Here is a 72,089-nt window from a genome sequence, read left to right on the forward strand (position 1 = left end):
TTATTAGACTTATTATTATTTTTCTTAGTAGTAGATATAGACATTTCTATATCTTTATTATTACTACTTTTAATAGAATTTCTTTTATTATTATTATTATTACTAGTATTATAGTTCTTACTAGTAGAATAATTATAACTAAAAGAATTATTCTTATTATTAGAATTAGAATTAGAGTTTTTATTTTTAATAGAATTTACTCTTCTACTTTTATATAATAATTGCGATATAATAGTATCTAAATCTATACTATTATTATCTATTCTAATAGTTTATGTAATTATAGTTACTATATATTTATAATCTTTATTAAGATTATTTAATAGCAAAGTAATAAGAAATTTATTAAGTAAACTAATTTCTTTAGCTTCTAAGCTATTAGCTAAGCCTTTAGAATTATTAATATATAATTCTAAATTACTTTTATAAGAATTAATAGTAGTATTAATTAGTTCTTTACTAATTAAAAACTTACTACTAAATTCTTTTGCTTTGTATAAATTCTTTAGTATTTACTATAATAAATAAAGATTACTAATATATCTAACTTATAATAAAGATCTATCTTCTAAAGCTAATTTAATAAAGCTAGTAGCTTTAATAGCTTTATCTTATAATAGAACTCTAGTAGCTTTACTAAAACTAGATAAATTATATACTATTACTTCTAGATAGCCTTCTTTAGTTAAAAAAGCTTCTATTTTAATAAACTAAATATTATAATTACTAGATTCTTTTAATTAAGAAATTTTAAATATAGTATCTAATATTTTAGTTATTAATTAAATAATAATTAAATAACTAAAGATTTTATTACTTAAGAGTAATAAGATTATTAAACTACTTTAAAAAGTATTTAATAATAATAAATATAGAATAAAGACTATTTATATTTATTAATAATAATAAACTAGTTATTATTATTAATAATATAGCCTAGGTCTATACCTCTTTCTTCTATAGTCTCTTAATAAAATAAAAGAATTAGTATTATAAAAATACTAAATTATTCTTAGAGTAATATTAATTACTTATTACTTAGAATAATTCTAGAACCTAGAATATAGAAAATAGTAATAAAGCTAAATTTCTAATAGTAACTAAAGTAAAACTTTATTACTATAGATTTTTAATAATAAAGATAAAGTTATTATAGTAATAATAACTAAGATTATAGACTTTTATTTTTTAGATAATTAATAACTTAAAGAATTTTATCTTTTTCTTTAAGAGAGATTATAAATACTAGTATATATAAAGTAGAATGCGTTTTTACAGCGTCTTTTTATATATATAATTCTAGTAAAATAGATTCTTTAAGCTTATTAAAGCCTCTAGCTAGTTTGCTTTTAAAATAATATATATAACTAACTAACTACTCTCTAAATAAAGAAAACGTATATAAAACTTTATTATCTTCTATTTCTATAAGTAGAGTAAGTAAGAACTAATACTAGTAAAAGTTTTAGCTAATACTATTATTTTATAAATATTAATAAGAAGTACTCTAGTTTCTTTCTTATTAATTATTAATAATAATAACTAAAAGCTTTTTTTCTTATTATTATAAAATAGTAATAAGTACTTTTCTTTTTATTATTAATTATAATAGAAGCTAATTAACTACTAAATAAAGATTATAAATCTTTAAATAGCTTAAAGCTAAAATAGTACTATTATAATAATAGATAAAAAGTATAGTTTAAACTATATAGTTCTAAAATAGATATTCTATTAATTCTAAAGAATTACTCTTTTAGAATAATATAAATCTTTTTCTTTTAAATATATTAATTACTTAGAATTAGTAATAATATAAATAAAATATATTCTAATAAAGCTATAAGTGTCTAGCTAGGCTTATAACCTATAAAGAATAAAGAGATTATAAGAACTATTCTCTAATAATAGAGTATAGCTTTGTTAGAATAAAGTAGTTAAATACTATAATAAATAGTATAACTAATAAAGATTATAATAAAGTAATTATAAAGTAGATAATAGGTAAAAAGTAATAATATTATTACTAAGTAAAGAATAACTATAAAGAATTGCTATTTCTTTTATAGAAAATAGCTACTAGAATAATTATATAAATATTTACTTATTTCTATCTAAAGATAAGAATTTATAATTAAATCTACTTAAATTATAAATTTATAATCTAAGTCTACTAAATTCTTTTTATCTTCTTAGATTTATAATCTAGACTAGTGCTAATTATATTAGTCTATATATTATATTACATAGACTAATAATTAGTTTATTACTAGATCTTTTAGTAATTATAGAAAGAGAGATAAGAAAGATAAGAGTTATTATCTTACGTAATAACTCTAATAATAGCTAGGCTAAAATAAATAGAGGTATTTTAGAATCTTCTAGTATAGTAAATTAAAACTAGCTACTAAAATTTTAATTACGTAAGTAATTAGATTTACTAGAAATTTTTCTAATTTGTTAAGAAATAATAATAAGTGTAATCTTAATAAAGCTTAATAATAAAAAGATAATAATAGCTTAATTATTATAATCTTTATATATATATATAGTATAAAAGCTCTTTATATTTCTTTTTAGATAGAATCTTCTTATATTAACTTTATAGTTATATTATATACTAACTTCTTTAGATTTTTATTAGCTATATTCTATACTATACATAATAGTTTTACTACTATCTTAATTATTCTACTTCTAGGTTTTATTATATATTATATAAATCTACTATAGTAAGCTTATAAATTACTAACTTTTTAAGCTATCTAAAAATTTAATATAGTTTAGTAGCTTATATTACTTAACTAAAGCACTAATAATTCTAATTATTTTATTATAAATACCTAATTTAATCTTATAGACTTAACTTATTAGCTTAGTATTACTATATATATTAGCTTTAGATTAGAATAGTTATAGTAGTATAATTTTATTAGTAGTAATAGCTCTATTAGTATATAGTTATTAAGAATAAATTATATTATATAATATATATACCTAAATATAATATAGTATAAAGTAATAGCTTTTAATAAAACTAGCTTCTTATAAGAATTAATTATCTATTTTAAAAGATTTATAAATTATATTTCTTAAATACTTAAAGTTAAAGATATAACTTTTTTATACTTTTAATAAGTTAATATCTTAAGAATAACTCTATTATAACTACTATACCTCTCTAGGCCTAAGAGATAGAGCCTATAGCGTACTTTTTTTAAAATTTAGTAATTATATAATTATATAATTACGTAATAATATATTACTATATTAGACTCTAAAAGTAAACTTAAAAAATCTCTAATATAAATATAGATTTATAACTTATAATACTTATACTTATTATAGTAGAGTGTTAATGCAGAGTAGAGTAATAAAACGTAGTTAGTAACTCTATATAGTAATTTTATTATAAGTATATTTTCTAAACACCTTATACTTACTATATATAATAATAGAATTTAATAAAACTCTTTTTTTAATATTTACTATAAATATAGTACTTTAATAATAATAATAATATACTTATAAAGAGTAATAGTAATAAGAGCTTTTCTAGTAGACTTAAAGGTAAACTTAAGAGTAGTAATAAGTAAGCTATAGAGCTATTAGGCTATAGAATTATTAAAATATTCTTAATTCTAGAATTTAACGTAAAAATAAGCTTTCTAGAGTATAAATACTAATAGTAATAATAAAAAAAGTAGAAAGTAGAGTAGAAGTTAGAGCGTAGTATAATATAGCCTTTCTCTTAGCTATAGAGCTAAGTAAGTAGAGGCACTATATAGGTAAACTCTAGGTCTAGAGTAATATTAAATTATAGTACTATACTACTATAAAATATAAAATAATATTTATATAGGTAAACTATAGTATAGAGAATAGTAGCCTAAAGAGAATTATAAAACACTTTATATATAAAGAATACTTTTCTTCTTCTTTTTTTTTTCTTTATTTAATAACTTTCTATCTTAAAGAACTTCTTATATCTCTAAGAACTTTATATACTAAGATAATACTTTAACTAAACTTAATACTAATACTAATATTCTCTTAAAGATATCTCTCTCTATAATAAATAATATTATTATTAGTACTTCTAATAACCTCTCTAAGAAGTATTTTATTATTAAGTATATAATAGCTCTTACTATACTAATTATAGTAGTAAGTAACTATAAGAATAGTTTAAGTACTATTCTAGGTAAGACTCTTCTTTTTATTAAGAGCGTAATAATATTTACTATTAGAAATATATAAGAGAACCTAAGTACTAAGTTTAACTTAGAAGTATAGAGTATACTAAAGATACTTAATACTACTTCTAGAGTATTAGTTATTCTTTTTATACTAAGTAGGCTATTTATAAAGTAGAGGCTAAACCTCTTACGCGCTAAATAGAGATTTGTAGATATATAGTATATATAGCTTTAGTAAGTAAAGGCTAAGTTTTTTAGAGTACTACTAGTAGCTCTAATAGTAAAAGAATATAACTTTATTAAGGCTACGTTATATAGTATATATAATAGATAGAAGATAGAGATTTTTTATTATTTTTATTAAGTATATAATTATTAAGCTAAGGTATAAGCAGCACGTCTTAAAAAAGACTATATTAGGTAGATATAGTATACTATTACAAATAACCTAAGCGTTATTATAAAGTTTAGACTATAGCTATAAGAGTTTAGAAGTTATTAGTATAAATAGAAAATAGGTAAGTAGATAGGTAGATAAGAGTAAATATAGATAGTAAGTAGTAGTTATATAATATAGCTAATATAGCTAGCTTATAAGTAATTATATATAGAATATAAGTTACTAGTATTTATATAGGTATTATATAGGTATTATATAGATATCTTAGGTTAGTTTAGAAGCTTTATACTAGTAGTAGACTTACTTAGTTTCTTTTTAGTGTTACGCAATTATATAAGGCTAGTGCTAGTACTACTAGTTAATAGTCTAGATAGCTATTAGTAATATATAATAAATATAAAGTAGTTAGTCTATTATAATTATATATATAGTAACTATTATATTAGTAGTAATAGTAGTAGTAGTAGTAGTAGTAGTGTAGATGTAAGTATTGTAAGTTACAAATCTAGGCTTACGTTAGAGATTTTTTAAGTTTACTTTTAGAGTAATATAGTAATACGTTATTACGTAATTACGTAATTACGTAATTTCTTAATTTAAATAAGTACGCTATAGGCCCTGTCTCTTAGACCTAGAGAAGAATACTTATACTTATTCTACTTCTAATATAATATTTACTATATATATAATTATAATATACTAACTACTTTATATCTATTATATATTACTAATAGCTATCTAGACTATTAACTAGTACTAGTACTAGTTTTATATAATTACGTAATACTAAAAAGAAACTAAGTAAGTCTACTTATACTAGTATAAAGCTTATAAACTAACTTAAGATATTTATATAATATCTATATAATTAGTAGTAATTTATATTTTATATATTATTATTTATAAGCTAATAACTCTAACTATATTATATAACTACTACTTACTATTTATACTTACTTTTATTTACTTATTTACTTATTCTCTATTTATACTAATAAGTTTTTAGCTTTTACTACTACTTTTTATACTTTATAATAATACTTAGATTATTCTAGAGCGCTTATAACTACTATTTCTTAGCTTACTAGTTTAGTTACTACTATACTTATATTTTTAGCTTATTTCTCTTTCTTTAAATAATTTTAAGTATTTCTAACTTTTAAAGTAAACTCTAGAGATAAAGTTCTTTACGCTATATATATCTATTTACTACTATAAATACTAGTACTAGCTTTATTATATTATAAGTATATATACTATTTACTATTCTCTAATACTTAAATTTCTTCTAAGTAAAAGCTTTATTTTTTTTCTTTTTTATACTATAGTATACAAATAGCGTATTTATCTAAAATAGTTTAATAATAAAGAGTACGTTTATATAAAGATAAGTATATAGTACTAAATTTTTTAAGTTAAACTTTACTAAAAGAATAATATTTTAGAAAGTTACTATTATATTATCTAAGTTACTATTATATATCTAACTTCTAAGGTATAAAGTATTAAAAGTTATATTAGTATTAGTAATACTAATACTATAAGAGACTAAGCCTATTAGTAGTACTAAGTAACTATTACTTAAGCTAGATATTAAAAAATTAGAAGTATTTATCTAGATAGTAAGTATAAAAAGAAAAGTAGAGTTTAATATCTTTAAAGTAATATTAGTATTAGTATTAAGCTTAAAAGTTATGTTTAGGTATATAGCTAAGTATTTAGCTAAGTATTTAGATTTATTAGAGATATAAAGAGTTCTTTAAAATAGAAAGTTATTAGATAGAAAAAAAAGAAAAAAAAAGTATTCTTTATATATAAAGTTTATATAACTCTCTCTAGGCTACTATTCTCTATACTATAGTTTACTTACGTAAATATTATTTATATTTTATAGTAGTATAGTACTATAATTTTATATTACTCTAGACTTAGAGTTTACTTATATAGCGCTTTTATTTATCTAGCTCTATAGCTAAAAGAAAAACTATATTATACTACGCTCTAACTTCTACTTTACCTTTTACTTTTTTTATTATTACTATTAGTATTTATACTCTAGAAAGCTTATTTCTATATTAAATTTTAGAATTAAGAATATTTTTATAATTCTATAGTCTAATAGCTTTATAGCTTATTAATTACTACTTCTAAGTCTACTTCTAAGTTTACTAGAAAAGTCTCTATTACTATTACTCTTTATAAGTATATTATTATTATTATTAAAGTACTATATTTATAGTAAATATTAGAGAAAAATTTTTATTAAATTCTATAGTTATATATAGTAAGTATAAGATATTTAAAGAATATACTTATAATAAGATTACTATATAGAGTTACTAACTACGTTTTCTTACTTTACTCTATATTAATACTTTACTATAATAACTACTATAGCTATAGTTATAGTATTTTATATTATTTCTACTAGTATAATTTTCTATTAGTTTCTTTTATACTCTTTATATACCTTAGCTAGAGTATTTATTTAAAACTTATTTTATAGTAATAATTATACTATAATAATACTTACTTATTATAGAGTATAGATTAAGTAAAAGATAACTAGTATTAAGAATAATTAGATAATAAGCTATATAACTAGAAATATAGACTATATATAATACTTATAGTACTATTTATATACTTTTTTTAATACTTTTTTTTTTATAATTCTATAAAATAGTTAGATATAAAGAAGCTTCTTATACTAAAAGAATAGTAGTAAGTATAAATAAGTAAGTATATATAAAGTTAAGCTAGTATAGTAGATAGAAATAATAGCTTATCTCTAGTTAATATATCTACTTATATTTTATATTTTAATACGCTTTAAATGTTTAGACGTATACACTATATCTATATAGTTTAGTATTCTTTTAACTTATAGTTTTTACTTTATAAAAATATCTATTTTCTTTTAACTATAATCTATTTTTATTACTATTTACTTTTTTTAGTAATTTTATTATAATACTTTATATATAAAAGCTTTTCTATCTAACTATTATATATTTATTTTAGCTTAAAAGTTTATTTACTATACTTATCTAACTTTTCTCTATTACTATAAGAGGTACTTAGTAGTAAAAAATAAAGAAATAAAAATAAAGTAGAATAAGACACTAGGTCTACTATAAAGATTTATTATAACTTAATATATATAATAAGATTTATAGTAATTACTATACACTAGAAAAGTATTAAAAAGCTAAAATAGTAATTACTTCTTATATAGTACTATATATTACACTAGTAGATATATTAAGTTATAGTAAATAGTCTAGCTCTAGATAAAGTCTAGATATATATTTTTATATAAGAAAGCTACTATATATAGATTCTAAGTAGTAGTTACTATTACTATTACTCTAGCTATAGAATTCTTCTACTATACCTTATAGTTAGATTTTACTATACTTATATTAATACTATCTATTAGTAGTAACACTACGTTATATAAGTTTTCTAGAGACTAAATTAAAGTAATATACTTTATAATAGATAATTTAAATAGCTTTATATATAGTTTAGAGTAGAAGAATATAAGTAAATTATAGTCTACTACTTTATATTTATCTAGTCTTTGTCTACTCTATAACCTTCTCTAGCGCTAGCGTTTAGTATCTAAACTTTACTTACTAATACTAGCTATAATTATTATATCTAGAACTTAGTAATTATCTATATATATATCTACTATTAATATTAGTTATTGTATTAGCTAGTAACGCACTAAACCTTAGAGATAGTTTTATTACTAGTTCTTAATAACGTAAATCTAATAATTATTAATATTATAAGTATAAAATAGATATAATTATATCTATAGGTTTACTTAGATATTCTATTTAGTATATTACTTAGTTATAGCTTTCTATTTCTAACTTATTAACTATAGTTATCTATTCTAGTATTAGATTATAACTCTTAAACTATAGTATTACTATATTATCTTTACTAATAGCTACTTATAAAAAGTACTATAGTTTACTTTATATTTATTCTATACTATACCTTAATAGTAGTTTATTATTAATATAGTATATTAAACTTAAGACTAGATCTTACTCTAGATAGATACTATAGTAGACTTAGATTAAAAACTTTATTAATAAAGAATAAGCTCTAATTTATCTATTCTACTATAAGTAATAGAATCTAGTATAATACTAGATAAAGTACTTTTTCTTAGTAGCTCTAGCTATAGAACCTTTATTCTATTAGAAGTAATACTAATAAAGAATATAGATAAAAATATTTCTACTATTAATATACTAGTATCTTCTCTACTACTATATCTTTATATCTCTAATATATATCTTCTAGAATATATTACTAGTTTAAGGTTTTCTAGTTATTAACTTATCTAAGTAACGTTTATATAGTCTAATAACTACTATAAGTAACTTATTACTATAATCTTACTATTAGACTTTATACTAGTTCTATAGATAGCTTATATATCTAGTTTACTTTTATAGAGGCTATAACTACTATACACTATATCTATTATAGTAACTAATTTAGACTACGTAGTACTCTCTTAGAACTAGATAATAATAGTACTTATAGTTAATTAGAGTTTATAACCTTCTAAAGGTTATAAGTAGTGTGTAGAGACTACGCAAATTGTTTATTACAGCATAGTTAAGAGAACACGCACAGTACACGTTATAAGCTAATTTCGTCGGCGTTATTCTCTACTCTACTACGTGGATTACCCGGTCGCCTTTGATAATCGGGCAATGCAAGCCTTGCGCAATAGTAAGGCTCTTATAGATGAGCGTGGTGCTCTAGGTGCGTTCGCAACCTTGGCCTGCATTTCGGCGGCCGTCGGACGATGGTGGACCTGGATACAGTGGAAGAGTAGGCAATGCTTGCTATCCGAAGACGTCGAGCCTCTTGAATAGCTTCCCCCACAATGCCTCCTCGCCTTAGGCGCCTTTGCCTTTGTCAACCCGCTGCCTTCATTCGTCTACGATTCATGGAATGCTCTTCGCAGTACTGATCCTGTGACGAACAACGAACTCGCCGCCGCTACTAACGGAGTCATCTGAACAGCTCATTTTCGAGCTCTCATTCGCTTGGGGGTTGGATCTCCGCGGTGAATGCTCTTCGCGCTCGCCACCAGGGCCGCCACATAAGCTCTATTTTACCAAGGGGTCCTGGTGATGACGATGATGATGTGTACTGAGCGGAGCTGTGACAGCGCTGTAGCGTGTTTACATGTAAAACATTGATTTCAACAGCAAGAGCACGGAAAGCACCGCTTCCGGTCAATAATAGACCCGGCCATCGGCATACTTGGTCACCACCGCATGATTGGTAGTGCTGGCGCGATCGATACAATCCTTGGTATCCAGTTTGCGCAATGCTTCCTTTAACTCTGTCGCCCTCCTTCATCATCATGTCATCTTCTTGTTTATGATACTAACCAAGTTATCGATCCATCACGTTAGGCTATTTTGATCCCTATCATCGACGGCAGCATCTTTGTCCACTTTCAGCAATCCACCTTTGCGCATGATCTTGTTTTGGACACATATCCGAGCGCTCAACGACGATTATCTTGGTAATTACTAGAGAAGCGTCTTCCGCGCCTATCAATCCCTGTCCCCAAGTATCTGGGGGTCAACATTGCCGATTCTTCTGCCTATTGCATACGATGATGAAACATCCCACACTATCGATCGATGCCCCAACTGAGAGGAGCGTGATACCGTCTGCCAACAGCCACGACCCTCCTCGCATATCAGCTGCGAGGTCCCCAACAAAGCGGAGAGCCTCTCTGCGAACACCCCAGACATTCTCTCACGAAGCCAGTTTCAGCTCTGGTCAGACTCTGTTGAATGTCGATATCGCGTTCACAAACGCTTCGAACGGTCTAGGACCGCGTTTTGGGGACACTGCTTCACATTGCTGCCGACTCACCTATAGATCCATTTTGCTCTTGGTGTCTGCGACACAGTGTGGACTCCAGCCTTTCAGCGTTGTCGATACGCCTTAATCAGGTCAGTGTACGCAAGATACGGCATGTGGCAAAGCGTCCCACACGGAAGGTGCGAGCGCGAGCCGCTGGTAGGGGCAGCCGCACGCATGCACTGGAGCGAGAGAGTCTAGCGGACGTGCCAGCAATCGCTTCTCACGTCCATCAGGCCGTAGTCACTCGTCTATTCGAGCGAGAAAGCTCTTTCGTCGTACCAGTCGTTTAGCAGCTTCACCATGCGTAGCAACGCCGGCTGACCGCGACGCACACAAGTGACGCATCAGATCGATCCGGAGATATTCAGGAGATACCTTGCACCCATGTTCATTGAAGTCAAAGCGACATGCCTACTCATGGACACATTCGGTCTTGTTCTTGATGCTTTCACGACCATTACCACACCACACATCACCAACTGCTAAGATAGAAGGCAATGCAAGGAACATATACTGGGGCTGTAATCCACACTATTCTCAGAAAAGTTACGTTCAGGAGATTTTTCAATACATGCTTCGAGTGACGAGAGACTACCTTTATCTCGTCCTAATCCAAGCGCTCACTGAGCTCCCCTTCTGGACCATCGATTCATACATTAGCGGCGCGGGCATTGACACCGTCGGGGGAGTTATCTCACGCGGAGGACACAAGATGGATGTACTTCAAGCTATTGCCACCTCTACCCGCGGGCCAATTATGGTTCAACATTGGCGAATATACCGTATCCGACTCTTCTTCGATCAATGCTTGATCGTGCCATCATCTTCGCAAATAGACCGCGAGATACTGGCTCTTGTTCGACCGAGTAATAAATCCAATCTCGTATAAGCAGCGAAAGCTTATTCAATCTGCATACGCTTATGTCTCTAGCTGTGCAAGCGAATCGTTGTAGCGAGCTGGACTTACCGGTGAGGCAGTATGTTTGTCCGACCGCTTGCATCGCCTCACCGATGACCGCTTCACCGTATACTTAGATGTCCTTTTTGCACTGATCATTCGAGAAGGGTTGAACGAGAACGGTATTCCGTTTGATAGTTAGCGCGATCATTTGGGCGTAACATCGAGAGAAGCCCCCATCCTGAGACGATCCACTGATCACCGAGCCGCGGATCAGACTGTCCCAGTGCAGGGAATCGACGCGTACGTAACACTTCTGGACGGGTTCAAGCTTGCGGGAGAAGATAGCCAGCAGTTGAAACATCTTATCGATCATCAGCTCACTTTCAGCGCAAGGTGAGCTTCTTAGCCAGTACCCGACTGACTATCTCCGAGCATATGGACGATCTGGAATGGTGGGAGGCATGAAGGCAGACATCTTACCGGTACGGGGATGATCTGGCTGGTACACAGGCACGTTAGCGGTGCGCGAGATTATCCACGCCCATGTCACCACATCTTTTCAGCGTTCAACCCATGGTGTACTGCTACTATTAGTTCCCCTCTAGCGTTTCATTCAAGTACGTAGTGGCATGACATGTGGCACTGCCTTCCACGAGACATGCGTTGTTGTCTCAGATTTGCCTCGCTGCGACGCAAATTCTGGCCTGCATGTTGGTCGAACAACGGTCAGACTTTGTACAGTTATGCTGCATCATCACCATAGTTCTGTCAGATACATTTCCGCTGCGATGAAGACTTCTGTTTCGTTGATGATGCTTGACCTCAGGTTTTAAGCCCTGGAACCTTGTGCGCGTTTGCTCACGTCGTCTTGTCGCTCTGGTACAGGCAAGTCTGATATGACGAGAACAATGGTGCACTATTTTACATAAGCTTTGTGTGAGCTCGGAAGATAGTAGAGACAATTATGGCTAAAATGGTGAGACAGCGACTTCGTACAGGGATAGCATCCTTGCTTCCTATTCAGGTCAACTGCATAACTGTGTTGGTGATAGGACTTTGCTTGCATGAAAGACCCGAAGGCTCTGAGCATTACGACGGCACGCGGCTGACGATCTGGCAAGTCTGACTTGTATCTGGCTAGATGTGCTTTGTGCAGAGGTTGGCACGCTGACCGCGTTTCAGCATCTCGAAGTGTGTTTTGAAAAAGACTGAATGTCATAGCCCGCGCTGGAATCTTTGATCTAATCCTCTACCGAATCTTTGGTGGTGAGATCGAACAACACGTACTCCTTTTGGTCATCTTGCGTTTGATCTGGAAGCACTCACCTTTTGCACACGGCAGCGCAAGCGGGTGTTCTGCTGCGGTAACCTTATCATCACACATATTCGTCACCATGGCACAAGAGCAGCTGAGGAGAATGTATGATTAGAACTACTCAACTTTATGGTGACATTGATGCAAAAGAGCGCGCTGGCACTAGCAAAGACGCTTCCGGTACAAGAGCAATACGACAAGATCGTATGAAATCCTTCTACCTGGGACTGGAAGACTGCATCGTCAAAGCCGTCATCTCGCGCGCATCACCTAGTTCCCTTATCACCAACGTGACAACTTCTCACATATGTTCCACACCCCGAACCAGGTACACCTACTTTTCCTCATCATCTCCACCCTTGTAAAGCGCCATGAAGCCCTCTCCAAACGGGGTCCTCTTCTTCGGAACCTTCGTCTTGGTCGGATCTTTCCACTTTGGACTCAAGCCCAGCATCGTCCTCAGCTCGGGTGCCGCGAACTGCAGAGCCGGATCCATATCACGGTTGAAGAGGTGCTTGCGCCATGCATTGTGGAAGTTGAAGATGTGTACAGCGGGATCGCGGGGGATGAGTGAGGAACCCTTCCTGAGGATGGCCGAGCGGTCGGCTTGCTGAGCTCGCAGTTGAGACATCGGGATTGTGGTGACCTTGTCGAACGGGATGATTGGCTTGGTGTTCTTCTTCCTGGGACTTTTGGGGGTGGACGATGGCGGAGGCGGAGGAGATGGAGGCGCCTCGTATTCGTCGTAATGAAATGGCGATAGCGGCCGAGCCGGGGGCAGGCGTACGGGAGATTGAGCGACCGTGGGTTGCTGCGCCTGTTTCTCTGTCTTAGAGGGCTTTTTGACACCGGCTTTGTTGCGCTGCGCCGAAGAGAAGATGGGTGTTTCGGTAGCCGTGGGGAGGACGCTCTTCTTGCGCGGCGCCATGATGACAGCGGTAGCTCCGATGGAGCGCTCGAAAGACTGAGATCCTCTCTTTTGATATATAGTGAGACCGGCCAGTAGTGGGATCAACGTATGAGCGTCGGGTTTGTTTTGAATGCGCACTCCCATTTGCTAGTGTCTTGGCGCTGTATGAGCGTGTTCGTCCACCCGTGGGCAGAACTGGCTGACCACTGGCATTGTTCGTGCTGTGAGATAGATCTTTTGCATGGTACGCGCTCGCTGTCACATATGAAAGCACTCATGGGCCGTAATGGATGGAGTCTGCATGAGATGGGCTCACTGGGTCCATGCGCCAAGACAACAGACACTGCGGTCAAGTCTTGAAGTCGACAGGCGGTAAGAAGCACTCGAGAGCGCTGCAGTTCCGCACTCGGCATCATGTAGATCGGTAGTGTGACTCAGCACACTGGAGAGACTGCGATGAGCGTGCATGAGGTAGTCATATTCACTTCACCGACACGATCTGTTGACTAGCGCGGGAGGTGGAAAAGACAGTGCTACCTTCCAAGTCTCATGCGCGCGCATGACGCAACAGACGCATTGGATATCACGAGATAAGCAGCCGCTTTGTAGGTCAACAGGTGTGTGTAAGGTCGTCGGGAATGCTATCATCGCATGTATATGACTGGACCACGGCTGGATGGCATCCGGCAGCCTGTTGTTCCTATGGTCCAAGACACATTAACTCGTTGCATAGTCAAGATATGAGCTACCGTCCACAGCTACACAAACCAGGAGTACCGTGTGACGCGGCTCACGATCTTTGTCTCTCACGGAATCAGTAATTCCTGTGCGGCCTTCTGCTGTGCGTTTCATTTCGAGAGAAGATTCAGTGGATTGGGAATTCATTCTTCTGGTAACGATGCAGATGACCGAGAGGTACCTGATCGCGTCTTCGTGTCAAAGCCATATCGCGACGTGCCTCCAGAGAGTCCACTAAGGCCTGTCGATCCGCGTGTCTGGCTTGCGAGCCATGGGTCGTGTCCTCAGGCTGATTTAGTCCTCGGCTGTACGTGCACCATACTTGCAGCCGGTGATAGCTCAATGTAACTCAAGAGTTTCCAGCTTTCCTTCTGATGTCGTATTAAGAGTAAAGTATTCGGTTGTTGTTTCCCGGCAAAAGATGCCCAGCAAGTATGCACTCTCAGCAAGGATCACAACGAAGATATTTGGTATCTGACCATGACCATACGGCGTTTCCTGCGAATTGCTTGTTGCAGGTGACTGCGGTATGTGATATGACCCTGCATTGCGGGGTCGGCAGGGAGAAGCGCTATCATTCCCAGATTAGTCCAATAGATCCGAGGTAGCAATGATCGGAAGAGCAACTGCTAACTGTACCCATCACATCTGCACTTGGTCAGCTCTACCAGCAATTGCAGCAGTCAGTTTTACGGAGCGGCTTGAAGTAGCCTGCCGAGGGGGAAGTTACGAGATGCAGCCGCGGGTCCCAGGTATTTCGGCGGCGGCGAAAATGACATGTGCGGTGGTCAGACAAGCCCGTCGCTCAGTGACAGCATTTCCATCTTCCAATGCCCGTTTTCGAGAATAGCATCTTGTCGGATTGGAAGCTGTATTGGAAGGAGGTTGATCCTGAAGCGTCGTATCATTTGTTCGAGTAGGATGGGCAGCAGTCACGGGACGGACCGTCACGCCATACACTGTCGAAGAGAAAGGAGAAGACAAAGCTTTGTGTAAGTGTGCGCTATTGCGATACGCGCACTGCGACGGGAAACTGCATAAGTAATGCGTACAGACTGATACGCTGAGTAGAATAAACACACGGTGGAGGTTTTATCCGCTCCCGTCCCCCAACGAGGTTCTTGCCGGAATGGTACAGACGGTGCCTCCACTGGCACTTGCCTCACAGACTTCGCATCAACGCAATGATCGTGGCTTGGCATTCTTGGAGGACATGAAAGACTTCCTGACCACGAGAGCTCAGTACTCGCGTGAGCGGACAGCCGTGGTCTCGAAATGGTAGATGGCAGAGGGCAGTGGTGGTGGTGGTGAGGTTGCGTACGTCACTGGAAGGATGCCGAATGCATGTGTCGCACCGAAGTTTTGCCGGACCTTCCGGCCTCCAGTGACGTAAGCGACCCTACTACTCTCCAATCACTTCTACTGCACACATCTACTTCAAGGCCCACAAGCTCAGCAATATCTAAAAGCACATCTACCACCGCCAAATGCCACGAATAGCGAGTACGACTCGTCAGAACATCCCGGCCATAGCCACCACGCAGGACTGGCAGCTCCCCACTCACGCCACATGCCATGAAGGCGTGACTCTCAGCCTTAAGCGAGTAAGAAGACCAGCAAAATCCAGACTCCTTATCTGTCCTAGGGCATGTAACGAAATATTCTATTCACATGTCTAAAGGCGAGTTTATCCCCATATCGCGATTTCGTATAACAGCGATCCAGACCGCCCCGCACAAACAGTCCCTACCAGCGAATGCATATCGAACTCTTGAAACGCAAGGCATACAGAGTGCTTATTTCGACGTCCTGGTGGCGGTTATTGTCAAACTCATGAAGCTTGAAGTCGTTGGGCAATGCCCTCTTGTTATGACGCCGGCATACTGTCGTTGCCAATGACGCTTCATTCCCTCGCCGGGCAATGATATTCGATTTCGTACCTCTCATCATTGGCCTCGTTCGCGTTCTGGTGGCCGACGCGCCTCCGGGATCAAAAGAGATTATAATGATGCCCGTGCAGCCTCCCGACAAAGTGTCGAGGTACATGAGCATTGAATAGCTGTGACTCCACGATGATGGCGATACAAGGTTCCATATCGCAAGCAGTTGATGGGGTACTTTCTGATTGATACGAGTAGAGGCATAACCGGTGGGGTCTAGGTCTCACAGAAGAGGCGTTGCGACCGTACTGACACCCTCACCTCCAATGACCGCACGAATTCTCAACTCCACAGCTCAGATTTCAGACTGTGCATCGTGTCACATAAGCGAGAGCGAGACTACACCCCCGTGTCTGGCACTCGCAAGCTACCCCAGGACGCAAAGGCCCTCTTCGACGACCTACCACTTACCCAAGCCAACATGAGACTTCTCCAAGACTTCTTTGGCCTGTCAGCAAAGACTAGATCGATGTCATCGTCGTCGACGAGCGAGTCCATCAACGTTCACGCTATCAAACGGGCCTACCGTCGTCTTAGTCTTACGCTCGACATTGCCGATAAACAACGCCCGCCTGAGCTATCAGCGCATCTGGAGGGTCTCGACGAAGCTGGAGAGTCTCATACCGAGGAGACTCAATTCATCAGCATTCAGGCTAGGGAGCTTCTTAAAGTCATGCGCGTCCGTTATATGTGGGGAAACGAGGTCGAGATGCTACGCCGCTGCTTTCGACACTTAAAATCGCCGAAACCTGAGCCTGGTCTGCGCAAGATCTTCGGCGTCGTTTGCGAAGGCGGCTCGATCCTGCAGTTGGCGCAGATAATTGACCATGACGGCGCCGTCGCGCGCGCGCTCACACTCTGCTAGCTTATTGGACATGTGAGTACCGTGAGAAAAGGACTCTTTCAGCTAGGACTGATGTGTTTCTTGGTTCTATGAGGGTTAGCACCGTCGTAGAACGTCCGCATGAAGAGGGACTTGCCTCTTCTTCATTCAAAATCCATCCGAATCGATACACGGAATAAACTCATTGACTGTTGCATAAGCAGACACATAATATCCTCTAGCCGCGTGCGGCTCAGCCTGCGGAAAAGCGCTCGGCAAGTGCTCGTATTCCTGCTTCAACAGGGGCGGGGTGAAGAGGGTACTGAGTAGGAATCCGATCGGAACCCTAATGTTCTATGGCCCTCGGCAGCCATATCACCATGAGAGTCGAGTCTATCCGCTATGACTTGTTCGTCCACTGGTTCCTAGAATCCGACAATCGCTATGAGATGACTTGTCGGGCTTCGGGAATATTGAACAGTGAGTTGGCACGTGTCGAAGATCTGACGAAGATTCGTAGCTTGCAGGCTTGAGCTACAAGCGAGCGACTACAGGGCATCGAGAAGTGTTTAGGACCTGAAGGTACTATGAAGTCTAAGCCTTTGGTACGTCTGCGCGGTAGTCGGCGGTTAGGTCTACTGACTGGCGGGTTACGGCGTCCGGTGACGCGAAGCTAGCAAGGTTAGTACATATAATTCTTTGAGCCTTAGACTGTGGAGGAAACTTCTGTAAAGAGAAGACTCTGGCTTTGGTCGTGTGAGTTACATGTGGGTGTATGAGAGGTTGGGCAGGCGTTGTGCGTTCAGGAATGTCTGTCGGGAATCTGTGCCTAAATTCTACTCCGTAGAACTAGAATAACCTGCACATTGATAAATTGAGGTCAGAATAGGCTGTGATAGGTGTAGTAGCCCTGGAGTAGTAGTCATGTGTTCCATCTCGCTGCTTGAGGCTATAGACCGAATCCGCCCGTTAAAAAATAGAAGGGATAAGCAAGAGGTAAAAGAGGTGGAGGCTATAAAAACCAATTCGAGCGAGGTTTAAAAGCGGAAGAGGTCCTTTGCCAGAGCGCAGAAAGCGCTCTAAGACGCTGCTAACTTACCTCTTGCTCCCGCTTCGCCCTTTAGCGAAGACAGCTGCGTGCGGAGCTAGAGCAGAGGACTCCCAATAGGGTTAGCGCGTCCACGCTTGCCCCAGGTAAGCACGACTCTGAAGACCAACCATAAGTTAGAGCCGCGCCTTCGGCATCACTCACTTAACACGTTCAGCATACTCAATTTACGGCATCAAAGTGTTTAACGTGCGACAGCTTTGTTGTGCTATTCCACCCTTCAGTGCGCAGTGTTACGGCACTACGAAGTTCGCAGCCCATTTGCAGCCAGAGCAGTCTTCACTTTCTGTTGCCCGGTAAGTGATGCGCATGTCACATAGTTCAATGTATGCTAACAGCCCTTTGTGATAATAGATACCCCGACATCATCCATCCAGCCCGAACCCAAAGACATGCCCACGTGCCACGAGGATGCCCAACCCAGCGAAGCGAAGCGGATGTCTGCAAGTACGGACTTGCGCTCGACCGCGTACCCTTCTCGCGACTGACAAAAGACACCACGTTCATTCAGGGCAGGGCAGCAGTGGTTTCACGCGGACTGATCAAGGCGAGCGCGGACCGCAGCGCAGGAGGTCGTTCTCAACGAGTGTCGAGCAATCAGGCTGAGATTATTTGCGCCTAGTATATGGCCCCTTCTCGCGCACGATACTTTTGCCGACGTCTTTCTCCATCGCGACGACACCAAAGCTGTAGAGACAACAGCAGGCGGACACATGGCCTAGGATCGTCGAGACTAGAACAGCAGCATTAGGCAGACAGTTTTAGATAAGACAGCTAATGCTTTCTTTGCCAACTTTGCAAGGCATGTATACGGACATATAACGCGGAGCTGGTCGGGCTATTGGAGATGGTGATCGACGGAGGACGGCGTCTGAACAGCTCGATTTGCCTAGCTGCAGAAGCCAGAATGTGCTCAGGTCTAGTCAAAGATGCGACGACAGCATCGCTCGATCATCAGCCTAAATGCTGCGTGCTGGATCTTGCCGCGCTTTCCTGGTTTGGTCGAAATGTGATCATTTTCTCACGATTTTGACGTCAATGGAAGGCGCACGGCAACTGGCGAAGTGTGACTGCAGCTGCGCCCGTCGGCGGTCCGTGCCGGGCCGCGTTGGAGGAACGCCGCGCCCTCTGCTGGCTGCAAGGCCCCGCCTCCAGCGAGCCACCTCGAAGCACCCAAACAAGCGACAAACCCATCGCCGGCGCCGTCAATGCGCATTCAATTGCCAGTTGTCGCTAGCCGCACGCATCGCTCACGATCCTGGCACCATGGTACCTACCAAGGCGGTTGACAGGACCAACCATAGCCCACTCGCTCCTCGCACGCGATAAGTTCAACACTTCTTCTCCAAACATGTGCGCGCAGCCTCGTCCATCCGGTCGCGTGACGTGAGACGATTGCGAAAGCCATAGAATCCTGAACTCACACGCCGCTCCGGCCAGGACCACCCACCCGACTGCGTACACCACCCATACGATACACCACCGCCCGCACACACGTGCGACTCAGCAATGCTGTCGCATATACCACGCATCATATCGTGCGCATCTGAGAGGCGTACATAGTTTAGTATCCAGCTATCCTAACGGAAACTCTGTCGCTAGCACCATCGCGATACCAGACCCATACCGACGGCACGCACAACCAATGACACGCCTCATCGTTGCCCATACGCCGATGCGCGAGTACGCATCCATACCCGTTCGCATCCTCGCAACCTTCACCTGCTCATTCCTCCCGCCATAGCCAGCTCTCGACTGCCGCCCTCGACTAAGATTACATCAGGGCTGCGCTTGTCCCCTCGGATCTCGCATTTCTATCTGGACTGGACAAGGTGCGCACTTAGGGGCTGGATACTGCAACAAATGCAGCGGCCACATGGCGGGCACGCTCTGCCACTGCAGTGTGTGCGGCCGTGCCGACTGCGGTTCTGGACCCATCCGCCGAACCATTCCGTCGTTCAACAATGGGCTATGCGCCTGGCCTTCGTACCGGACCGCCGCCTTACCGACGACTCGGCAGCCGACGCCCACATTACCGAGGGAGATCCAAGATGGGGCGATCGAGATACATTCGCATACGGGCATTGTGCCGAGCCGGCTGGCATCCGCGCAGCGTCAGCAAAGGCTGCCCTGCGGCAACTCCCACCGCAACCACTGCGACACAGTGTAGTCTCTTACTGAAATGAACAAAAGGCTTGGGCAATGGATCGTGGAGGCGGCTATGGACGAAGCGCCTGGGCCACGCAGTGTGAACAGGTACGTATTGCACAAGGGACTCAACTCCTGTTTTCATCGCTAACAACTCGCCAGGGAAACAGCCACGCCGCTAGATCGAGCCCTGTCGCCGAGCCCCCCCCTTATCCACACGCATTTCGACTGATCCATCGCATGACCACAATACAACTGCGCAATCTACAGACCAGCACGACCGCGTCTAGCCCCGCCTTTATGCATACAATTCGAGCCCAGACATGATAGGCGCAGAGCCTGTAGGTGAAGCAGAGATTGGACAGCTCATCGGAGATCTGGGGGAGCATACCAGGTCTGGAGAGCGGTCTTTCGGCTTGACACATCTGGTGTCATTCTCACACAGTGCTCTTGGATGACGCCGAGACAGGCTGTCGTGGCGCGCAGTCATCTCTTCGTCGTCTCGCAACACTGTTCAAAGACAACCGCCACGATCCATTGCTTTTGGTAGACTGTGATTCTTTCTTGTCACGCTCTGAGTTTACGTACGCGGTCCACTACCAGGGTCGTCTCTGGACAGTGCGCACTCACACATACACCAAAGCCCGATGGCACCACTTCCATGAGTGACTTACGATGAATACAGGTGCCAAACAAAAGGCAACAAAGAGACATCGGGGCGGAACGCTTCCAATGAAACGTCTTAGCATTCGCATTTGGAACCCTTGCCTGATTAATAACGGGGCGTAGCCTGACAGCCGTTCAGGTATGCCTATGCAGCTGGGGAGAATGCAGACTTTCCATTGATGATGACCTGTTTCGAAGGCCTTTCAAGGACGGCATCGTCGCGATGAAAGGAGTCCTGGAAGTCTTTGTTGCCCCCGAGTCCGTACTGCCCGAGTGCGCAATCTCTTTGTGCCAGATCTCCGCCACTCAATCTAGCAGAGAAGTTACTTTGCTTCGGTATCGCTCCCTCGTGGCCATGCAAGTTGAATTGATCTTTTCATAACCAACCAGACGTTCTGAAAGAACCCCAGATCTTGCTACGATTCGCTTCAGTCAGAATCTAGCTCATTCTCTCTCTCTCTCCATGGCGATTCCTTTGTCAGATCTCCATGTCGCTTCGGAGTTCGTGTCTCCACCGATCCAGAACGCAAATCGCAGGCCCAGCATCCCAAGCGTATCGAGCATGCACGATGATCGAAACAATTCTCTTCAATTTCCCAGGTACAGAAAAGCATTTAGTATCCCGCTCGACGCACACCAGCTGGCCTACCTTGACAGAAACCCTTTGCCAACACTGCCTGTACTAGCAAAAGTTCGTCAATGTTGCACACGGTTCACCGATAAGCTCCCCAATCACATACCACCGCAACTTCTTAGTAGTGTCTGGCACGTCGGAACAGAGAGTTTTCGCATTCCCGGTGTAGTTGTAGCATTTGTTGGTGGTGTGGCAATGAAGGGAGCTCGATTGCTTATCTGGAGTAAGCTCATCACTACCCAGATTTCTCGCCCTGAAAACTAAGTCCCAGAATTACTAACTATTTTCTAGACCGATCATTCGCTAAGACGATTGTATCTTGGACTATTCTGTTATTGCTGGGCTCCTTTTCCTCTTCACTCGATGCCGGCAACCTCACTACACCGACTAGAAATGACGCTACTGGCCCTTTGTCCGGCTGGACGTCAGCTTGCCCCCCGACCTTTCTTCATTCTGATCCAGACCTCATACTCGGCGGCTATTCACGCGTCTATCCTGACCTTCAACAGCCCTGGAAAGACGCATATGAGGGGTGGAAACATTTCAGGAAGTGTTGGGCTGGTCCAAGTCCCCACCCCCACAACCGCCCAAACTGGAGCAGTCTGTTAGCCCCAGGTAGCCAGCAGCTAAGCGTACATTCCTCATCCTGTATGATTCTGCGCATGCATTGCTGACTGGATCAGGAATTCCAGATTAGATCCCAGATCTTCGAGCGTGGGCGATACGCGTGGGAGATACTCAGTCAATGCCACGATTTTCCCTGCTCTGCCCAGTACGGGAGAACAATTGATTCACGACCACTTGCCTCCGCCCCTTGGGAGCCGCTTCGATATGAACCTCCGGACGACGACCTCGCTATGATCAATAGGAACCGTACATGTCCTCCGTGCCGATTGCAGGACCATCTTTCCAATGCCTTCTCAACTTCCGGCTTCCAATTCACATCGCTACCTACTACATCAGAGGAACTTGAGACTTGGTGCCCCTGTACCTTTGCTCTCGCTTTCAGAACGACGCTTCATTTCCTCGCCAATCTACCTTTCCCTTATATTCACCCGTTTTACACATCGCATCACTCAACCCTCAACAAGCGCAGTGACATTCTGTCGATGTTGATCCGGTCCTGGAACCGGCTGAACAAGATGTTGAACAGAGGACGCATGCCAAGCCAACAGGAATTTGTGAAAGCTTATGCGGAGGGTTGGTGGAGTTACGAACTGAGCAAGACGCATTGCAGCGGGAAGGATTGTCCCCTTCTTGATATTCACGAAGTATATGCTGCGAGAGGCTTACGTTTTCGCAGAGAACGCCATGTTCCGTTTTGGGCTCAACCTCTTGATTGATGATTTCCCACGAGCCTCCAGGGCAACACGATACATGCCATTGCGAAAGCGAAGGTGTCGCAAGGCGCTAAGATAGAGCGTGTTGCCGTCTTGCTGCACCTTGACAACGTGATATCACATTTGTATCAACTTCAGTCTCGCCAGCTCCACGCCAGCCGGCTGTCTGACTGCCCCGACGAGCTGTTGTACACAGATATGAGGTATAACGAACACTAATCCAAGACGAAGAGAGCTACGCAAGCGCATGCGAGGTCGTATGCAGTGCGCATTGAACGCATTCGCATCAGAGACTACGAACCCAAGCGGCGTAATCAGGCTCATTACGTGGAGGCATACCTAGGTATGTCCGAACAATCAACTTTGAGAGAGTTTGCACCCGGATAGAATTCATGAATAGCAAAGATGACACTATCTCACCTGTGGCCACGCGTACTTTGAACCTCGTACAACCGTACAAACCTATATGCCATACGATAAGTCGCAGAACAGAGTTGTGCCTGTGCGCGGATGCTCGGCAGAATTGCACGCACTACGTCGACGCACAACCCAACATTAGCCGCAACAGTCCCGGAATTCTCGGGTCATTTCGTATTCGGCAATACCCCGGTGGTAAGACGTCAGACGAAGCTTCCCCATCAAGCTCGACAAATGCTATTAATACAGCGATCGTCATTTCAATCCCCAGGAACGACGTCACATGCTCGCAATCGGGTCACCAAGGCAGCTAGTCGCGCCATGTAGCGGTCGACAAGCGTGGCGTAGCCGGTAATGTAAAGAGCTCGAGGTGCCTGCGATGTATTCGTTGCGACAAGTCACCCCTTCTGATCCATCGACGTTCAACAACATCCGGACTCTTCCACCTCACGTTCGTTCACGAATCTCTCTCCTGCCAACCGTCACCATGAAGCTCTCTGCTATCGCATCCGTCTTTGCTGTCGCCGTAGCCGGTGCCCCAACTGATGTGACACCCCGATACGACGTCACCGATTTCATTGCATACTGTTCTACAGACGGTGGCTCATGCTAGTACGTCCTCTCCCCTCTTCCCCGTAATTACCCAACTAACAAATGCGTAGCTACGACTTCGCTGTCGTTCAACATGCCAACGGCGAGACAATCCCTACCCAGTGCAACACCGCGGCCGACAGCGACGATGGCGCCCTTCCCGGCGTCACTGACGGCAAATGCAACTCTTCGCGCACTTTTGCCGTCATCAGGAACGAGGACGGCAGCCTCAACTTCTCCGTCACTCAGCAAATTACGCCCATTTCTTACACGACTGGCAACCACACTATCCCCGCTAATCAGATCGAGAAGAAGGATGGCGCGGAGACTTACGTTGGGCCCAAGAGCTTCGGCCTTTACAGCTCTTAGAGATGTCACGAAAAATTATGTAAGGAACGCTTTTATAGATGAATAGACTTGTACTTTTATTTGTTCTCTAAGCTGTAATACTCTCTGAGTCTGCTTGTCCGAAAGTGAAGATTTCGTGATGTCTCGATAGCCTTGTTCGACCAGATACCGAATCCTCAACCTCAAGTAGAAGGTCCAGCCGTTCGCACTTACAGCATGCTCACCTTTCTGATCTCCACGTTCACAACACCGTGTGCATTTCAGTGTGCAGTCGCTGTTGATAGTAATGTAGTTCATTCGGCTAAATATGGGGACCAATAGATCACGAAGCAGGTTCTATAGCTAGCGGCGCATTATGCGCATTTGAATATTAGACATCTACAGCAACGTCCTACTACTACTACTACTAGGTCTATTTTAGCCTGTTCTGACCTCAATATTTGAGTATGCAGGCTATTCTTTTTACAGCAACGTCTGTTGGGTAGGAACTGCAGCAAAACTAGTGAAGAGAGTATTCTAATGTCGGGATCATGGGGACTAACTTGTGCGACGAGCCGCGCAACATATAAATAAACGCCTTGAATTATTGCGCGAAGGCAGACTTGAGAATTGATGACGAGAAGGAGGTAACGCGCGCCGGCGCGCAGAGTCGGTGTAGGTAGACTAGCGTGCTTTACTAGCACCTCTATAGTGCCTCTAGGAAACAGAGAGCTAAGCGCGGCAACAGCGACAGGTCGTCGGTGTTCACTATGAAACAGTCTGGTTATCCAACGACGCACGAGACGTATAGGTAGAGAAGAGAGAAAGGATGGATGCGAGATTCGAGACAAGAGCTTTAGTTTAAGCTGTAGTTGTATACCGCGCTTTGGAGACATGAAGAACTTGCAAGAAGCGCTTCGGAAGATGGGTAGTGTTGTTGAAAAGAAGGACGGGCGCGCTTGGAAAGGAAACACTTTCGTAATGCGACAATCTGGGTTCGACACGTTTGATGAGACGCGCGTCCAGTTCAGCAGACTACAGAGACGCAATCGTCCTTGCATATCGAACATCGAAGAGGCGGATTTCCAGGAGGACAATGAAGTAAGCAAATCAAGTACAACCCAAGGTCACACTTGCGCGAAGAAGGATGCATCTTCTGCTTTCAAATTCTCCGATGGCGTGGAGTCACCGTGTTGGCCGAGCGATGTGTAGTCCCGGATATTTAGAGCAGCATATGCGGCCACTAGAAGCACGTTGAGAGATAGTGGTGGAAGGAATAAACGCCGCAAACTGTAATGAGTGTCCATGTCAGAAGGCGATGCCGTGTCCAGGCCCTAAAGCATCACCATCTAATCAAGGCCTGACACTAAGCGCTCTCTCCATTTCACCACCTGGAGCTATTCCGATCTTCGCCAAAGGCAGGGCTTCTGAGGCGTCACTCTCAACCTGATCTGACGGCAGTCTGCAGTGGTTGCCTGAGCCGGGACGAGGTTTCGGAGCGCGATATTACACCTGGATGCGAAGACTTAACGAGCTCCGCGGATATGGGAAGCACATGGTCTTGGTGGATGCGATATCGTATTCAGGTCATCGCGCATGTCGGGATGGGTGAGACAAGCGTTACTCCGGCCGTTCGTTCAATTACTAGTCGGATATATTGGTAGATGAGGCATTTGATTCTTCCGCGATGTCGCTTTCCAGGAGCTTATATCCTCATCCTAGCTACACCGTAACAGCTGCTGGCGTGATCATGTGTAGTGGTTGAGAAAAGACGTCATGCTTTGACGCCGGCAGCTGACAAAATGTAGAGCGGGCTTTAGGGCTCGATCGGCTTTCATGTGCAGCATGGAATAAAGCGGACTAAATGATAAGGCGCAAGTCGTCTGGCTCAGCCGCGCGGGCTGCAACGATCTTGTGGTCTCTTGCTGTGGTCCAGGCGGGAGGGCAAGTACATTAGCAGGGGCTAGCAAAATACGTCGCGCTTGCGACAGAACCAAAGTGGCGCTGCTCCTTCAGTCTGAACAGTCGTTCCAGTCGCGCCAACACTCACTCTGCCTTCCGTTTCTGGCGGCATGAATGGCGATGCTGACGGATGTGTTCTGATCGCACGAACAGCCACGCTATCGCAATCATACCGTGTACCAAAGTATAACGTTGATAACCAGCTCGAACTAAGATTAGACAGGGGTCTGGATGGAGACACACTCTATTGCATCATCCCTGATCTCATCACTGCCATGGTATGAAGGCGTCGACATCATATCAAGAGTCCGCTAATCACTGCCATGATGTGAAACCAGTGAAGTCTTTGAGAATATTGGTGCGCAAAGCTGGATCTACGATTCCAGCGTTCGTAAATTGGTCTCCAGAAGCCTAGCAAGTGGCCGGGTCAGAAAGTGAAGTCTGACTGCAAAGGAGGCTGACGAAGATGCTTTCGGTTAGTGGAGCGCGGGACTGCACGGGGGTCAGAAAGCCCCCGTCACATGCGACTATGCGACGTTGCCAGACATGTGTCGTATGATGAGACAAGAAACAACGTCGAGGGGTGCGTGGCAGTGACATCACAAGCAACAGATGGCGATCCATCGTGTAATGATATACTTCGTGACGTTTAGTCTTGACTCGTCGACATGCGATTGCGGTGGCCTTTCCCTTCTCTCAACTTCTTGAGTGAAGCAGAAGCTATCTTCACGAACTCCTCAAGCCCGTCGCAAAAGTCGTCGCGAATTTCACCGCTCTTGGTGCCCACTTCTTCCACGGCAGTTTCAACAATCTCCTCAGTCTCCTCCTTGAACTTGCACAGCTTATCGTCAACTACTTCACCAAGCTCTCGTATGCAGTCTTCCTTGATTGTGTCGACATCAAGCTTGTGGTCGGCAACCACGTCCTCAAACTCTCCTTCAGCTTGATTACGGAGGCTGTACGCTTGGTCATTGGCATCGGCGAAGATCGAAGTCAAGTGATCCTTGGCCAGAACTTCCAGGCGGTCGGCTATGAGTGTGCCGAGGGAAGGCGAGGGTTGGGGCGTACAGCTGGCTCTAGGGGGAGGCGACGAAGACGGTGATTGTCTGGGAGCAAGGGATCTATGGAGGACATCCGGCAATATGCTCCTGAGAATGTTGGGCAACATACTTTCGACAATGGCTGGAAGCTGAGCCGCGACGGCCTTGTTGACAACGTCTTGGAAGGCGAGCTGGGCACTGGCGTGTAGAGATGGGTGTGCACTCGTAAGTCCTGCTTCCTCCTTCTCGAATGGCGAATGATGGGATGTGCCGGGTGGACAAGGGGAGGATGTCGCAACTTCTGTGGGCGACCCATGATCGTGGTGCGGACGTTTATGAGGCGGCGATGCGGGCTGCGAGGGTGGTGTAACTATCTTGCGTATGAGTAATTGTCGAGGAGGTGATTGTGGCACGAGGTAACCTACCACGCCTGGGTCGCTTTTGTGATGCACCTGCGTCTACCGCGTTTGTGTACGAAGGTGGTGGTTGGTGGTCTTCTTCAACGGTACAGAAGATGGCCCAATCCGCGTATACACATCCATCGGCACTCTCAGAGACCCCCGAAAACGCTCCCAATTCTTTGAACAGGCGTTCTAGAGGAAGACGATTGTTGGCGTGCACCCAATTGTAGTCAAAGGTGATATCGATTGCTGTAGCTTTCGCGAGGGCAGCCAGGCGGTGGAAGGGGGCCTCATATCCGCTCTTCGATGTGAAGGTAGCGGTTGAAGAAGGGCACCTGATCTTGCATGGCTTCGCGAGCGTTAGAGCCAATGCTCTTATTTGGGGATTTCCGGCGCGTGCGATGGAGGTCAACTGGTCGTGGGAAAGGGACGTGGTAGCATCGCTGAGCGTAGTTGCGTCGCGCATCAGGTTGTCAGCATCATAGATCAAAGTAAACGTTTGCTCATCATCGAAGCCATTAATGAAAGTCGTGCATTGTAAATGGAAGCTAAGCTGCAATGGCTCCTCGTTGTACTTCACGACCAAGACACATGGTGACTGTGCAGCAGGGTCCGATCTCACGCTTGCCAACACGGGCACACCCTTCTTGGAGACAAGCCAGCGGACCATGGTGCAGAAGTATCACTCACAAGTGATATCCCCCTTGCGATGAAGCAAGCGCAAGGGAAACCCACCCGCCCGGGCTTTTGACGCGTTGTGCGCGGAGAGCAGCCCTGACTCGTTGTGTCCAGCTCGGCGAATGGTGCTGGGTGTAACGGAAGCGCGGTGTCGGCTCGTGAACTGCTGTCCCCGTCGTGTCCGCACAACCTGTGACTGCTTGAGAACCGCCCCTTTGACGCGTGAGTCGCCGACGCGTGGGCTGTAGGCCGACAACGCCGTGCGCACGTCAAAGGTCCCGGGGGATGGCGGACTGAGGCAAGGCGACAGGCAGGCGAAGAGGACCGGGGGCCAGGAGCTGACGAGAGACGGTGGACGCGGTTGACGGCGGCTAGCAGGTGAGGTCGAGATGGTTGGGGACGATGGCGGTGATGGTGGTCGGAGTCGAGGTCGCGCTCTGAGCGTGTCGGTGGCGAGCGCTGCACCTTCCGGGGTCGGACTTTCCATTTCCCCGTGTGGACGCTAGGCCTTTCCGACTAGCGTGACGACACCCCCGCCGTTCCTCGATGCTTACCATTCTTAACAACGTCAAGGGCAATGATGCTTGTAACACACTCAGCGCCCATTACCATCACTTGGTAACACGACGCGATATGTATTGTACCAATACGATACACATCAACACGTGCGCCGCTCGTAGTGCGCGGGAGGCAGCTCTGATTGCAAGTGCAGTTCCCAGCACATCGGCGCATATAACAGCACGCTCGCGCGAAGAAGAATGGGCTACTTTTCGCTCGATGACGCCCGGCGCGGTATGGTGGGGAAAGTGACAACATTCGGACGCGCAGCAAAGACAGGTGAACATCATGTGTGGCCTTTATCAGATCTGCGTTCTGGATCTACAAGACGAAGAGCTACGTTTTGTTGTGAACAGCGTATAGGGGTATCTCAGATCCAAAAAAAATCAAGTCTCAAACAGGTAACAGCCCTCTACCAGGTGTCTCAAAGGTCGTAATCGAAGTTTAACACGTACTGAGACGAAGAGCTACAGAGCTAGCGTGGATCTGATGCTTCGAAGCGTTCCTGTGGCAACACGGTCATGGCATACATATCCCCGTCCCACAACAAGCGATTAGATTTCGTTTCTGAATTGTACAGTTCGCCAAGACTACGGCCTTCGCCTTTGGAATTGCGCAGGTACCATCGAGTTATCTTATTTCACCGATGTAATGTTAGTTGAGAAGATTCTCATGGATGAACTGCGGTCTCGTGATATTGATGAACTGCGGGTTTGCAATGCTGCAGCATTGGCAGGTTCTAATAATTCTGATCCCTCTTATTTGAGTTGAGGAGTACTTTTGCGTATGTGATGGTAATGATTTCTTGATGCTTAGGGCCAACTGTCTGCGTTCTTTCAATGCTGTCGAGAGCCGTTTGAACTTGCTGCTACTCAGGGATACCTGAGGTTCATCAAGATGTTCATGATTGATCGGGTCTGTCACAATAGCGTTAAGTACGAGTCGGCCAGACGCCTCGCACCCGTAAGCATTCAGACCTGCGATCGTGATGCAGCGACTGCAGTAGCGCTACATCGGTTGAATGCAGCCTTTGACGGTGCCTTATGGAGACGATTAAATGCATTTTTTGACACACTCAGCCTCAAACACTGTCATTCGTTGTACCAACATGAAACCGACTCCTTTAGGTCGAGCCCTAAGTGCGATCAGACTAGATCAAGTCCGCAGTTCAAATCGCCGGTGACTAGTCGCTTCAGAATACGAAGAGACAGAAAGGGTGAAGAAGCATGTCGAATATAGTGTGGTCCTGATGCGTGCTCTGATGGAAGGGTGAAGTTAGCTTCAAAAATAGCTGGACCAGTGTAATGCAGATCGACGATGAATGGTTGTAGAGTGTGGAGACAAGAGCGAGGCAATATCAAAACTTTACAGTTATAGGTTAATCTGCTGTATCGGGGACTGAATATGCGGTGCACTAGATGCTATCGTGGAAAAAGCGATACCTCTTGGCTGGACAGGTGCGTTAAAGTTACTTCATCCACAGTTGAAGACCACGAAGACGTATTTGTAGCACTAATGGGCGATGAAGAAGAAGGAGCAGGCAGTAAGAGGATCGTACAAAGATTGGCAAAGTGATGGTGTGAGAGTTTAGAAGAGCGTGACAGGGCAACATGCGCACGATGTCTCGTAAACCAGCGACGTGTTCAAGCGTCCCCACAAGTATCGAGTGCGGCAAACCTCGGATCCAAACGGTCACAGAAATCTCTGCACGATTTACTGTCGCCGATTCACCACCAGAGAAGACGAAAAGCACTAGTCTTTGCCCGTACCTTGCACTTCTTTTTAGGGTGAGCTTTCTTCGTTAGCTCGTCTATCATAACGCATGCTAAAATTTCCTCCTTCGTAGAACTGCGATTTGTCTCTGCCTAATGCGAAACATAGAATATCTGGCGAAAGAGCTGTGAGGTCCTGTATGTTGCGTCAAACTTTCGCACTCTTGCATCAGCAAAACAAACGACGAATCCTGAAGTCTCAGACCTGTCTTACTCCGCCCGCACCGTTATCCGAACTGTCAGTGAGCTAGGCTTTTACACAAAGAGCTTCTCGAGTCCAGAATGTCTTGCACTGTCGTGATAGCACAGATTTTGTCGGAGAACCTGAGACGCTGAGGTACGAGAAGTGTCCCGCGCTTCGTCTCATAAGCAAAGGCCACACCATGGAAGCTAACAAGGACGAGTGTAGTTGGCACTCATGGACAGCATGGCTTCATACGGCAATACCTGCGGCACGGTCGCTATGTCTGACGGAGATGCGATTGCTGAGCAGCGATGCATACAAGGAACAGCAACAGCATCGTTTTCGGTTGAGTTACAGACTGCACAGGTACTAATGGTCTATTATCTTTGGGTGTATTCTTTGTTGTCCCGACACATCTCTGCATATCTGCTGGCTATTTCTACCTCCCGGATTTTGTCGCTTGTCGTCTCATGGCCGTGAAACACTCAGCCAGGCCAGACATTCGCTTTGGTGTCTCGAGCGTCGCCTTCACCGCTCCCTTTTCTCGGTGTCTTCCATGCTGAGACCCCGTGACGAAGAGACGCCTGCCTGCTTGATAGTCAATTTAGGCTATCACAATTCGAACAGCGTGACTTTGATTGATGCCTACAGCCGTTACGCAAGCCAGCCCTAATTGTTTCTAATAGTCTCATCATCCAGCAGCGACTATGCTGAGCTAGACAGTGACAGCTTGTTCAAGTGATGTCTTCACCATCACTCACACTACCAGCAATACTGCATCTTTGACCGCGAAGCGCTGCCGCGCTACCACTACATGATGTGCTGCGAACACGCGAAACTTTCCGCATTCACGTTTTCACTGACCCAAGTTGACCGCTTGCAGCGTTCAAGATATGCATATTCTGAACCTTTCCGTAGTCACTCCAGAGCCGGGGGAGGTATCAAGACTCCCTTCCACCCCAATACGGCGGCTCATGGTCCCCTTTGTCCACTCGCGGCGCATCAAGGTGCAGGTCCTCTATAGCCAGCATCAAACATCTTGCGACCATGATAGGCGCGCGTCATCATGACAGCACCTCTTCCCGCACCCTGAAAACTCCCGGTGGGGGAATCCTCTTCACTCTACCTCTTCAATTGCACTTCTCGGTTACCATGTGATCCAAGGTGGAAGTAATCGAGTGCAAAAGGTTCTATAGCGGTGTTGTGTAAGCAGGAGCTCTTCCACCTAGCTAGAAACAAGGCTGATCGCCTCCAGAATCTGGACAAGATTACACTCAGGTATCTTCTGTGGAAGGCCTTGACTTGTTTTAAAGCTGTAAACATTGGCGTTTTGTGTAAGCGGTGCGCGCACAGTTGGCCTGCTGCACAAAGCGGATGTTACGTGATATTATGGAAGAAGAACGAAACTTCAAAAATTGGAGCTGGGAAAAGGTTCAGATACCATGATGCTATAGAAGTCTCGAAAACATCGATACCATCTGCACGGCTAGAATAGAAGAAAGCTGATATGTCAAGACATCATGCGGAGGTGCCGTCTCGGCCTTGAGATCAAGATGTCATATGTGGTGGGTCTCCCGTCGAAGCCAATCTCATTTCCAGACCCCCAATTGACCATACGGGGTCTTTACAGACCGGCTGTTCGCGAATTCTGCGCAGCAAGATATAAGCAACGCAAAGATGATTTTGTTAGGGCCACTGCTATCTATCAGCATTTGCATCGCGGGATTTGAAGACACTCACTAGATTGCACTCATGCACACGTCGCTAATGGTCCCGACGTGGAAGCCAAATGCCGTTGGCTGCCCATGCTACGTCAATCAAACTCGTTCCAATGACATTCCGCTTGTCCATTCGCCGCACTCCCTCGGTGCATATCTTTGGCAATGAGAGGTATGTCGATGGCGTCGTCTGGTTATGCCGTCGGCCATTCCGCTACCAGCCTTCCTTTCATGGCTTCTCACCATCATCCCGATGAATGTCTGGTGCCCAGCCCATGGCCCGAACATTCCGATACGTCTCACCGGCCGGCCTACGATGCAGCAAAATCTGCGTTTCGGATGCTTGGTCGTCCGTCGTCGGCCTCGACCTCGGCGGTTCGCGCCAAGAGGAGGGACATGCCAGACCTAGGGCAATGGTGCACTTGCAGAGAAAGTAATGTGAAAGCTGTACAGTGATGTCGCCCGTGAATAAGAGTATCGTGTTTCTCAAGTGAGTCAACTGCTCCAAGTTTTTCTGCACCATAGAAGCGTCGTGCTTTTGCTGGTCAGCTGTGTTCATCTTCGAGGATTGCAAATCAATTACCTGCGCCATAAGGCTAGCGTGCATTCCACAACCGTACGGTGCGACCATCTGCGCTCCACTAGCCATCAGGACGAGCCGGAGGTTGTCGTTTTGGCTCAGCAGACGCATGCGTCGGAAAAGCACTTGACTGTGGACTTCGGGCCCGTTGACAGAGAAGACCACCGTGGGCCGGCCTTTCTTCGCATTCACTTTGGCGATAGCATCAACTGCAGCCTTGGCCAGATGAATGGCGCGATCGGTACTTGTTTCCAAAACCAGCAAAGTCTGGGGCGGAAAAGGTGTGGACAAGACCCGGTTTACCACGTCGTTCACGTCGCCCATTTTTGCTTGGTCCTCGATTGTGTCCTCGGCCCATTGCGCATTAGGGAGAGTATCTTCGGTGAAGAAGATAGAAGTGTCAGTGCCCATGCTGACGATAGCCCTATTGTTACGTCTAATGGCTCGGTTGTTCACCACGCGTCGTTGAGTTGAGTTGGGTAGACGTCTTTTGTAGTAGCTTGTTTGGATCTAGGCATTGCGGTCAAATGTCGCTTGTCTACGCGCTGTAGCGGTGTGGCCTCTCACCATACCAATACATCAGGCTCATTACCGAACGCTCTGCTGAGAGTCAGAGGGGTCAGAAAGCGGATACAGGATGAATCAGCTCGTATCGGATTTTGGCTTCTCCGCGTGCGTGTGCGGGGCGTGAGATCGTAAGTCTCGGAGATGATTGGCATCCAGTCGTTGTCAGGTAGCCGTGACACTGATTCAAAGACGATTGAATGCTTTCCTTGCTATTGCTGAATTTGTCCTACTGCAGTGGTGATGTAAACGCGAGTACCAACAGGCCATAACGGCGGTGAAGAGGTCCGCCAGGCAACGAGTGAATAGACGTGTTGCCTCCACGCGGGCCAGCGTTCGATAGAAAGGTTCCGTGGTCCAGCCACGACGCTGGTAATACGTCTCCACTGAGCTTCAAAAAAGAGTGACTAGGTGTTTGATCACGCCAATCTCTTTGGGGGCAAGCGACACTGACCTTGCAAAAGATGGCTATGAAGATCCAAGTAGCCGGGTGTCCTCCGACACAGTTGTGCATTGTGCGCGTGTACTCACAACATCTATCGCCTACCCGTGTTCCCGCCTTTTAAGGGAGCCCGATCAACCGCGAGACTATTATAGAGGGAAGACTCGTGTTGAAGAGTGTAACATCGGCCTTGAAAGTAAAGCAAAGCCACACGACATGATGCCGAAAACTACGCGTCGTACGTATAACGAGCTAGGCTATACCTCAGATCGCATTAGTATGCCCTGCCGCTCAAGGCATTTCTCGATGAGTAGACGAGCTCACCGCGCACTACCCCCACAATCTAGCGATGTTATTAGAGAGTTGATGCCGCGATGAAACCACAGACTAAAGTACCACTTGGCCTACTGGCAATACTGTCAGGCGAGATGCAGACAAAAGTCTTTTTTACGCGAGCGCGAAGTAGAGTAGGATAATCACATAGTCAAATCCTGTGAATCGGAAGCCTCGCATTCTACCTATCCCAAATACTTCGTCCTGCTTGACCGCTGGTTTCAAATTGTTTTCCGTCAGCCTGATCTCGTCTTGGGTCACTGTCACGGGAAGATTCTCTGCCTTTGGACAGTGACAATAGGCCAGAAGAACGCCTGTAATAGATCGTGGAATGCATCCCTTCCTCCTGCATTCTACGCAACGCAGATCTCATTCCTGAAAAGCTCGATCTCCGCTATCATATGTTAGCGACTACGCAAAGCTGTCAAAAGATAAGGAATTTTCACCTTTTCGCAAGACGTCAGCTTTCCCAAGCCGCCTCTCGACGCTAATACCCCGATATCCGTACGCACACTGTCCATTCACGTTCTTGTTATCTTCTAATCGCAGCTCCAATAAGAGCGGCAGTCTCAAACAGCTGCGCGATCATCGATGACGGTGCAGCGACTAAGGAGATATGGGGACAAACAAGCATCGTGGCGGCTTGGAAGGAGGAGTGTAGCGCCCGCAACACCAAGCAGTCTCTCGAAGCTCCTCTGGGTCATTGCATCATTCGAATCTCGAGTAAGGTGGTGGTACATGGCGCTTGAGAATGGAGCCACTTCTTCCAGGTCTGTCGCAATGACGATGACACAAATATTGTCGTTGCAACCTAGTAGCTTCACCCTCTTATGCAACTCGCAACTGTGGATCTTAGAGCCCTGTACGAATAAGCACACGGTTTGCGTACCCTCCCTCATATTCTGCATAGCCATCGCGTCGGCGATTTGCCTCAGAACCACCAGAGCGTTGTGTTCCGTCGAGTCCCGAAACAGCATGGTCTTGATTGGAGTCTTGACTGCCTGCAATTGTGCCCGAAACTTTTACAGACCGTGTTCTTGAATGTCGGAAGCCGAGTCCCCGTCCACGGCGCGATCGGGAGAGCTGTCTCATGGATGTAAATTGATCCTTGTGCTTCCAAACGCGACATGCGTGGGATCTGCTGTTTGAGTGGCGCGAATGGCATCTTCCGTCCGTGAGGTGCTTGCGTGAACATGCCAGCTCGTCATGCTGATTGCTTTTATCATGGGGAGACACGCCTGGATTACCCCGTTGAGCCACTCTTACGTGGCTACCGATTCGAGAGTACTCCGACCGCCATGAGATGGTTGCCCAAATCTCACTGATGTTGCCTTGCCGGAAGAAGTGGTAGTTGCCGTGTCCGGAAGAATGAAGCGGTAGCTGAAGGTCCAGACTTTTAATCCCGATGCAGTGGGAGATGCCAGACAATGGTTTGAGCAAGTGACAAGACTATGTATCTGTGCCCCGTGTGGTGAGACAGCGTCTGATGAAGTAGCGGTCTGTTGTCTAGCAGATAGTGCCAATTACCTGGGACATATGGATGTGGGGTCGAAAGACTGGTAAGAGGGGCCGGGCGTCTCTTTGTACTAAGGGAAAGGCAACAGCTGATCATCACTGACATGTCATGGCGCGCTTGGTGAGACGTATAATGAATAACACCTGGCATTTGCTGCGCATACCTTGCCATGGACGCGTGGCTTACCATAATGCTGAGCTTACTGAGTACAAACGATGGGCGGATAGAGCGCATGTTCTTCGAAGCACCTTGCGATCATTGCACAATAGTAAAGACCGTGACATGATTCATCTGACTTTGATCGAGTCGCTGCCTGAAGGATGCTTGAATTGGCTTAGAGCACATCAGTCGCTTTTGGAAACAAAGTCCGCGTAGGTGTGAGGAAGAAGAATGGCCTTGCATTGAAGACGATTCGAAAGCGAGCGGTAGAGAGTTTTATGAACTTAATGCGTTCCTTGCACGTCGCAGTCAGACGAATTGATCGTGTGCGCTCGCTGTATGATACCTAGGTATAGTCCAGCTCCGAAGCTTCGCTAAATGCTTTCATAAATGAGCTCATCATAAATTGGCACACCGCACAAGTATAAGTTGAATTTCGAAGCACCTCTTCTAATTCAACACCCTTCGCCTCATACAAAACGAGGATTCCAGTACAAATACTAGAGCTGGATTCGAAGAAGAGATTGCATCCCTGAGCAGCATTACCTAATGCAGCAAAGTGGCTCATATGGCTTTGTGTAGGGTGCGGATTGACATGTTGAGACCATTACAGGCTGGAATAGGCTTGAATACTCACGATTCGAGTCCAACGTACGCCCAGCGTGACGGGATGAGGAGCGGGGATCTCGCCAGTAAGACGTGAGATCATGCGAGATGCCAGCGATATCACCTGTTCAATAGTGGGATAGTGATACGTCCAAACAAGAAGCGACTTGATAGTGTCGAAGTACGAAATGAGCTTCAGCGATGCTGGCGGCTCGTCGCGACGCGGGAGAGGCTGCGTCGGAGTTAGGCCTTTTCGAGATTAGCACGTCGATCTCCCGTAGAGCCTCAAAGCTTGGGCAAGCTGTCACCATACCTGCAGACGATGATGACGGCATGAACAGCATCGCAAATAGAAATTGTCCTTCTTGTATCGACTTGCCAGCTTGACAGCGAGATTACCGTACGAGGTGCAAGCGCTCTTTCTGCATGCCTGAGACTGGCCATCATTGCGCTTGTCGCGCGCGGAGGATGCCGGGTGAGGCAGGCATGTGGCTGGTGCAGCCGAGCCACACCAGTCATGACTCAGCGCGGGCACCCTAGCTCTCCTTCCGCGTACGTGTAAGCTGCGACTTGCGCCCACTCCAACACCACAGAACGTTCTCACTCTTGCCGGACGTTAAGGTGACACCTCGCTTGCGTCATTCGTTCCGGCTTCATATGCCTTCCCGATTAGGGGGCACGCGCTGAGCTACCCCCCACAAGTCGCCCAGCCGACACCTGCAGCGCTCGCGCATCGCCTTCAGTAACGCGAAAACTCCCAGCCGACCCTCCCTGACAGCTTCGACCGATCCGAGAGCTGTGCGCGCTATGTCAAGTCTCGCTCGTCATCTCGTCGCAAGCTCCATGATGCCTGCACCATTCATAGAGTGGTCGCTCAAGCGCCTGACTGATGCGTTGCAGTAGCCTCCCGGTCACGGGCGCAGCCAGCGCTCCCAAGCAAGTCACCTCCTACCCGCCCACCGTACGCGCGCACTCGATGTCGATGAACGATCTCCATCCATATACAAAGGCGCGCTGAGAATCTCGCACACTCCAGGCCTATTGGGGACTTCTCGCCCGCAACGCTCGTGCGCACCTCTCACGACCCTACGGCAATGCGATGAGCTGGAAAACGTTCACAGCTACACATGAGCGCAACGAACGGCACTATGCAGGCATCTCATACAGTCTCAAGGCCTACGCACTTCCGCTTGTCGCTTGCACCAGCGCGCACATTGTCAACCTCTCCCAGGACAAGCGCATGACCGCGAGGCATCCAGACATTGATGCGGTGTCAGGGAGACAACATGAGAGGATACCAAGAAAGGCGGAAATCCAAGATCGAGTGCGGCGAGCGCAGAGGGGTGGTCTGATCAGCATCAGCTAGGCACCAGCTATTGCTGCGGAACTATCGATCCTCGCGATACACCCGCGGTCACAGCACGGATGCCTCCCCAGTAGCGGCCTCTCGCGCCTTCTACTAGAACCGCCCGCGCCTTACCTAACAGTCTGCTCCGTCAAAACATTGATACGACGTCCGCGCCTCCCGAACCTCTCGAGCCGAACACTTGGAACATACAAGAGGGCTACATCAGCACGAAGCTTTCTACTTGATGCCACAAGGCTGCTAGGTGGCATGCTCGCCTTTCTCCAGGGATTGAACGGATGGGCTGGCATAACAAGTTACTGGTAGCCGATTGGCCAGTTCACATACCGCTCGGGGCAGACAATGCGATGGCTCCTTCGGCTACAAGGCGACTGCCAGCACCGCGACCAGCGCATGAGGCGCACTCCTCTTGCGCATTCGCCATGGGTGGACATAAGGGAGCCCTGTCTCGACTAGGTCTTTCAGCTCCGCCACCATGTCCAGCGCGAACGTGTTGCTCTTGGCCAAGCCTTACCGCTGTTGCATACCCTGAGCAGGCTGCTTGAGCCTCCATTCCAGATGGGGTATCACGTCTTCTCTCGACGGCTACCTGAAGCACGACATCCGCCATCCGTCTGCCCGATGAGCTTTTTGAAGAGCGGCAGTCGTCGTACACGCTCGTCGCACAGCGATTCTGTCCGCTTGTGGAGGGCCAGTCGCGGTGCCGCGTGAGACGTACGGCACCTCGCATTATTCCCCATTACTTCGTTGGATCAATACCCTCGGTGAAGCCGAGCAGCAGCGGCGGTGCATTACCGCGTCACGAGGTAGGTGGGAAAAACGTCCGTCCGATGACGTAGCAACGACGCTACGCATTCCCGGCAAGTCATCGAGCTGGTAAGACACCTGATGTTATCTTGCTTTGTTTTGGTGAGCAATGATGCGCAAAGCCACGGGTGTTCGATTGAAGAGGCAGCAATTAAGGTTGACTCAGCCCAGGCGTCTCTGATGTCAGATCATTTGAAGAATGCGCGATGACTTTGAGCCGGCAATACACCTAGACCCATGCATAGACACAATATCTCCATTGTGCTCATACGAAACATCACTACTTGACCGGCCGCCATCTGTTCCCGCACAGCATGTTCGTATCTGTTCCTGAATACAAGCCCGCCTTCAGCATTCCTTGATGTCTCATTCGGGGCAGTGTCAAATTGGCCGCTCAAGGTACAAGACAATGCTCTTCTCAGGCTCTACTGCCGACAGCGCCGTTTTCAATCTACTTGTTCAATCAATGTGCTGCGCGTTCGATGCTGTCGCTGCGTTGCACCTCGCCTGATGCGCGATACTAGATATCCCTTACCTTGATTGCATGTTTCGATCTGGATATCAGGTGTTAAGGATTGGGAAGTCGAACTTACCTTGCGACAGGCGTAGGTGAACACTTTGCGAAAGTGCTAAGTGGTAGTAGACTATACCACTCGAAGTGTACTACCAATCCTCACGTTCGACGCTTCAAGCTCCGTTGAAAGGTGATGCGATGTCCATTCATCCGCCGAGCCACAAGCGCGACACGACGGGACTTACCAGGCTACGACTTACGCACCACGGCTATCACCACACCGTACGATTCAATGAGAGAGATGAGAATCTGGAGCTACGGGTCCAAGCCCAATCGACGACGGTGTGAGCATCTGGCGAAGCACTGCAGTTGCGCCGCCACAACCGCCATAGGTTACCCTAAACGCCCAGTCCAATGCTTGCTCAGAGATGGCTGATCTTGTCATTGCTTCGTAAGAACACATCCAGCAACATGATTCATCCCAAACGGACGGTTTTACTCCTGCCCGATGCTAATCTTCCTATACCAACGACTTCCTTCGAATGTCGCCACTGAACGATGGGATAACTCCAGCAAGCATTGCACGTGCTAATGCGATGTCCAAGGTCCTGATACTCGTTAACAATATCAGCATCGATGAAAGTTCCGACGGCCACCAAAGATCAGTTCAGCATTTCGTATGCGCCCAGCCGCCTCAATCTGAGCCACCTTCAGCAACCATGTACTAACTACCCAGTGAGCATTACCCAACATAGGAAGCTACTGTGGCTCACCATCTGAATGTTCCTCCCATGCGCAGTGTTGCTGTTTCTTCGATCGCGCCGCACTCGGAATGATGGCGTATACACTGACAGGACAAAACAATGCGCACCAAGCACTATCAGGCTTCGCATCGCAACGCAACCCGCCCCTATTGAGATATCGGAAGCCTGTAGACTCAAATGCCTCAATACTGAAGGGAGAGGTCTGTCGGTCTCTTGTTCGAGCCCATAGACGACTTCAGACAGAAGCCTTCTCGGCTTCTTTCCACAACGAGGTGGCACTTGCTCTTGTACCCCTAGCACACAATGTCGATATCTACACCATCCATAGAGCCTCCAACTTGCATTAGTCACGACCCCGATTCGTATATTGCAGCCAAAGAAGCTCGCAAAGGACTTATCGCGTCAGTCTTGTCGCCCGTGACATGCATTCGGCGCGTAATTGCAGTCAAAGAAGAGGAATTATCGCGTCGGTCTCTTCGACCGGCACAGGTATTCGGGCTTCATTGCAGCAACGAAGAACTTCAGCCCTATGTCAAGTGTAAAGCCGTGACTACAAGCATTGCCATCTACATATCGTGAGTAGCTTTTCCAGGGACGCATCCTCAGCAGCTAAGTCATCGCTTTGAAAGACGTGAGGGGGAATTTATCTCACGTCCATCCACTTACACGGTGGCAATAAGCGTCCGCATAGTGCCAGCGCTTCTCGTTAGCTAGCAAGTCTTGTCCGTTGGACTGCACAAATTAGATGGCGTTTGCGCAGGCTTCCGCTCCTTCTCCTGCATCACCACTCCATCATCAATCGATTTGCAGATTTGTACATGTGATCGTACCAAGATATACCGTATACGAAGCGCAAATGGGCGGCCAGATGGTTTCATTGGCTCACCCTCGGCAATATCATCTCTTTCTTCCACGGCTACCCCTGAAGCGCGATACCAGTAACCTTGGCCTTGAGGCTATAGAAGGGGGCATCATCATCGTTAGACACCTGCATTTGGGTCTCTATACACTGCGCATGTATCACAGATGCGCCCCCGGTAAGAACAGCGACGTTCCAAAAAGTGGCCAGTCGTCGCTCGTGAGCGCGCTGCACAGCTAGCCTCAGACAGCCATTATCATCGCACCCAGACAACAAGGCCTCTTGGTGGGGCGCGACTGCTTGCTCAAGAACTTGCGATACTACGATGGCCTTTTGCAACGTGAAGCATGGCATGAGAAAAGGAGCTGTAGTGCGAGCAGTACGTAACCACCAAAGGCTTCTAGTAATCTTGATTAAACTAACGATTAACTTCACGATATCATATTCCTAGAAACGCTGTTCCAATAGCCACACTTCGCTGGCGCTGCCGGGTCGTACAAAGCGTCATGTTCAGGGCCGCCGCTTTCCTCTCTTCCATTACCGTAACGCCGGGTCGAGGACGACACGACAGCTTCTTTCACCAAGCTGTACAACTGTCGCAACACTAGTGACATAAATAACCGAAGCAAATAAGTGCCTCTTCGTATTTGAAGGCAATTATGCTGCATAGTGGTTAGCTCACATACATATCCCTGCTCGAACGTTCCTTCCCCAGCTTGAATGTTGTCTTCCTTTTCTCGAAACGATTCTTGAAGAGAGCATCGAAGAAAGCAACGTCTGCGACGCTGCTGTTGAACATATACTTTCAAGTCCACGGCAGAGCTTAAGTAACACAGCACTAATGCTTACAGGTCTCTTATAATTTCCAACCCGTGAGTACAGTCAGAATATCATCACGTATCAAATGTAGATCAGGCTGATCTACATTTGATCAGCGGGAAGCACGACACGGCAACGTCTCCGTAAAGATTAGACATATCAATAGAAGTGTAAACAGCAACGATGACTGACTAAACCACAGAGTCGCAGTCATCAAGAGAAAAGGCATCATCCGGGTCTTGAAGCATACAACGACGATGATGCTAATCGCCGCTTGCGAAGAAGTACAGTTACTCCAGTAAGACTTAGATCTGCTCCATGATGTCGTGATCGTGCACAGCGTCGCAGATCCGGGTTCAAAGCTCGTCGCGCACTCAATCGCGAACGAGCATGTCGACTCGTCTTCCAGCTATCCAATACCTCCCTTCACGCCACAGCTATTCCTCCATGTCTACGAAATTCTCTTGTGTTATCTCACGATAGAAATAGCAACGCCTGAGCAGAACAAGATGGATGAAGCTCGTGAGCGACTCGGCGGATCACAGGAGAGGGCGTAATTTCATCATTTCGCGTATCGCACGAGCGACAACCCTTTTCGGCAAAAGTCACTATCGCAACTAGATGACCAGAGCAGCAGATGAAGAACAAGCATGGCAATACCCATGCTTGAAGGTTGTACCAATCGTTCAGGAGCTGTTCGAAGGAAGACCTTGCGTTTGAATAGGGACTGCAGTGACTTGATATTGTGAGCTGGAGGAGGTATAGCCCGCGGTGGAAGTCGTCGTCGCTGCACACGCAAAGAAAGCATAGCCGAGCGCGAGGATTAAGCAGCCTGCAGGACGTGTCTAAACGGAGTATGTAAAGCGACTGCAAAAAGCTAGATACGGAATCGTACGCGGGAAAGGGACGATCTGGTCTCAAGCATTGCACAGTCAAGAAGAACTGTCGGATAATTGCATGACAGGTAACATGGAGTAAGTGAGCTCGGTGTTGCGATGCGAGAGACAGCGTGATATTTCACTCTAGTAATGAGACGTATAGCAGCACGATAATGAATAAACTTGATCTACGTTGAGGGAGACTGTGTGGCATGGTCGTAATCGTGATTGAAGCCGTCACGAATAGAGAAGCGATGGCTCACTGTTGCGAAAGTATTGCGTCGACCCAGGAAACGACCTACACATGACGGGTAACCCTTGACTCACACGGTTCCGACGACGAAAATAGAACTACGTGCATGCTGTTATACGACGGGGATGAATGTAGCGAGCGAGATAAATTACGACGAAGTCTGCACTGTTACAATGTCCATACACATGGCGGAAGGCTGAAGAGCAGAGGGAGATCTCTCATTCATTCCCGCCAGAACCATTGCAACATCTTTCAGAACGGGCTCAGGCGCAGATCCCCCAGTACCTCTGGTAACTTGTGACCTGACACAACGCTCTTCGGCGGTGTTGCGCCGTTCATTCATGCGATGGCAAAAGTACCTTGCCTGTGTTCACCAGCGAACTTGCGCGTTGGCTAATCGCGATGGTACTGGCGATAACAAAGCGGATGCGACAGCCCGACGGGCCCGTCAAGCCCCAGACTTGTTGGCGTTACGTGGAGGAGTCAACGGAGATGCTTCGGCCCTTGCGCTGAGAGCTTGCGGAGTTGATGGAGTGTCGCCAGAGAGTCGCCCGCTTGCGGGCCATGGTGAGGACGCGAGGGTGAAGAAGAACGAAGCAGTGACCAAGGGAGCGTTTACGAAGGTTCGGACAAGCGATACAACACTGCTCAACGAGATACCCTCAATAGTGGCCACGGTTCGATATGACATGTATGACTGGCGATCGGCCCTGGTGCACCCGTCAATCCTGCCTTGCTGGGCCATCCGCGACGATGATGGGATAGCGGGGCGCTTCTTGCATGTCGAGCGGGTCGACACCAATGCCGTGTATGCGCCAACAGGTTGTGACGTTCCAGTGACGATGCGCAAGCACTGCCTACCCCGGAGACAACAACCGAGCAGACGTCTGGTCGGTATTAGTCCTTTGGTGTGAGTGAGGATGTATGTCAAGCGTATAGCTCGTATTTTGGAGGAACATCGCCGAGCGAGACGCGTCGTAGCACACACGTGCTAGGTGCTGCACGGCAGAGAAGATTGAACCGGGTGAACGTGACTGGAAGAAGGATGGAGTCAACACAACGCAGGAGTACGGGCGTTCGCCTTGTACTCTTACGACCAACAGCGATAATCTGCCTGAGCGTGTGGCACCTGCCGCAAGCCCGAGAACACACGCGCAATCTCATCGAACCTCACCACCAGCTGGGACGCAGATATCGCTTCACCAGCGTCGCCTCATCTTGACCCCTGCCAGGGGCGAGCACTGTGAGGATCCATATGGTTTGGAGCTGGCCCCATTGCACGTTCGAGAATCAATGCGACTGCTTCGACTTCAAGGCGGATTCTAAGGGCGTCCCGATCTTGGGTCGTTGTCTGCGCTTCCTTCTCGGCTTGGGGGCGGTAAGATGCTGCCTCCGATGAACGTGCCGCGATGATGCCCCATGATCAAGCTGTCATGCCCAGTGCGAGATGCTTTGCGTCTTTGGTGTTCGTCATGGTATGACCCATGCTGCCGTCTGGACGGAAATATGTGGGCGGTTCAAGACGCTGGACCGCGGGGAAGTAGGCGATCGATCGCGGAGAGGGACGCGATGTACGAAGGAGGCGAGTAACGAAGGGTGGCAGCGTCGCAGGGTATGGACTTGTGAGTAGCGCGTACTGTGAGAGCCTACCACATCGACATTAGTAAGGTATAGCAAGACTGTTTGACGGGTAGACTTACTGCAACCACGGACAGCCAGAGATTGTGCGAGGCTTGGCCATCCTCATAGTCCGGCGTAGAACGGCTACGCGCGCCTGAACAAGCTCGTCCATTGCTCTTCAATCGCCTCTTCGCCGCCCGATCCTGTACTGTTCAGGCCACTGAAGCTGGAAACAGTGTCGGGTTGTCAGGCTCGAGCAGTGTGCAGTGATTACATAGGGAAGGATGCACGCGTAGACACTTGATGACAAGCGGCCGTAGACAGTCGGCCAAGGCAGGCAGCCGGGTGCCACGCTGCTTCCACCCAATCGTATGTGAAAGTCACCGGCGAGTTTCCGTATTCGCCAGGATAAAGAGAGGGCAGATGTATCGAAGCGCTTGGTTGTGTGGCGTATGCTGTCCAGGCTGGTGACGGGGTTGCGTCATCGTTCGTCAGGCGGCGACTAGACGGGCGGTGTTGACCTCGTCTGCGGCAAGGGAGTCGACATGAAGTAGAACGGTGGCAAGGCGTAGCTTCTCGTTATAATCGTGACGACGCGCTGGTGGCAGGACGGCGCGGAATATGGTGAGGGCACTTCATTCCGTGGTGGCTGCGCGTGTGTCTCATGTGGGCTGCAGAACAGTCGAGAGTAGCGAAGGCAATGCCGAGACACATCGTTGCCCGCCTAGCACAAATCTAAGCCATCCCTTCCGGAAGAGGATAACACGGTGGTATAGTTCCCGAGTCCGCCCAAGAAAGCAGCCGCACTGGAGTGGCTGCCATGCATCTGGATGTTGTTGCCGCCGGTGACGGCCTGAAGCGCCTTTTCTAGACAGAACTGACCTTCCGTAAGATGGTAGTCAATGCGTTGTCCCACGGTCGGATGTCCGCTCTTCGCTTCGGGAATGAGTGTTGTGGTCTTCGATGTTTGCTCGGCACGTCGAGGTGGAGGCTGACGACGCGCCATGCGCGCCGGCGAAACGCGACGTACGAAGGCTCGACATGTTGAGTATGCTATGGCGCCTGAGTATGGTGGAGGTACGGGTGCGGTTGGAGGGCTCTGTGGTAGTCGACCGCACGAAGGTGGTGCTATGGATGAAGCTCAACTCGGGATTATAAGAATCACATTGAGCGCCTTGACAGTGGTTAGTGATCTAAACTTGATGGAGCCTGTATGGGCATATGCATACCATGTCCAATAGCGATGACTGCCCGGGTAAGGTGGTTGTGCGCAAGTTCAACCCTCTTCGTACGCCGAAGCGTCTCCTTGGGTGCGCAAGCGCGCGAAGTCGTTGTTCATCATGTTGTGCGCGTCGATTTACCGCTGGAACGTACGTATGAAAATGGGCAATGTTTGGGATGGACAGGGTTCGACGCGTGTGGTAGTGCGCGTCGCGTGGTTGTGATGGGTTTGCTGTGATGGAGTCGCTGCGATGGGGTCGAGTGCGTCTTGTTGGGCGGGGCGGCCACTGACCAATCGGAGCAGCCGGAAGTCCCTAGCGCGTCGCCCGCCCGCTTGCCCTCTGGCTGTCGCGCAGCAGTCCCACCCACCATACAGCCACACCCGATATCATGCCAACAATCCTTTGTTGTGGTATAGTCCAGCATCCCAATACCGATATCGATCCTGCATCCCATTCCCGACCCTCCACTATTAGTGACTGCCCATCCTTCGCCCCGTTGATTCGAAGGTTCTCACCCGGGCAGTCTCAAAGCCTTGCAGATGAGAATGCGCCTTTGACTCACAATGCGGCCTTGCGACATTGCTCACATAACACACCTCCATATTGGTCGCGGTATTGAGCCCGATCAACGTGTGCATGGGGCCGAATGTGACAGTACTCAGACGAAGGCCTGCGAGGTCATGCGCGCGGCTATGGATGTTATCGACCAGGCGCAGACTTTTTTCCTCGCATCGATCGGCCTCGTCGCATTGTGATAGCGCCGCCTGAAGATTCTCAAGTATGAACGTCCCAGGATGAGCCAGACCTCGGTCCACGATGGTCTCAGTTGGCGAAGCCCGCTCTCAATATTTGCGTCGCAGCGAGGACAATGTGAGACAGTGACTTATCAGCATCAAACCAGTGACGATATGCAAAGGCGGCCTCCTGTTCTAGCGACGTCGACAGGTGCGTCGCGCACAGCAGCAGGATGAGGGACGCACTCTACATTGTCGGTATGTACCGGGCATCGCGACATTCGCTGTGATGGTGAATGATGACTCGGTCTAGATTGGCAGACCGAAGACTAGGACGCGATTCGCTATTTCGAAAGCCTGTACGTCATGCAAGGCTGAACTGCGCCGGAGTTCCAAGGTTGGGTTGACCTGTATGACGGTCCCGACGGTCTGACTGATACACCATCAATACTGTTCAGCTTCTTGGACTGAGCCTCGCAGCGCCATGGCCAAGACGTCTACCTAGATAGTCGCAATTATCCTCCCTCTTTCCTGTGGCCATACCAACTATTGCTCAACGGTAGAACCCCCGTTAATGCGTCGGGATCGAGACAAGATGTTCCAGAACTTTCGAATGACAAAATGGCGGTGGTGCGGGGCGTGTTGCTGGGATGGGGACGAGTGCGGACATGCTGTGAGCGAAGTGTGGGGTGGGACAGGCGTCAACCAATGGGAGTAGCTGGAAGCCCCCAACATGTCACTCCCCTTGCGCGCGACAACAGCGGCGCAGCAGACACAGTCTCCATACAGCAATACTTGGAATCGTGGCTGTCATACTACCTTCATTTTCGTTGAACGTATACCACTAACCGCGGAGGCATCGAAGTTCCCCTCCTGCGCATTCCTGTGGCCCTGCCAGCGAGGGGACTGCGCCTTCGACTGCCTGGGTGGTGAGCCTGCGCATGGGACTCATCGTGGTACCTGAACGAAGGGATCACAAGCCGATTCGACGCGACATGATATTACAGTCGCTTTCCGTGCGCCGCCGCTACGTTCATCCTTTTAAGATCCCCGAGTTCGCAAAGGCCGTTGAAAGGATGTTGGGCACTTCACTCGCCAACGACTCTGATAGCAGGCGCTCGACGCCGATGTATCTGCTCTGACCCTCGTACCAACGACCGCTGCATCGTCGCAAGATTGAACGCCACAGCGACAACAGCTTCTAAGCATTCGATACAAACTCTTGGTGTAGCCTCGGATTAATGCAGCCAAGACGGATATCCGTCTTAGTCCGTTAATTAGCTGTTCGCTGTCGAAGACGCTTTATTCCCCTCCGCATCTTATAATACCCTGTCAATCGGAAGAAGCTCTGACTCCCATGATGCCGTACAACGTGGTGCCGTCCGTTGGCCTTGTCGATGCTGGTGTGTCCGGCATGTTTGTTGAGTATTTCTCGTTCTTCCGGACTTGCCCTTGCGGTAAGCTCGGCGAGGTAAAACGTCTGGTAATACTGATCCAGGCCGTCTACTGTAGTGAGGAACCCCAGTGTTGCTTTCAGGGAGTCTTCGAAAAATTCTCGCTCCTTGAATGGATCGGCAAGCAGCAACGCGTCCAGATAAGTCTTGCGAAGTTGACATTCTGTTTCCGGAAACGACATTATAGCAGAAGCACAATCAAGTTTGGACTGCTGGAGGCTGTAACGCCAACTTCCACCTGTATTTGATAGGAGCGGGTGGACTTTGTACAGCCATAGATTGGCGTTAGCCCAGCGTTGTTCTGCCCTGAAATCCCCGTGGCTAGCTGTTCTTACAACATTCGGCCAGTAGAGACGAGATTCGATGTAGTCTCGCGCGGTACGATGGAGGTAAACGATCTCATGGTCGAAAGCGTGACGGTTGGATTCAGGATTCGATGTTTCCAAGAGGCCTCGGCATCGAGAGACGAGGCGCCTTCTCATGTGTTCAGACTTGATGCAAGCTTCATCCTCCTTAAGGGTTTCCCAAGGTGCCATAATACTGGAAGTCAGGTTGTCGTCACTCGCGAAATGCATCCCTAACAAGGAAGGCGTGTTGTGGTTACGTTTCTGGCCAGCATTGCTCTCCCGATGAAGTCGTAACATGTAAAAGATTTGACAAGCTTGTGTGTAGTACCGATCGTCTACACTGCGGAGGAGATTATCGAAAAGTGCTTCCAGGTCAGAGGGCAGCGCGTCAAGCCGTGCTTGAAGATCGCGCAGGTAGTCCGAATTCGAAAGGCCTTCCAGCAGCGACTCCACAACAAGGCGAACCCACAGGAACACACCCAATGCCTTTTCAACGATGCTTTGACATAAGAACCTGGCCTCGGCTGGAGCGTCAAGCTGTAAGCGGATGTAATGCTCGTTTTCGCGAAAGGTCTCGACCACGTATCTGGATATGTCTTGCCGTGTCAAATCCTGGAGAAGCAAGCTTGGATGGTCTTTGAACGCATCCTCGAAGGGGAGCCATGGTCGACTCGCGACACAGATCTTGACGTTTGGGCGTACAGCGTCGAAGACAAGCTTGATGATATCCTTCGGCTCACCGTCAAACTCGTCTAGACCGTCGATCATGATGAAGAACGATCGAGACTCATCGGATGTGATATTCTCGAAAGCTCGCTTGAGCTCAAACCAGTCCCAGGGCATCTCTAGACCACCACCAAATGCCGCAAATTGCTTCCAACGCTCGGGAAACGCTCTAAGGCATAGTTCAGTGTCTCCCGAGAGACAGTTGTGGAGCAAGGTCTGGAGGAGACCAAGACGCGACATCTGCATGTTGCTCCCCGAGTTCCAACAGTAGAATCCAGCTTTCGTGATCGTGTTTGGGCCACCCCGAGAATCAGCCCAGGTACTTAACCCCGCAACAAGAGTCTTGTGGTTGTAAAGAAACTTCATCAAAGTTGATTTTCCCGACCCAGGCTTGCCAGTAATCCAGAAGGGACCGTTATCTCTTTCTCGGAGCCATGTACAAAAGCCGTACCGAGGCTGAAATAACCACTCGAATGTTCGTTTGTGCGCTCTTGGTATACTTTCGGACCGATTGACCATATGTTGAAAATACAGTCGAGGCAGCATTAGGTCGCAGAACTGCTCCTTTCGTGATTTAGAAGTATTAGAACATAGATGCCTTGAAAATTCCTCTACGTCCTTTGCATTAGAGCCTGTCCAGTTATTATCATAGACTGCCTCTAGTAACTTCCTGTCTCTTTGATCCTTCCGCATTCGAAATCCACTCGGGTTGGTAGGGAATTTGGCCCATGCCGACCCCTCTTCTATAGCATCTATTCGCTGTCTTAAAAACATTAGGGGGTACAATTGAGTTCAGAAAGTAATTACATACCGAATCGAGACCAGCACAGTACTATCTACCTGCTTTCGAATGTTGTCGAGCTGACTAGCAAGCTTCGTAATCTCCTGGTCGCTGTATATACTCTTTACGGCTTGATGAACACTTTTCCACGCGTTATCATGACTGCTTCTGCTTGCTTTATTCAGAGCAGAGCGAAGCTTATCCGCGGCAGCTTCGCAGTCTTCGATAAGCTGAAGAAGTCGGGCATCGGCAGCGGTGGTCTCTGGAGATTCTTTACTTCCGGCAGGTTTGGATATGAAGGCGGCAGCAGCAGGCCCACGAGGTAATTTCCTTTTCGGTACGAGAAGTCGCAACTCGTCGCACAATCCCAGGAGAGTTTGCGCGGCACTATGCAGCACTGTATGATCGGCAAGCTTGCCATCAGCTGACTGATACAGCTCGTGGCTTCGCGATACGAGGCGAGAGGCGAAGTCCGCAATCTGTATAATGTTCCCAGCAATGCCCAGGGCAGCGAGCGGCTCCATCGTGGTTGATGCAAGGAAACACAGGGATGAAAGCGGGGACCAGCGATTTATGTATCAATACGATCAGGCTGAGGCTTCTGTCCACCGAGGCGCTTAGGCTTCATGTATGCAGGCAGTGCAGCATGCAGAATCCAGCTCCAATTAGCTACATCGCATTTCATTGGAGAAGCCCACGAAATAAGCCTGTCATACGCATCCTCTTGGAACTCCCGCTGCATCGCATCTTTTTGTATGCCTTTATCCTCATGCGCAATGAGTATGTACTACAGTCTGTAGGGGGTGCGTCTCGTAAGCTGACCACTTGCAGACTTCGTAGGAGAGGATTGCTCTGCTAGCTGTTAATCCGAACGAAGCCCCACCATGATGGCGCTGTGAGATCGGTGAACCCGACATACGGATCAGACGGGGAAGTCTACAGGGCTGCTCAGCCCAGTTCCAAGACCGCAGCATCACGTCGAATTGGGGATTGGAGTGCGCCTTTTACTCGGCCTTTGGCCTAGTCTTAGATGGAAACAATGGATTGTGTCGCACAAGGCTGAACCAAGTTCTGATCTAGACAGCGACGCAGGCAAAGGATAATTCTACGCAACAATGCGGGGTTGCAGGTTTGATAGGATGGCTCGGGAAAACCGGTGAAGACGATCGGCGGTGCCCCGCGGAGATATTGCCGACTGCAGTCTTGCAAGAAAACGGCTCACATCGATGACCACCCAACCCGGAAAATCACGAGAAAGAATCGCAGTGACGCGGAAGGGATGTGTGAAGAGTAGCTGATCATATCTGTACAAGAGTATTGTAGGGGTCGGCCGTTTGTAGAGGAGCTTTTAATGTAGCTGGCCCACCCGTCAAAGCTGTTGCGATCATGCTGTATACCAGAGTAACATCTTCATGGTCAGCCCGAATCAAGACCCGGCCACAGTCTGAACCAAAGATACAATCTATCCTCGGAACCGGCATGTCACACGCGATCATCGCACAGCCCCGGTCGTACCAGACAACAGCCTCGAGCGCAGAGCCTTGCGGGTTTCAGCTGTATACAGTGATGTGTGAGCTGCGAGATTGTTCAATATCAGCTCCAACTGCCTCGTCTGATAGTTGATCAGGCCCTTGATCAGGTCGAGGGGTCCAGAGTTACAGGGACGTTGTTCGTACCGTCGGTCGGCTTGGATAGTTGTGCGACCAGTTTTGCGATGTAGCTGCCGCAATGCAGGGTGAGGCTGTGATCTGACACCGTGCATTGTCGGCACCCGACACGCAATGCATCTTGCTCGTGGTGACCCTCGCGGTTCTCATGGTCCAAATCTCGACCGGCAGCAGTAGCCGCTGCGGGCGCATTGACGAGCCCTGGTTTGCCATGCTCGCAGTGTACTTGGATGGAGGATTGGCATGCGTATGGCGCGCTATGTGAGGGTACTGCTACTGTCGCAATGAGCTTGAGCTGTCGCTATGCAAAAACACGAAGCGATGAGCGCTCCCACTAAGTACTGAACTGCCGGGTAGCCCCAAGGAAACGACCGTCAGCGGAACAGCTCCGTCAATGATCAGCCAGCGAGTCAGCTTTGTCGCGAACGGTGCCATAACGCCTGGTCGCGAAAGCCCCGCGAAGGCCCTGCACTGCATCATCGCGTGTACCGTATTTCCGTATTGCGCCGTCGCGCGTACGATGGCGATGTGATGTGTCCAGCTCCCGCCGGACCGGGGGGGATCTGAAACACCAGCCTTGCTATCGCCCTCCTGGTATTCGTCGAACCAGGCTCATTTGCTTGATTCGTGGATCTGTGGTATCGGGTGGTATCGGTGGAGGCGCGCGGGCGTAGGCATAGGTGGAGGAAGGAGGACGAATACCGGCTTCTGCTCGATCACATTTGTGAGTACAGAGCCGAAATCTGCGCGTGCGCGACGAATCACCATGAGTCGGCAAGCCTCAATATCTACCTACCCATCCGTAAGTATGTGCAAAGCTCTGGTTTCATCCATGGCCGATTAGTTCATGACGGTCCCAAGCTGGGGGAAGCTGAGGAGCGGGAACCGTCAACAATCCACCCACGCTAACAACGCAGTCATTTGAGCCGATTCTCTTATCGCACAAGAAGCAGATGCAGCTGGAAGCAGAGCGCTTTCAGAGCGATGATCTCATGCCAGAGCTGGTACCAGGTCTCAGTGGTGGTGAAGTCCCTGCTGTTGTGCGGTTCGTCCCACCGTCGACGGACTCTCGGAGAGGACCGGCTGCCGCTGATGCTAGTGGAAGACATGATCGGATCTTGTCCGCAGCGCATAGTGCGCGGAGATGCGGGCTCTCCCATCATTGGCGTGTGATTTGTGTGATTATGCGACGCGCACGGGGGGTCAACGTGACGGGACGGAGACTGCGAACAGCAGTCGGTAGGGGGGCTTGGAGGTTCACACTAGAGAAGGATCGGCATCGCATTTGAAAAGACTCGTCGTAGGACGTACGGTCGGCTCCCTGTGACCTGCGCAGATGCTCTGCGCACCTAGCCAACCGCGACCCCTAAGACTGCCGTCCGTGACAGTGTCGCTTCCTCTCAGGGCTCAAACATAGGGCTCTCGTGTCATCTACAATAAGTCGTCGTGATGCTGAAGTAAGTGGTAAGGGCACTAGCCATGCGACTCGTGCGTGCGGTGCGGTGTTGTGTTGTGGGGTGATGCCGGCGAGGCGTATCGACGGCGCCGCCATGTGGTAGCGTAGACCGTGCAGCTGTCTCCGATGACCCGAGGAGCGTGCATCTCCCCGTTGCAATTCAAATTGTCGATTGACACAGGGGGGAACCCACCAGGCCCATGAACAACAAGAAGTCGAGCGTTCGCATCATTGGCACCGTCATCATAGCGTTGCAAGGATAGGCGTCGACGAGCCATGCGGCGCACTCGATAACCGCGCGTGGCCACTGCGCACCCCCGCGGCGAAGTTCTGCCCCACGCCAAGACCCAGATGGGACGGAGAGTAGCGTACCATCATCACGAACACCAAACCTTCTTACCCGGGCAGAAACATGGGGGACCCGTTCCTATGGCGAGAGCGTATGCAGCAATGGCCCGGACGGCGGCCTCACCCTGAGCCGCGTCATGAAGGAAAACGAACATGTTACGAAGAGGCTCATTGACCACTGTGCCACCGACAATTGCCCGCACGCAGCAAGCCGCACACCATACGCTTGCCGAAGGCTCATCCTCCATGGACAGCTTTGAGACCGCAGCCAAGCGATGCTACAGTACTTCCCAGTGTCATGGTGAGAGTTCGAGCGCACTCGCTGGGGAACGTAGGTATGAGGAGCCGACAGGACGCACCTTCCCAAGATCTGCTGAAGCCTATACCGAGACTTGCAGCGCGAGTGATGGCTGCTCGCGTTACCAACTCCGAGCGCGTCGCAATACCGTTCAACGCTTCAGTCCCTTCCTACGAACCTACCGATCCTCGCTGCTGAAGCTGAGCCTCTCACCAGTCGCTCCATTGGCATCTCGCTATAGCCGTCGTTACGCATCACAGCGCGCGACTTGTTTAGCTCGCGCGGCTACAACTTTGCGACATACCAATGCGACCGTATTACGATGAAGCGCTGCCACCAGCGCGTCCTTGGCCTTCGCCAACTATCGTTCAATCCTTTCCCGCCCTGAACAACTGTTTCCCGGCCGCCCTCTGCCATCCTCACCTATTCCTCGACCTTCTTACGGCATCCTCAACTATTCCACCGCCATCCTCCCCGTCGGCAACTCTTCCCCCAAAATCCCTTTACGATCCTCAAGCAAGGCGCGCGCCCTCAGCTATACCCCACACAGGCGTCTGCACAATCCGAACGATACCGATACGCACAACCCCGACCCGAAAAGAGCAGCCTTCCCGGCCATCCGCGAGGCTGTGAAATCGACACAAGATTGGCGGGCTAGTGGGTGGACGGGGCTCTGCCGAACAGCGAAGGAAACAATGCTAGTGAGCGGACTAGGCATAGCGGACAGCGGGAGTGAGAGCGCACGTCTGTTGGGGCTTGGGGGCTATGTCGCAACCAGCAACACCTGTGACGAAGTGACGAGCGACACAGGAGAGGCTGGGAGGCTAAGAGGGGTCGAGGCAGAGGAAAGGGACGCCGGATGATGGTGATGTCGCGTAAGCCTTACCCACGTTGCTTTGCATAGAATACGGAGAACGACCGGCAGGGAGAGACTAGAAGCATAGCACCCCGACGCTTCCTTGAGGCCAAGTCGAGGAAGCTGCGCGACGCACACCTCGGCCGTCAATGTAGAAGCGGAGCGATGTCGACAGAGCCCGAGAACAGAGACGCTTAGCCCGTCGTCGCGAACCGTATAGCTCGATCACACAGATTGGTCGGACAGGCCTCGCCTTCCTCCAGCGTCTTCCAGATATCTGCAACGATCAGGGCCCTCGCCGCTTCATCTCAACGAAAACGCTCAAGCATTCGACGAAGAACTGTACTTCCCTCATGTGCGACATAAAGCTAGCTTCAACACGTGCGAAGCCTAGGTACCGGCAGTTCTTACAGGATTTAACGAGCAAAGGCGAGTGCATCACATTCCTCTCGACACTATGTTCGAATAGACTCGGTCTCTAGGTTCTCCCTCGCGCCGTTAACTCTAAAGATTCTACTCTAGAGAACGTCTTAGAGCTGCTAGGCCTTCTATTAGAGTTAACTCTGTTGCGTGCAAGCTAACGTTGCGTGCAAGCTAACACTGCGTGTAAGCTAACACTACGTGCAAGACAACATTACGTATAATACTAGAATACTCTATAACTCTATTATAGCTTCTAAAGCTATAGCTTTTTATATTATATAGTATAAGGTATATAGATTTTACCTTAAGTCTAATATATTCTTTTTTTCTAGCTTACTTATTAAACTACGCCTTATCTATATTATAATATAAACTAGTAACACTAATATTAGCGTAAATTCTACTCTTCTATAAATACCTAGGTATTAAAAATAATACTTTATACTTATAGCTCTCTTTACTCTATACTAAGAATAATATATTCTATAAATTTATAAAGATTAAGTAGTAGCGTAGAAGTATATTATTTTTAGTAGTACTATTATTCTACTACTAGATTTATATTATTTTTATATATATAAGCTATCTTTTCTTTCTTATATCTACTAAGTATTAATCTAGAATTAAGTATATTCTATAATCTTCTATTAGCTTTTTTAAATAGAATATATAGTATAGATTACTATTTAGAGTAGTAAAAGCTAATAATTAAAAGAAGTAATAAATACGTAATTTTTTTAGCGTGTTCTTAATAACTACTTATTCTAGCTTATAGTCTTAAATTACGCTAAATAGCTACTTAGTAAATATATTACTAATATATCTAATTATTAAAGTACTATAATATATGTATAGAATAAGGTATATATACTATTTTACTAGTATAAGTCTAAGACTTACTATAGTATACCTTAGTAATTTAAATCTAAATAAAGCTACTTTTAGACTTCTTAATAGTTATTAGCTAGAACTAATACTTATAGTAGTAGAATATACTCTATATATATAAAACTAAGATATGTATATATACTAAAGTTATATTAATTAATAGCTACTAGTAATAATAGCTAAACCTAAAGATATTATAGAAAATTCTAAAACTTAATTTAAAAGTTAGACTAAGTTAATACTACTACTATTATAGTCTATAAGAGAAAGTCTACTATAAAGACTATATTATCTATTAAAGTAGAAGTTTTTTTTCTACTATTTATATAACTTTTATAACTCTACTTCTAAGAAGTTAAATTTACTAAAGTAATAATAACTTATAAAGTTCTATTCTTTTTAAAAGAAATAAAAAACTTTATATTATATATACTATACTACTAGAGGTAAAGTAGATAATAGATTATTCTAACTTTAGAGTTAATACTATATATACTACGTATACGTTACGTCTATAAGTATATTTATTATACTAGCTCTAGAAGCTATAATATTAAGTTAAAAGCTAATTAAATACTTATATATATTTCTACCTCTATTATAATACTCTACTTTAAATTCTATATATTAGTCTATATGTCTTGTATAGAGTACGCTTTACTACTAATACCTATATTACTAATAATACTATCTTTCTATAAATTACTTATAATTAGAAATAGAATACTATACTTATAACTATCTTTACTCTATACTAAGAGTAATAGATTCTATAAACCTATAAAGATAAACTAATACTATAAAAGTTTATCTATCTTCTCTTTATAAATATCTTACTAGTTAATATATATTATCTTAGTATATAAGAGCTACTTATCTTTATATATATCTACTAGGTAGCGCTCTAAAATAGTATATATTTAGTAGTTTAGTATTAGTACTTTTAAATAGAATATACTATAAAAACTACTATTTAGAGCTATTAGCACTATTAAGTAGAATAGGTAATATATAGTTAACTTCTTAACTACATTCTCTACTAATATCTTATATAGTTTATAGTTTTATACTACTCTAAGTAGATATTTTATAAATATATTACTAATATAACTAATTATAGATATAGTATAATATATATATAGAATAATATTAGTATACTACTAGGCTAGCGCTTATTCTAACTATACTATAGCGCGTTTTAGCAACTTAAACTCTAAAAGCTTTACCTAAGAACTTCTTTACTTTATTAGCTATATTCTATCTTACTACTTTATAATATACTCTATATAAATAAAACTAAGATATAAGTATATATAGAAGTTATATTAATTAATTACTACTAGTAATAATAGCTATAGTTCTAGGTATTATAGAAAGTCTATAAACTCTATTTAGAAGTTAAGCTAAGTTAAGACTAGTATTATTATAGTTTATAGTAGAAAGTCTATAATAAAGACTAGATTATCTATTAAAGTAGTACTTATATCTATAGCGTTCTTAGTACTTTTATAACTTTACTCTACTATAGTTATATTTACTAAAGTTATAACTAGTTTTAAAGTAGTATTTATTTAGAATAGAACTATAAACTTTACGTAATAAACACTACTTATCTATAGCTATAGTAGATAATAGATTATTTAGTTTATATACTAATGTAGCTTTACGCTACTCTTACTTTTTATAATTATAGTCTATCTACGCTTTAGATCTATAATCTATATTAACTTAACTAAATTAAGTTATATTATCTCTATTAACTAAGCTAGACTCTAAGTAAAAAAGTATAGAAGTACTTTATCTATAGACTTAATATTAAGTAATTTATATATAGTAATATCTTTATATTAAGAATAGTATAATAATTATACTAGATATACGCCTAGTAAAGAGAATAACTTAAGTTTATAGTAATAACTAAAAAGATACTATAGTATAAGGTTTTTATATTATTATTATACTTATAGATTAGATAAAGTATTCTTCTTATAGAGCTATTTAGCTAGATAAAAGTACTTATCTACTAATAGACTAAGTAGTGTTAAAAGCGCTCTATATTACGCTAGAGGTTTATTATTTTAAGTAAAATTAATATAAACTACGTACTATATCTTATTAGGTATAATTAGTAGTATAGTACTAATAGTAGCTATACTATAAAAAAAAATAAGTAGATACTAACTTTAGTTCTTTACTTTCTATAATAATTAGAGTAGTAAGCTTTATTTTTAATACTAGTATAATCTACTTATTATATTCTATAGTGTAGTTCTTAATTATACTATACGCTCTACGTAAAGTTATATCTTTTACTATATACGCGCTATAATATCTTTATATACTCTACGTTTAGCTCTATTACTTTTATAGCTACTATACTATATTAAACTACTACTAAACTTTATTACTACTATAGTAGCTTAATATTCTATTACTTTTAGAGCTAAGGTTTTATAGTAGTATTAGTACTTATTACTCTTATAGTGCTATAGTGTATAGAAGTTATATAACTATCTTTACTAAAACGTAAGTACTATCTAGAATTATATTTTCTAAGTAGTTATAGAGAAAGATAGTCTTTAAGTAGTATATTTATAGTAAGTAATAAAGTATACTCTAGACGTAGACTTTTATATAAATTAAGATTATATCTAATCTATAAAGTAGAATAATAAAGCTATTTCTATTATAAACTCTTTTAATATTACTTATAGATTTATTAGGTTACGTTCTTATAGTGCTAGGCTATATTATTAGTAGGCTATCTATATAACTACTAACCTCTAAATTCTTTATCTTTTAAGTATACGTAAGTAACTTTATAACTACTATATTCTATATATTACTTCTATAATATTAAAACTACCTTATAGCTAGTAATATTTCTTTAATCTATCTACTCTATAGTACTTCTATAACACTAGCTCTTACGCTAATATCTATAATTCTAATAGCTTTCTAAATAGATAAAGTTATATCTAATTCTTATTATTTATGCGCGTATATTATTAATATAACTACTTACCTCTATTATAAAGTACTATACTCTTTACCTTTCTTATATTAATATTATAAAGTTAAGCTATTTATTATACTATTAAAGCTATAGTAGAGAAGATAATAAGGTTAGTATTTATATATATATACCTACGTAATCTATAATAGTAACGCCTCTTTACTTATTAATACTATTAGTATTTCTTAGTGCACTATTTACTCTTTATTCTCTAATATAAAAACTACTATCTTAAGTACTTAACCTTATATTAGCTTATAAGAGATAGTACCTTCTATCTTTATTTTTTTTTAAAGAAGAATTATTTAGTTATATTTACTAAGCGTACTATAAGATCTAACTCTTAGTTATAATCTTTTCTATTATATTTTTTTCTATTAGATATATGTTTTATTCTTTTTAAAAGAGCTTTAGCGCTTAGTAATATTAGACTTATTAATCTATCTATATCTATACTATCTAGTAGCTAATTCTATATATTCTTTTATATTATATAGATTATCTATATATTTATAATAATATACTACTATATATAGCTATAGCTACTATACCTAACTATATTAGAATATATAATACCTAGTAGAAACTAAGCGTAGAATAGCCTATGCGTAATAAATTTAGTTTAGAAACTAAGTATATTAATCTAAGAACTAAGTGCGTTAATCTTAGAACTAAGTATACTAGTTTAAGAACCTAGTGTACTAGTTTAAGAACTAAGTGTACTAGTTTAAGAACTAAGTATACTAGTTTAAGAACTAAGTATGCTAGTTTAAGAACTAAGCGTACTAGTTTAAGAAATAGAGGTAAGAGTTTAAGAACTAGAGGTAAGAGTTTAAGAATATAAGAAACTAAGAATCTATTTAGAGCTTAAGAACTAAGTAGAGCTATCTAAGAACTATACTAATTTTAGTATCTAATTCTAGATAAAATAGCCTTTACGTAGATAAGTAGTAGACGTACTACTAAAGAGTAACTATTACTCTTACTTATTTCTTTTCTTTTTTTCTAGTACTACTATATTTTATATATTACTCTTCTACTAATACTACTCTTTTATCTTCTTTTATATATTTAGTTTTTTACTTTTCTATTCTTTACTTTAACCTTTCTCTAAGTTACTAACTTTAGTAACTATACCTTTTGTCTAGCTATTAAAAAAGTATAGAATACTATATATTATAAACGTATACTTACTTTATTAAAAGCGCTAATAGCTTTATTATTAAGTCTATTCTATTTAACTACTCTAGAAACCTAAAGTTATCTAGTAGAGGCTTCTCTTATACGTAGGCAAGTAGTAATAGCTCTATCTAGAGTACTATTATCTAAGTATTCTTATTATACGTAGTAACTATTTCTATCTATTATTATATATAGATTTGCGTTAACCTCTTCTTAATAAAGATATCTAGGTTATTAGAATTTAGTAGTAGACTAAATACCTCTAGGCTTTCTATTCTTATCTTTATTATATTCTACTTTTATTTATAATCTAGTCTTTCTCTAAACTTCTTCTAGAGTACTAGATCTAACTTCTTTATTAGCTCTCTACTAAGTTTCTTTAACTATATACTTATAAAAAGTACTTTCTTAGTAAGTAAGTTATACTATACTCTGCGCTATTCTATACTATATTTTTATAATCTAATTTTTACGTCTAGGCGCTTAAACCTCTTATAGAAGAGGTCTAACTTATACTATTTTCTTATTTAACTAGCTAGAGTATTAACTTCTATTTTATTAAGCTTAAAGTACTTATTCTAGAACTTAGCTACTTTATTATTCTCTAATCTAGTAGCTACGCTGCCTAGTATACTATTTTCTACCTATAAAGATTATTATATTATAACTAGAAGATATTAGGCTATATAATTATAAAGCCTTTTTTTATAATAAGCTTACCTTTTCTATATAGCTAGAGTTACTACTTAGTTCTTAAATATGTTAAAACTCTCTACTATCTCTATCTAGAATATTATTTAAGCGCTAAGTAATATACTTACTTTAGAAAGACTTATAATATAAGATTAATACTTTAATTCTTTATTACTTACTATAACTATACTCTTAGCTTCTTTCTAGTTCTACGTACTTACTATAGAATAGACTAGACTTATATTTATTTTATCTACTAATACTTTATTTACTTATTTAGTAGTTAATTTTTATTTTTACTTTAATCTAGTTACTAGCGCGTTAGACTTCTATAAAGTATTCTTTTTCTTATCTAAGCCTATGCCTTTATTAATATACTTAGACTATATTAGATTATTATAGTTATACTTTATTATTATTAGTAGTGTAGGTTTAGCTAGATATTAGTATATCTATTATAAGGCACGCTCTAGCAATACTATAATAAAAGTAGTAATAGGTAGAGAGCTATCTAGAATTATAAGAAAGAATATAAAATTAAAGAAGTATAACTATATTACTATCTTAGTTATAAGTTAGTAATTATCTTTCTTAGAGTAGTGTATAGAATAGAAGTAGGCCTTTAGAGTTTTTAGTATAGTAATTATAATAAGGTTAAAGCTATAGCGTTAGCGTAAAGATATAGAAATATATATAGTTTAATACTTTACTTTTCTTAGCTATAGTTATAATCTTAGTCTAAATATTATATCTAGATTATATAACTCTTTTTTTTATTTAAAGTACTAATAATTTATCTAATCTACTATACTAAGCTTCTTTGCTAGTACTATATATTATATTACTTAAAGCCTTTTTCTATTTTTATATAAAGCTTAGCTATAGCGTTCTTATCTATAAGGTTTATTACTATACTATTTTACTAAGTAGTATTATTATCTACCTTAGCTTACCTACCTATAGTAAATAACTATTCTCTTCTATACGCTAAACTATCTAAAATAAAGTAGAATTCTAAGCTATAGAATTTATATAGAATTATAGTAATATTAAGCTATCTACTTAGATTATATCTACTCTTATAGGTTTTACTCTCTACTAATTAGTTAAGTATAAGTAATATAGGTATATATATATAGGCGTCTCTAGTATTAAGAATATAAAGAAATATCTCTATAACTAGTATAATATATATACTACTAGCGTAAAAGTAGATATATAGATAGAATAGTAGGCTATACACTAGCGCGTTATCTATACGTAGTAGTTTTTTATATATATTCTAGAAAGTAGAGATCTAAAGGCGCTATAATATTTTAAAGTTATACTAACTATACTTCTCTATAATAGTAATAGTCTACTAGAACTTAAAGACTAAGAGAAAGTTACTATTAAAGCTATAGATAATAGTAAGGCTATAGTAGCCTATAGCCTTACTCTAGAAAGTACTAGCGTAATACTTAATAAGCTATTTACTTACTATAAAGCTACTAAGTAATTCTAAGTCTAATACTATAATAATAAAATTATATAAATCTCTCTTATACCTAAGTAGTAAACTAATCTATACTTTTAGTATATAAAATTCTAGAAATGTGTATAAAACCTATTATAGAAGAAGATATATTATTATACTACTTCTTTATTAGAGGTAAAGACCTACTTTCTATTTAATATAGTTAAAAGTATAATACTTATATATTAATATATAGTTATATATACATTATAATAGGCGCGTATCTATATTATAGTAGAGAATAAGTAGTATATACTTACCTCTTCTCTTATATATTACTAGGTATTTAACTTTTAGTATAGTATTATAGTAGCTAAGATCTTTTAGTTCTTCTTCTAGATATATTTCTAGCGTTATTCTTAGCTAGCTACTCTTCTAGCCTTTACTCTTAATTAGTAAAATATATAGAATATGCTTATATTCTATCTTAATAGTGTTTTAGAACTTTTCTCTAAGATTTCTCTTTACTATTACTAGTATAAATTAGATATCTTAGAGCGTTTATATTATTCTTTTTAGATATCTCTTCTTAAATAGACTATTATTAAGAATAACTTTAAGTTTACGCTTATTACTTCTCTAGCCTTTCTTACGCTTAATATATAGTAGCCTAGCTTCTAATCTATCTATCTATTTAGTACTAATCTAAGTATAATTAAGAAGTACGCGTGTTTTACAGCTTATTAAAAACTCTAGAATAAGATTAGTTTAACGCTCTCTATACTAGTAGAAGTATTAGGTAGTTTAGATAATAATAGTAAGTCTAACGTGCAGCCTATAAAGGTAGCTATACTAATTAATAAGTAAAATATAGCTACTACTACTATTATAACTATATAGTTAGAGTAGAAGGTATAGAAAAAGAATAATAGCTTCTACACTTAGATTAACTACTATCTAGAAGAGACGTACTACACGCCTATAGCGTAGATAATCTTATCTACTTAGTATATTAGTTAGACTTAATATAGAGAGACTATTAACGCCTTTATTTACTAGAATAGCTCTACTATTACTATAAAGAAGATCTTTACTACGTTTAATAAGTTCTATGCTATAGTGTAGTTTTTATAGTATAAAGCTAAAGACTTAATTCTATATCTTATCTTTATAGATAGTTTTATAAATCTTTCTACACTACTATAGAAATCTATAGACTACTACTCTAGTAAGTAATAGCTAAGTTATTTACTATTTATAATACTAGAGTCTTGCAAGAATATACTTATAAATTTTATTCTACACTAAATAGTAAAGGCTATCTAAGAGAAGAAATATAATAAAATAATATTTTAGTTAGACTAGTATAACTATATTCTTTAGTATAGTAACGTTATATAAGAGCTTCTAAGTACTTTATTTCTTCTTATATACTTTATAAGTAGATAGCTAGCTTATATAATAGAACTTCTTAGCGCTTAAGTAGAGAACTCTATTAATAATAGCCTATATAATTTCTTTATATATAAAGGCCTTATTACTATAGTTTTACGTTACTATAAGAGATATAACTATAATAAATCTCTTAAGATAATTTATTACTATCTACTAGAATAAGTAGATTTACTTCTTATATAGTACTATAGTTTTATTTACTTATTTTAGTAGATTATTATAGAAGATTAAACTAAAGAGTAATAAGAAGCCTATTACTACTAGTTCTAGAGTCTACTACTATAGGTAGATATAAATAGAAAATAATTCTTTTATATATAATATAAGTATAATACTATTTAAGACGCTATATTGCTATATCTTAGCTAGTCTATTATACTACGCCTTATATAATACTTAATTATAGTATTTAGTTATAAACTTAATAAAAATTATAGTAAGAGCTATACTAGTAGTGTATAGATCTTATTACTAGAGAAGATTAATAAGGTACTTAAAGAAGAGTAGAATAAGTATTATAAACTTTAAGCTAGACATATAGCACGTACTAGAGTTAGTATCTATAGCTCTACTATAGTAGTAGTTTTTTAAGGTAGATTTACTACACTAGAAGTATATTAAATAGTGTCTACTATATAGTATATAAACTTAGGCTTTTACAGCGCTAACTCTAGCTCTAATAGTAGTAAAAAAATTACTACTAGTTTCTATTTTAAGAAGTAACTTACTACTTAAGCTTTACTTAATACTAGAGTAGTTCTTTAAGATAGCTTTAGCGTAAAGAGCTTTTATAGTAACTAGAAAATAGTAATTAATATAATTCTTACTTATAAACCTATAGTAGCCTATATTACTAGTATAGAATCTAGTAAGAGTATAGCGTTTCTACTACCTATCTACTATAAGAATTATAAGTAGGCTATTCTAGTTATACTACTTATTATACTTTAAGAAGATATTATTTCTAAGTATAAACGTTTAGTAATTATCTAGAGTAAGTAGAGTAACTCTTTATTTAATAAAATAGCTAGTATTATTCTAGCTATACTAAAGTATTTATTAGATATCTATTTCTAAGAGATAGTAATATAGGCTTAAGACGTTAGACGCTTAGAATAAGTAGTAGTAGATAAGTTCTACTATATTCTTTTTTCTAACTATAAATACTGCGCTAGACTTATAAATATATATAGTGTAGCTTAATATAGCGTTTCTATTACTTTACTTTCTACTACTATTTCTTATTATAGTAAGAAGAAAGTATATTATCTTATAGAACTATAGAGATAGGTATAGACATTCTACTAATACACTATCTAACCTAACTTAGTATATTAAGTACACACTATACTATCTAAACTTACTATCTAAAGCTCTACTATAGTCTATTACCTATTTGCTAAAGCTTAGATAGCTAGTAAACTTTTAGTATATATCTCTTTCTAAGATAATACTATATAGCTAGTAAAGAAGCTATATAGCTTCTAGTATTATATAGATATAGATAAAGATAAGTAGAAATAAGCCTAATTTAGGTTTAAGCAAAACTCTAATAGTATTATAGTAGCTATATCTACCTTTAATTCTAGTGTAGACGTACTTAATATATCTAAGATTATTATTATAAAAGAGCTTAATTATTCTATTATATATAATTAAATAGTAGAATGTAGAGAGTAGAATAGAATATATTATATTGTTTATATTTTAATTAGAAGTAGACTAAAGTCTTTCTTCTATAAACTAAGTTTACTTAACTAGTAACTTCTTAACTAAATTATATAGCGTAATATCTCTATACCTAACTAGTATATCTATGTTATATTAGATAAATACTTTAATAAACTAATACAACGTATTAGCTACTACTAATATAAAGAAAAATATAATATCTATAAAGCCTATATAGTTAGCTACTTAATACTACGTTCTAGTAGATCTATAGTACTACTTCTAGAGCTACTCTTTCTATCTAGTTTATACGCTGTAGCTACTATAAGTACGCAACGTAAAGCGTTTTCTAATTCTAAGCCTAATACGCATTCTTTGCCTTCTCTCTATACTATAGCACTATCTATTAACTAGCGCTATACTAGTCTACTACTATAAACTCTAACTCTAACTTAGTTTAGTATAATCTAATCTATTAGATCTATAAAGAGATATAGGTATTAGAGTACATCTCTATTTAAGTATTATCTATATCTATTAACTATCTATAGTTTTAATAATAGAGTTATCTCTAATACTAAACCTCTTATCTAAAGCTATATAAATTAAGTAGATATTAGTATTTATAAGCTATTAAGCTACTTTAAATCTCTAATAAACTAAACTTCTTTAGTAATAACTAATTACTACTAGTAAGTTCTAGATAAGCTATTATATAGCTTACTTTATTATAAAAGAAGACTTTAACTACTCTAAAGGCACTACTCTCTATAACTATACCTAGACACTAGTAAAGTACTTTTACACTATTAAGATAAATAATAATATAGTAGATAGACTACTATATTTCTAGTATTTCTTTCTAATATCTATCTATAGTAGATAGTAAGATTTAGATAGTACTCTAACTAAGAATCTAAAGGTAGAAAGCTATATATTTCTATATATAGTAGAGAATATATAAGCTATATTATAGTCTACTTTACTCTACGTAAGAGATATATAGCTATACTATATACGTAACTATAATAATAACCTAGATAGTAATAATAACGCTAATTTTACGTTCTACTTCTAGAAAATAAAGCCTTTCTCTAAGCTACTTAGTAATATTAGCTATATTATATTAGATATAAATTAGCTAATATAAGAGTTCTTCTTAATAGAGAAAGTAAAGTAGAAGTTACTATAAGAGAAGAAGGTAACTATAGTGCGTATAGTAATAGTAGTAATATAAAAGATAAGCTAAAAAAGAGATAGAAGATAGTTTAGAGAGAATAAGAAGAAAGTAATAGATACTCTTTTAGATAGAGTAGAAATTAAAAAAGAGTAGAAAATTAAAAAGAGTAATAGTTACTCTTACTAAGTTATACTCTCTTCTTACCTCTTTTCTTTCTATAGCCTTTTATTTCTATAGCTAGTAAAGCTAGTGCTATTAATCTACTTTATATTATAATAAATATCTATAATAACTAAATATATATATACGTAATAGAAACTCTCTATATCTATATTATAATAGTTTAGTACTAGATAAGGTATAGATCTTAGCCTATATACCTATTAATTAAAGAGTAGAAAATCTATTCTAGAAATTAGACGTAATCTAATGTATTACCTATAAAGTAATACGTATAGAATAATATAGTTTATAACTTACTATATAGCTATTAATAAATATATTTAAACTAAGGCTATTTCTAGATAGAATAATAGAATTAGAGAAGTAAGATAAATAGAAAAGGCTCTATAAGTAGGTAGAAGGTAGAGAATTAAAGAAAAGAGAGAGAAGAGAAGAAGTATATATAGGTAGAGTAATAGCTAACTTAGTTTAGTCTAGTGCTTTACTTTAATCTTAGTACCTATTTTAATCTTAGATCTCTGCTTTATTATTCTTCTACCTACTTATACTTATCTATCTATACCTAACTACTAATAGTAATCTATATTTACGCCTACTTTATATACTTTTATATCTCTAGAGCGTCTATAATTATATAAATTACTACTAAATAGCTCTTAGGTAATTATAATATTAGAAGCGTTAATAAAAGAAATACTAATAATTATATAGTAATAGTTTCTTATCTAGACTATAATATAGAGATTAAAAGTAAGTTTATAAACTATTACTTTCTTTAAATTCTCTCTCTCTCTCTCTCTAGCTACTAATACTTATATATTTCTAGATAGTTTACACTATATTAACTATTACTAAATCTAGAGTATAAATATTAGAATTAGAGATTTACTACTATTTTTTATTTATAAAAAAGTAACGTAAGAAGTAGAGAGTTAGAAGAGGTAGAAAGAGGTAAATTTAGTAAGAGTAATAGTTACTCTCTTTAGATTCTCTTCTCTTTACTATTACTCTCTCTAGTTTTTTATTCTATTACTATTACTTTCTTTAGTTTCTTATTCTATTACTATTACCCTCTTTAGTTTTTTATTCTATTACTATTACTTTCTTTAGTTTCTTACGCTATTACTATTACTCTCTTTAGTTTTCTTCTCTTTCTCTATTTCTTTCTCTAGTTTCTTTTTATTACTCTTTTTATATTTCTCTACTTTTTATTCTTTTTATATTACTTTCTATAATTATCTATTACTTTTATACTAACTAAGGTATAAAGCTAAAGATCTTAATATTATTTTCTAATCTAGACTATCTTTATAAAAAGAAGAAGTTCTATAATAAAGAGCTACTCTTTCTACCTCTAGATATAGATAATAAGAACTCTAATCTTAATATAGAGGCTAACTAGTAACTTAATATAGAGAATATAACTATAATCTCTTCTTTTCTAGAGCTATTAGAGTTTTACTCTAGTAAGATATACACTATTAATATAGACGCTACGCGCCTCTATAGCTTTAAATATACTACTATATTTAATAATATTTTTAAGTAGTCTAGAATTAAGAATAACGTAGTACACTTTATATACATCTAGCTTACCTAGAATAGAAAGTATAAGATAGCTAATAGTATTAAAAACTATTCTACTCTTAGTTAAATACTTAAACGTATTAGTAATCTTTAAAGATTAAATCTTTACCTCTTTAACACTAGTCTTAAGTACCTAGAAGATAGCTCTTCTAATAAGAAGGTAACTCTATATACTTTTATTATTACTATATTCTAAAATTATTAGTACGCCTCTAATAGAGTGCTACTAGAAAGTACTAGTTTTAAGTAAAATATAGAACCTAAGTAGGTTATAAGTCTTATTAAGCTCTTAGACTAATAGAGTAGTAGATATATAAACATAAACACTAGGTAGAATATATAAAAGATTAATAGTAAATATTATAATATACTATCTCTAAAGCGTAAGCTAATTAAGTCTCTTTATATCTATTAATAAAGAGCTACTAATACGCGTATAGCTAACGCTAATCTTTTCTAGAATATTAAAAAGCTAAGAAAAACTACTACTTCTATTACTAAGATATAGAAATAGAATTCTAATAGTACTTTAGTTATAAAACTTATTAATAGTATAAAGCTTACTAAGTAGGCTATTATAGTTAATTCTAAAGGCAACGTAAAAGAACTAGATAATTCTATAGCTAAGCCTTCTCTAGATAATAAAGAGAAGAATAGTAAGAAAGATAAATCTAAGCGTAAGATAAAGTATAAGATTATTAAGTCTACTACTAGTTTTAGTCTTAACACTAGCTTTTTTTATTATAGCTTTAAGTAGTAGATATAATAGCTAAAATTTAACTATATATCTAACTCTAATAACTCTTAAGCTACTTAGTTCTATAATAGCTATATTATTAGTTACTCTAAAAACGTTCTTAATTCTATTATAAACTTTTAGAAAACTAAATAGTATATAAATAAAGCGCCTAGTATAGCTATTAAGCTCGCACTATATAAGAATAAAGTAAAAGTAAGCGCCTTACGCACTATAGAGAATATAACTATCTAACTATAGAAACTAAATATATAATCTACTAACCTTAATAAAAAGCTTATAAAAGTAACTAGTAATATATCTAGAAAAGAGGCTACGTAATTAAAGAAAGAGGTAGATAAGACTTAGTATAAGGTAGTAAGCACTAAGATATAGAAAGACTAAGTTAAAAAGATATATATATACACTAGCTACTAGATAGATAAGAAACTTTAGAAAACTACTAATAACATTTCTAACTTTATAACCTAAGTTTTAGCGTTAAAGTAGTATAAGTTACTTACTTTAACTAATAGAGAAAACTAAGAGAATAATAAAGATAAGTCTACTCTTAATATATATAACTTAACTATACACGCTAATATTAATAATATAGCTAATATTATAAATAACTATATCTACTAGCTAAGAGACTATTATATAGCGCTAAATTATAGTTACGTATAGACTTACCTAAGCTCTAAGGTTCTAGAATAGTTAGCTACGTTCTACACTAATTTATAGTAGTAAATAACTAGCGCTATAGAATTATTAATATAATAAAAAGTTACTAATATAAAGCGCCTTTACTAGTATAATAAGATTATTAATAAGAACTCTAATAATAAGTAAGCTACTATAGACGCTAGACGTAATATAGATTATAGTATACTTTTTATAGATAATATTAGTATTAGTAAGTTAAACACTATCTATCTAATCTAACTTATAGTATATTTTATAGAGAGTAAGATAGAAGAATTTAAGAAAGGTAACACTAATAGAGTATAATTATAGAGAGAGTAATAGTTACTTTCTTTAAATTCTCTTTACTACTTTTTTTCTACGTAAGAACTATAATTAGCTAACTTTATTTATAGTATATTAATAATTATAAGTTTAAGCTATAAATATATTATAATAATAAGAACTAGAGGTTACTTAAGAGAGCTTCTAAACTCTAACTTATATTTATTATTATATAGTTATATCTTATTAGTTAGCTTATAGAGAACTACTCTAGGTTCTTAGAGTATTTTTTAGTCTATATCTATAGAAATAGTATTTAAATACTACCTCTAAAGACTAGCTATATTACCTAATATCTTACTTACTTCTACCTAATATTTAACACTTCTAATAAATATAACGCTTATATTATTATAGTTATATTATACTAGATACTTACTCTATAATATAGCCTAAAGACTTAGAAGTAGTAGATACTAGCTAATAACTAGAATAAAAATAATATTAATAAAGATAAGTAAGGTAGTATTTATAATAATAATTAACCTAATTAGCGCGCGCTTTATAATCTAGATAGTTTTATTAATAAAGTATTATTAGATAAGAGTTAAAACTTAAAGAGTATATTTCTATTTCTTATATCTAGTTTATACCTTTTCTAGTATAGAGTAGCTACTAAGAGAAAGAAGTAGAAGTAGAGAATAGAAAATAGAGAGAGTAATAGTTACTCTCTTTATAATTTCTTCTCTTTATAGTTACTTTTTCTAGTTTCTTTTCTTAAATATTACTTTTTATATATTCTTCTCTTTTACTATTACTTTCTCTAACTTTTCTTATTTTACTATTACTCTCTTACCTTTACTATTATATACTAACTCTTCTTCTAGGTATAAAGTTCTATATATTAAATACTATCTACTTATTAGGCTGTAATTAGACTACTATCTTAACTACTACTTCTATCTTTTATAAGTATTATAACTTTATAAGCTTTCTATTATTTATCTAGTTACTATATTCTAATAAGATAGTGTATATCTATATTAGTAGCACTCTATATTAGAGCTATAACTAGCTAATTCTTTTTAATCTATATTATAATAAAGCTAAAGATAATTAAGCGCCTATTAATTTTAATAATACGTACTTTAAGTTTACTATCTATACCTATAAGACTTTTATTTATAATAGTAGCTTTGCTACTAAGGTAATTAGAATCTATCTTACTACTATATAGAAGCGTTTTATAGTTAGATATAATTTTAACTTATTATATATTATTAATAATAAAAGTAATATCTATTATATTAGTAAGACTATACCTACCTTATTACGCTATACTATTAAGCTTAAGAACTCTATACCTATCTAGGTTCTATATAACCTTCTAATAGAAGAGTATATATACTTAACTATTATTAAAGATAAAAAGAATCTAGATAAAATATTTCTTAATAAAAAGAGTATCTAACTACTTAGACTTATAGCTATTTTTCTAATACTACTTCTATTAAAAAATATACACTACGCTAAGGTACTAGCTAGTAAGGTATTTAGCTCTAAGTCTAAGCCTAAGTATAATAGTAATACTAATATAGATAATAATAAGCCTAGTATAAGAGAAGAGGTAGAAGATATTCTACTTATTAAAAACTCTTATATACGTAAGTACTACTAGCTTTATAATAATAAGAAGAATACTAAGTTTCTCTAGAAGCTTATTAAGAATATATATAAGAGAGCCTATAGTATAGATTTACTATAGAACTAGTATTTTTTTTTTTATAGATATAACTTTAATAAGATAAGAGCTTAAAAGCTAGCTAGCTTTTTTATTTAAATATTAGCTTACCTTTAAGTATTATTCTCTATAGTAATAGACTAGGTTAATATCTATAATAAAAAGGCTCTAATTTTTACTAACTTATTATAGAAAATAATCTTCTATATAACTATACTAAGAGCTTTTTAGTATAAGGCTTTAG

At 41.5% G+C, this 72,089-nt stretch overlaps 5 protein-coding genes across 5 annotated transcripts; 2 read left to right on the forward strand and 3 right to left on the reverse strand.

Moving 5' to 3' along the window:
* Positions 1 to 13,074: 13,074 nt before the first annotated feature.
* Positions 13,075 to 13,794, reverse strand: J4E83_010912 (uncharacterized protein; the record flags this gene model as incomplete). Its single annotated transcript, XM_049337790.1, has 1 exon — positions 13,075 to 13,794. One exon carries the CDS (start codon positions 13,792 to 13,794, stop codon positions 13,075 to 13,077), a length of 720 nt encoding a protein of 239 aa, XP_049183094.1.
* Positions 13,795 to 16,749: 2,955 nt separating this feature from the next.
* J4E83_010913 (uncharacterized protein) lies at positions 16,750 to 17,193 on the forward strand (the record flags this gene model as incomplete). The annotated part of the gene is made up of 1 exon (XM_049337791.1): positions 16,750 to 17,193. The coding sequence occupies one exon, from the start codon at positions 16,750 to 16,752 to the stop codon at positions 17,191 to 17,193; it is 444 nt and encodes a 147-aa protein (XP_049183095.1).
* Positions 17,194 to 23,951: 6,758 nt separating this feature from the next.
* J4E83_010914 (uncharacterized protein) lies at positions 23,952 to 24,424 on the forward strand (the record flags this gene model as incomplete). Its single annotated transcript, XM_049337792.1, has 2 exons — positions 23,952 to 24,076; positions 24,127 to 24,424. The coding sequence occupies 2 exons, from the start codon at positions 23,952 to 23,954 to the stop codon at positions 24,422 to 24,424; spliced, it is 423 nt and encodes a 140-aa protein (XP_049183096.1).
* Positions 24,425 to 26,993: 2,569 nt separating this feature from the next.
* On the reverse strand, positions 26,994 to 28,455 carry J4E83_010915 (uncharacterized protein; the record flags this gene model as incomplete). Its single annotated transcript, XM_049337793.1, has 2 exons — positions 26,994 to 27,754; positions 27,810 to 28,455. 2 exons carry the CDS (start codon positions 28,453 to 28,455, stop codon positions 26,994 to 26,996), a joined length of 1,407 nt encoding a protein of 468 aa, XP_049183097.1.
* A 4,551-nt stretch (positions 28,456 to 33,006) lies between these two features.
* J4E83_010916 (uncharacterized protein) lies at positions 33,007 to 33,686 on the reverse strand (the record flags this gene model as incomplete). Its single annotated transcript, XM_049337794.1, has 2 exons — positions 33,007 to 33,140; positions 33,308 to 33,686. The coding sequence occupies 2 exons, from the start codon at positions 33,684 to 33,686 to the stop codon at positions 33,007 to 33,009; spliced, it is 513 nt and encodes a 170-aa protein (XP_049183098.1).
* Between the last annotated feature and the right edge of the window lie 38,403 nt (positions 33,687 to 72,089).

This window comes from Alternaria metachromatica (assembly GCF_023757995.1).
Source record: "Alternaria metachromatica strain BMP 0045 chromosome Unknown scaffold_55, whole genome shotgun sequence".
Classification (NCBI taxonomy): Eukaryota; Fungi; Ascomycota; class Dothideomycetes; order Pleosporales; family Pleosporaceae; genus Alternaria; species Alternaria metachromatica.